At 50.9% G+C, this 71618-nt stretch overlaps 1 protein-coding gene across 2 annotated transcripts; it reads right to left on the bottom strand.

Moving 5' to 3' along the window:
- Nucleotides 1-34481: 34481 nt before the first annotated feature.
- LOC147102012 (myosin regulatory light chain 2B, cardiac muscle isoform-like) lies at nucleotides 34482-62113 on the bottom strand. Of its 2 annotated transcripts, none has more exons than XM_085964145.1 (7): nucleotides 62007-62113; nucleotides 61684-61773; nucleotides 61308-61383; nucleotides 61060-61164; nucleotides 48592-48670; nucleotides 46048-46096; nucleotides 34482-34858 (listed from the first exon to the last, which is right to left on the bottom strand). In XM_085964145.1, exons 1-7 carry the CDS (start codon nucleotides 62007-62009, stop codon nucleotides 34754-34756), a joined length of 507 nt encoding a protein of 168 aa, XP_085820271.1. In that variant the 5' UTR covers nucleotides 62010-62113; the 3' UTR covers nucleotides 34482-34753. The 2 variants fall into 2 exon arrangements, with proteins under 2 accessions (XP_085820271.1, XP_085820272.1); XM_085964146.1 differs by lacking the exon at nucleotides 62007-62113 and adding an exon at nucleotides 61943-61967.
- Nucleotides 62114-71618: the final 9505 nt, after the last annotated feature.

The raw sequence follows: 71618 nt of genomic DNA, 5'->3' as shown, positions 1-71618 counted from the left end.
CTGGTATTCGGAGTAGCATCAGCTCCGGCGATATGGCAAAGAGTGATGGAACAAGTCCTGCAAGGGATTCCGGGGACTCAGTGTTACTTAGACGACATCCTAGTGACAGGTGAAGGTGACAGTGAACACCTTGCCAACCCAGAGCAGGTGCTCACTAGACTACGTGAACATGGGCTACGAGCCAATCGCCCCAATTGCGAGTTTTTTAAGAAACAGATATCGTATTGTGGCCACGTGATTGATGAAGAGGGGTTGCATAAGTCCCCTGACAAAATTGAAGCGGTAGTTAAGGCTCCAGCGCCTGAAAATGTGTCGCAACTGAGGTCATTCCTCGGATTGGTGAATTACTACCATATGTGTTTGCCGAATTTGTCCACAATTCTGCATCCACTGAACGCTCTACTACGAACGGGAGTAGCATGCAAATGGAGCGATGAATGTAAGCGGGCCTTTCAGAAGAGTAAGGACCTAATCACTTCAAGAGAAGTATTGGCTCACTACAACCCATCACTACCGATAAGACTGGCATGTGATGCGTCTCCCTACGGCATTGGGGCGGTACTGTCACATAAATTCCTTGATGGTTCAGAGAGGCTGATAGCTTTTGCGTCACGCTCGTTAACTTCAGCCGAGCGTAACTACGCCCAGATTGACAGAGAAGCCCTCAGCCTGGTGTGGGGGGTGAAGAAGTTCAATCACTACCTGCACGGTCAGAAATTTACTCTACTAACTGATCATCAACCTCTCGTCTCCATTTTCAACCCTCAGAAGGGCGTACCGATAATGACGGCACAACGGCTACAGAGGTGGTCCCTTTTCCTAGGGGCACACCAATATGACATCGAGTGCAAAGGAACTAAACAGCATGGGAATGCTGATGGATTGTCGCGCCTACCATTGCCGACGGTGGAAGAAGAACTGGCAGTGGATCCAGTGGAGTTATTCCACTCGACTATAGTCGAATGTCTCCCTGTGATGAATGCAAACATAGAAAAGGAAACACGAAATGACCCGACACTCTCCTGGGTCTATGATTTAACGGTGACGGGATGGCCAGCACATGGCGAACCACTGCTGCCAGCATTCTCGCCGAGAAGAGAACAGCTGTCAGTGTGCAGAGGAACCTTGATGTGTGGATCCAGAGTAGTAATTCCACCCAAATTGAAGGATAGAGTGCTCAATGAGCTTCATGAGGGTCATCTGGGAGGGGTAAAAATGAAGAACTTAGCCAGAGCGTTTGTGTGGTGGCCGGGAATCGATAGAGAAATCGAAGAGATGACCAAGAGCTGTACAGGATGCCAGAAGGTCCAAAACGCCCCACCACAAGCCCCTCTACATCCATGGGAGTGGCCCTCATCTCCATGGCAAAGGGTGCACATTGATTTTGCTGGTCCCTTTATGGACTTGATGTTTTTAATTGCGGTGGATGTACATTCAAAGTGGCCAGAGGTAATAAAACTGTCCTCAACCACCACAAAAAAAACTATCACAGTCTTACGAATCATATTCGCCAGGAATGGGCTGCCTGAACAGATTTGCTCTGACAATGGACCACAGTTTGTGTCTGAAGAGTTCCGGAGGTTCTTAAAGAACAATGGTGTTAAGCATTACACATCTGCCCCATATCATCCAGCCACTAATGGATTGGCCGAGAGGTTTGTTCAAATATTCAAGACGGCTATCAAGGCAATGTGTAATGAAGACATACCCCTACAACACAAGGTGGATAACTTCTTGTTTGCCTACCGGAATGCGACACATGCGGTTACCAACCAAACTCCAGCCATGATGTTCTTCAATCGAAGACTACGATGCCGCTTGGATTTGGTTAAGCCAAACGTCAGAAGAGATGAGGAGAACAGGCAGTTTCAGAATATGAATGAAAGGCCGACCAGAGTTTTAAGATAGGTCAACCAGTTTTGGCCCGGGACTACCGCACAGAGAAATGGCAGCCAGGAACGATCTGTACACGGCAAGGACCTCTCATGTATACCGTGGACGTTGGAGAGAGCATTGTAAGACGCCATGCTGACCAGATTCTAGAGTCACTGGAAAACGTCAACTCCACACCACGATCTGATACACCTGGCGATGAAACCGAAGTACCAATTGCATCTACCGCAGAATCGGTGATATTGGAAGCAGACGAACCAAACAACGACATTGATCCCGACGCAACCTTGCCAGAAGAACCTGATATCCCAAAGAGGCGTTATCCAAACAGAATCAGGAAGCCTCCTCAAAGACTGAACTTATAATTGCTTAACTTCAACCAATGTATCTAGCAACCGTAATTGTAATTGTAATTAGTTATTATTTAGTTGTTAAATGAATGTTATGTACTGTTTATCTAAAAGGGGAGGAATTGTTGTGTATGTACCTTTAAGGGAATAACTGGTCTCAGACTGCAGTACCGGCAGTGACCACCCCTGTATAAAAGGCCCTAGCAGGCTTCTGTAGTTTCAGTTTCCAGGTTGTCTCCATTCAGTAAAGACTTGTTATAATCAACTCCTGCAGTCCGTGTCTCAATTATACACGGACATAATAGAAGGAAACAGCTGAAAAAGGTGAGAGCCTTACCCTCGCTGTTGAGAATGGGGTCGGCAGCTGCAGTGGTAACAGGACCACTCAGACATCCTCCAAGAATCTGGTGCACTCTCTCCTCGAGATCCGTGAGAGTGACGACTTGTGGAGGCCCGCCACCGGTTCGAAGCTGGTCCTTTCGCATCGCCGCCAGCTTGGACTGCAGGGGAAAGAAGGGGAAGTTCTGTAACATGAGGCCTTGAGAGATCATCTCATGCCACCCATGGTGCAAGAGCCCTTACATGAGGCATGAGGCCTTGAGAGATCATCTCATGCCCCCCATGGTGCAAGAGCCCTTACATGAGGCCTTGAGAGATCATCTCATGCCCCCCATGGTGCAAGAGCCCTTACATGTGGCCTTGAGTCAAATGTCCATGTGTGTGCCCAGAAAGGGCCATGGGTGCTTGCTGACAGATGGCCATTGGGGCATCATGGCAACAGGGTGCTCGAAGTCAGGTGCAGATGGAGGGAATCAGAAGTTTGCATAAACAACACTCACCCTAACGACCCGAGTGAGGTCGTTGAATTTCTTCCTGCACTGAACAGGGGTCCTGGTCGCCATGCTGCTGGAGTTGACCCTCAGAGAAACCTCCCTCCAAGATCGCCGGTAATCCTTTTGATTCGGCCTCCTGCCATTGTCAGGATACAGAACATCTCGACGGCGCTCCACTGCAGACACTAACTGGTCCAGAGCCTCAGTGCTGAAGCGCTCTGCTCTCTGTCTCACCTTCTCCATCCTCACCAAGTTTTTTGCGCCAGAGAAGGGCGAGCGCCGATTCTGAGGCCTACAGGGCGTTGAGTGTGGCAGCTCAGGCTGACTGACCCACCCCTTTAAGAGCCAGCTGGCACCTGGAAGTCTCGTGGTTTTCGGTAATTGAGATCACCTGTGCTGCGCCCGTCCGCGCCGATATTGGGTAGCGCCTGAAATTTTGCACCTTAGGAGCCCCATGCAACGTCTGAATTCGCGCCTCAATCCCCTTTGGGGGCGATGCAACCCAATATCGCGCCAGGCAGCGATAAGTTTCGTCTGGCTATAAACTTAGCGCAGCGCCAGTTCTAACGCCTCAAGCGGGGCTATACCCAATTTCTAGGCCATAGAGTCATAGATTCATAGGCCTAGAATTTCAGTATAGCCAGTTTTGGGGCGCTAACCTTAGCACCCGCCCGAAGTTAGCGCCTGCCCGTAAGTTGCGCCCCGTTGCCGGAAATTCAGTGGCTTCGCCCTAAGAGGTTGTTGGAGCGCTAAAAGAGGCGTTCCACTACTATCTTTAGGAGCTAAGCCGGCGGTCCAGAGGGATAGCGCCCAGGCGGGGCGCAGCGCGGGTGCGGTCATTTTTTGATTGACAGCAGACCCTGTGGCGCTGACCAGCTCTTAAAGGGGGAAGGGACGAATTGGTCTGCTGCCACGCCCTGCACACTGCAGCTTTGCAAAGAGGCCTCAACACTGCTGCTCAGCCCCAGGGAGTCATGGCAACGCCAGAGAAGGCCCGTGAGCGTGCCCTGCGCTTCTCAGAGGGTGATCTGGAAATAATGGTCACAGCTCTGGAGCAGAGGTGCAGGATCTTGTTCCCAGAGAGTGGGAGGAATCCGAACCACCACGATTACACCAGAGCCTGGAAGCAGATCGCCCACAGGGTGACGTTCACCGGCGAGGCCCCCAGGACCCACAAACAATGTCGTAAAAAATACAACGACCTGACCAGGATTGTCAGGGTGAGTACCCTTTCCAGTCTCCTCCTCATTCTTGCATGTACACCTGACATGATGGGCAAAGGGAGCTCAAAGTCCTAATGGCCAGCCCTCAGCCAGCAGCATTGGGACAGGCATGAGCATCAATTGGCCATTCTGCACTCTACACTCTGGCCAAGCTATTCCACCATGGGAGGCAGTGCACAGGACATCAGGGCTACACTCTGGCCAAGCTATTCCACCATGGGAGGCAGTGCACACTACATCAGGGCTACACTCTGGCCAAGCTATTCCACCATGGGAGGCAGTGCACACTACATCAGGGCTACACTCTGGCCAAGCTATTCCCCCATGGGAGGCAGTGCACACTACATCAGGGCTACACTCTGGCCAAGCTATTCCATCACGGGAGGCAGTGCACACTACATCAGGGCTACACTGCGCACTTACAGCCCGTCCTTTCTCTTGCAGGCTAAAGTTGCCTATAATCGCCAGGCCCGTGCCAGGGCCAGGGGAGGATGCGCCAAGCTGCAGAAGCTCACTCGGCTGGAGGAGCGCGTGTGTGTGCTCATGGGGGCCCGGCTGATTGTCCCCACAGCGTGCGGAGTAGCCGAGCCTCCACTGCCCGGCAATGGTAAGGACCTCGCCTTTTGGCCCTCTCGCGTCGCACTTGCGCATCCGAGCTACCTCCTTTGCCACTGTCCCACCAATGCGCTGAATGCCACCAGTCCTAACTCCCTCGCTGACGCCGTCTCCTCACTCTGAAGCTACTCTTGTGCATTCCTGCTTTCAGCTGGTGATAACCAGGACCCTGAAGCTGCCAGTGACAGCCCCTCCGAGCAGGAGGAGGAGGAGGAGGAGGAGGAGCAACAGCAAGCTGGACCATCGGGGGAACACTCAGGTCCCGCAGGAGAGGGCGAAATGCTTGACACGTCCTCACTGGACGAGTGCCTGGACGAGCTGTCGCAGGGGAATGCAGCTTCTGGGACCAGTGGCGTCCAGCCACCCAGGAGCCGTGCGCGTGGCCCGCGGCCTTCCCCCCAAAGGGGGGAAGGATCAGAGGGGAGTGCTGTTGATCGGCACACTCGCCGCCACCAACGTGGCAAGGTTCCCCTACTTCGGTCCCCTCCTCCCCAGCGGGAGAGTCGCAAATCCAGTCCGGACACCTTCATCTCGGAGGAGGCGCGGAAGCTGGATAAGATGGCCGAGGATTCGGACCGGCGCCACACGGAGCTCATGAGCGTGGTGGGGTGCATGCCTGAGGCCATCGAGTCGCTGGCGACCAGTGTGCGCGAGTTCGGGGCATCAACTTCCGCGAGTGGCCGCATGCTGGCTGATGCCGTCAAGACCCTGGCAGGTGTGATGCGGGCGCACACCAGGACAACAGGGGCACTCACTGCTGCCACACGCGCTGTCTCAGGCAGGCATCGCCAGGGCAGCCGCCGCGCTGGAGCATCCCAGCGAGCCGCCCCTCGGCTGATTGTTGCGGATCCTGCAGTGCGGGCCCGGCCGAGTGCCAGCGCACCACAGCACCAGCCAGCGCATCCCAGACGCCAGCTGGCCCACATTGTGCCATCCATCGCCGCCATTCCCCCACTGGGGCATCAAGGGCAAGCGGCTGGAGCTGATGTTGGCCAGGCTCAGGTGCGCCACTCAGCAGACGGACCCTCGAGGCCCAAAGGCTGTGTAGGCCGCCCCCCAGCGGCATGTGGCGGAAGGACATCTGAGCCTCAGGCGCCTTCCCCCAGCCTCGCAGCAGCCACTGGGCAGAGCTTGCGAAGGAGCAGCAGGCCGGGCAGGGGAGGCAAAAGGCTGGGCAAGGTCTCGCCCTCACGGGCCACTCAGTAGAGGGTGTGGCCAGCTTTCATTTTATATGGCGGTGGCCATCTTTCTTTTGCCCATGGTTGTTTGGTTCGTGGGCTTATTTTTTGCGTTAGGCCGAGGTTGAGGCCCGGGTTGTTCAAATGTGGAGTGACTCCTCCCCAGTTTGTGGGAGTGAGTCGTTTGTTGGGCTTTTTGTGGGGCCCGATGATTGTTTTTGGGGATTCATGTGGGAAGGGGTTTTCATTTTTGTGTAATAAATAGTTATCTTTATTCATGCAGTCTCCATGGTTGTTCTTCTTAGTGTTTGTTGGCTTCGCCGGCTGAGGGCTTGCGGAGCGGCTGCATTCATCTTCCTTCATGGCCCCAAGGCATTCCCTGACAGGGGGCTTAGAAGTACCGTGTAATAAGGTGGCGTCGCGCGGCCCTTGGCCCTGGTCGCTCCCTCCTGGGAACGTACTCCTGCTCCTCCTCCTCCTCCTCATGCTCCTCCTGCTCCTCCTCCTGAGGTGCTGGTCCAACGTCAGGTGGCAGTGCCTGAGTCCTGCGGATAGCCAGGTTGTGTAGCATGCAGCAAACTACCACAAATTGGGAGACCCGGTCCGGCGAATACTGGAGAGCTCCTCCGGAGCGATCAAGGCAGCGGAACCGCTGCTTGAGGACCCCAATAGTTTGCTCGATGATGTTGCGGGTGGTTTGATGGCTCTCGTTGTAAGCCTCTTCAGCAGCGGTCCTGGGCGCGCGGAGCGGGGTCATGAGCCAGGTACACAAAGGATAGCCTTTGTCCCCGAGTAGCCATCCCCTTGGGGGAGGCTGTGCCTCGAACATGTCATGCACAGTACTCTGCCACAGGATAAAGGCATCGTGGCTGCTGCCTGGGAAGCTGGCATTGACAGCCATGATGCGCTGCTTGTGGTCACAGACCAGCTGCACATTCAGAGAATGGTAGCCCTTCCTGTTGCGATACTGCTCGCCATGCTCCAGAGGGGCCCGCAAAGCCACATGCGTACAGTCAATGGCGCCCTGCACCAAGGGGAAGTCCCCGAGTCTGGCAAATCCCAATGCGCGCTGATGCTGGCTCTCCAGGGCCATGGGGAAGGAGATGAATTGGCTTCTCCTTCTGAACAGTGCTTCGGTCACCTGGCGGATGCAGCGATGCGCGCCGTACTGGAAGATGTTTGCTATGTCCCCAGCAGCGGATTGGAAGGAGCCGGTGGCATAGAAGTTCAATGCCACCGTCACCTTCACTTCCACTGACAGAGACGTCCTGCACCTGAGCTTTGGCCGCAGATCTCTGCGAAGCAGGTGGCAGATGTCTGCAATCACCTCCTTTCGGAATCGGAGCCTTCTAACACATCGCAAGGCACTCATGTTTAGGTAGGAGCGCTGCTGGCGGTATAGCCTGACTGGGCAAGGCCTACGTGGCCGACGCCTGTAGCCCCCTCTGCCTCTAGCCAGGGCTGCCCCTCTCACAATGCGTCTGCAAGCCCTACGGACATGGCGCTGCAGCTCCGCGTTGGCACCCCATGCAACCCCCATCAAATCCTGGCAAACACTCAAATTTCCAAAAGGCCACTTGCAGCGCTCTGGCCTGAGTCCAAAAATACCTGAGCTGTTGCTGCTTGAAACCAGTTAGCTATCCTCCTTGTTGTGTGTCCAGAAATGCGTTGCATAAGAGTGTTTGCTGAAAAATGGCTGGCCTTTATACTGGAGGGCACGTCCCCTTTAATTTGCGCCCCCCAGGGCCCGCGCTGGTTGTGTTGCGTTCCTTTTTTCAAACGCTCCGGCCGCCAGCCGCACAATGGGGCGGTCCGACTGAAGTTTGGAATCGGGGCGGCCAAAGGGCGTTGCACGAGGATGTGACGTCATTTTCTGCGCGCGCATCCGGGCGGGCGCTAAACTTTGCGCCGGCGCTAACAGCCAACTTAATTTGGGGCGAGGCGCAAACTGCGCTGCGCCCGGGCGCTACACGCATAGCGCCCGGAATTCACTTCTCTTAAGGCGCTAACTGCTGGCGCAAGCAACTGAAAATCTAGCCCATAGAGTTATGCAGCACAGAAAGAGGCCCTTCGGTCCATCGTGTCCACACCGGCCATCAAGCCCTGACTATTCTAATCCCATTTTCCAGCACTTGGTCCGTAGCCTTGTAAGCTATGACATTTCAACTGCTCGTCTAAATACTTCTAGAATGTTGTGAGGGTTCCTGCCTCTACCACCCTTTCAGGCAGTGAGTTCCAGATTCCAACCACCTTCTGGGTGAAAAAGGTTTTCCTCAAATCCCCTCTAAACCTCCTGCCCCTTACCTTGAAACTATGCCCCCTGGTTATTGACCCCTCTACTAAGGGGAAAAGTTCCTTTCTATCTACCCTATCTATGCCCCTCATAATTTTGTACACCTCAATCAGGTCCCCCCTCAGCCTTCTCTGCTCTAAGGAAAACAACCCCAGCCTGTCCAGTCTCTCTTCATAGCTGAAGCACTCCAGCCCAGGTAACATCCTGGTGAAGCTCCTCTGCACCCTCTCCAATGCAATCACATCCCTCCTATAGTGTGGCAACCAGAACTGCACACAATATTCCAGCTGTGGCCTAACTAGCATTTTGTACAGCTCCATCATAACCTCCCTGCTCTTATATTCTATGCCTCGGCCAATGAAGGCAAGTATCCCATATGCTTTTTTAACCACCTTATCTGCCTGTCCTGCTGCCTTCAGGGATCTATGTACATGCACACCAAGGTCCCTCTGATCCTGTCCTTCCTAGGGTCCTACCATTCATTGTGTATTCCCTTGCCTTGTTAGTCCTCCCAAAATGCATCACCTCACACTTTTCAGGGTTAAATTCCATTTGCCACTGTTCTGCCCGTCTAACCAACCCGTCTATATCGTCCTGTAGCCTGAGGCTTCCCTCCTCGCTATTTACCACTCCACCAATTTTCGTGTCATCTGCGAACTTACTGATCACACCTCCTACATTCATATCTAAATCATTAATGTACACTACAAACAGCAAAGGACCCAGCATCGATCCCTGCGGTACACCACTGGACACAGGCTTCCAGTCACAAAAACAACCTTTGACCATCACCCTCTGCCTCCTGCCACTAAGCCAATTTTGGATCTAATGTGCCAAATTGCCCTGGATCCCATGGGCTCTTATCTTCTTGACCAGTCTCCCATGCGGGACTTTGTCAAATGCCTTACTGAAGTCCATGTAGACTACATCAACTGCACTACCCTCATCCATGCACCTAGTCACCCCCTCGAAAAATTCAATCAAATTGGTTAGACATGATCTCCCCCTGACAAAGCCATGCTGACTATCCTTGATTAATCCTTGCCTCTCCAAGTGGAGACTAATTCTGTCCCTCAGAATTTTTTCCAATAATTTCCCTACCACTGATGTTAGGCTCACTGGCCTGTAATTCCCTGGTTTATCCCTACTACCCTTCTTGAATAATGGTACTACGTTAGCTGTTCTCCAGTCCTCTGGCATCCCCCCTGTGGCCAGAGAGATTCTGAAAATTTGTGTCAGAGCCCCTGCAATCTCCTCCCTTGCCTCACACAGCAGCCTGGGATACATCTCGTCAGGGCCTGGGGATTTATCCACTTTTAAGCCCACTAAAACCGCTAGTGCCTCCTCCCTCTCAATACTAATTTGTTTAAGTATATCACAATTCCCCTGCCTGATTTCTATGCCTACATCGTCCTTCTCCATAGTGAACACAGATGCAAAATATTCATTTAAAACCTCACCTACATCTTCCGGCTCTACACACAGATTGCCACTTTGGTCCCTAATAGGCCCTACTCTTTCCCTGGTTATCCTCTTGCCCTTAATATACTTATAAAGCACCTTGGGATTTTCCTTTATTTTGCCCGCCAGTGCTTTTTCATGCCCCCTCTTCGCTCTCCTAATTTCTTTTTTAAGTGCCCCCCCTGCACATTCTATACTCCTCTAGGGCTTCCACTGTTTTTAGTCCTTTGTATCTGCCAAAAGCCTCCCTTTTTTTTCTAATCCATTCTTGTATATCCCTTGACATCCAGAGTTCCCTGGGCTTGTTGGTTCCACCCTTGACCTTTACGGGAACATGTTGTCATTGTACTCTCTCAATTTCCTTTCTGAAAGACTCCCATTGCTCTAATGTGGATTTTCCTACAAATAGCTGGTCCCAGTCCACTTTGGCCAGATCCTGCCTTATCATATTAAAATCGGCCTTCCCCCAATTTAGAACCCTTATTTCCGGTCCATCTTTGTCCTTTTCCATGACTACCTTAAATCTCACCAAATTATGCTCAGTCACCAAAATGCTCTCAAACTGACACTTCTACCACTTGCCCAGCTACATTTCCTAGAATTAGGTCCAGTACCGCCCCCTCTCTTGTAGGACTTTCTACATGCTGGCTCAAAAAGCTCTCCTGGATGCACTTTAAGAATTCCGCACCCTCTAAGCCTTTCACATTCTGACTATCCCAGTTAATATTGGGGAAGTTGAAATCCCCTACTATTATTACCCTATTATTCTACACTTTTCTGAGATTTGCCTACATGCAAGGGGGAGGGATTCAAATTTCTGGGACATTGGAACCGGTTCTGGGGGAGGTGCGACCAGTACAAAACGGACGGTTTGCACCTGGGCAGGGCCGGGACCGATGTCCTAGGGGGAGTGTTTGCTAATGCTCTGGAGGAGGGTTTAAACTAAAATGGCAGGGGGTTGGGAACCTGAGCGGAGAGACAGGGGAAAGGGAAACAAGGGTAAAAGCTAAAGACAAGAAGGAGAAAAACAAAAGTGGCAGGCAGAGAAATCAAGGGTTTAAATCAAACATGGCCACAGTAAATAATAATTCTAAAAGATCTAAGAGCATTAAAAAAACAAGCCTGAAGGCTTTGGCCTAGAAATTCAGTTGCTTGCGGCAGCCGTTAGCGCCTTAAGAGAAGTGAATTTCGGGCGCTATGCGTGTAGCGTCCGGGCGCAGCGCGATCTGCGCCTCGCCCCAAATTAAGTAGACATTTAGCGCCGGCGCAAAGTCTTAGCGCGCGCTCACCTGCGTGCGCAGAAAATGACGTCATATCCTCGTGCAACGCCCTTTGCGCGCCCCGATCCAGAACTTCAGTGGGACCGCCCCATTGTGCGGCCGGCGGCCCGAACGCTTGTTTAGTGGAACGCAACAGAGCTGACGCGGGCCCCGGGGAGCGTAAATTAAAGGGCACTTACCCTGCACTATAAAGGGCAGCCATTTTGCTGCAAACACTCTTGTGCAACGGATTTCTGGAGAGAGACCAAGGAAGACAGCTTTCTGGTTTGGGCCCACACTAGCTCAGGTATTTTTGGCTTCAGGCCAGAGTGTTGCAAGTGGCCTCTTGGATATTTGACTGTTTGGCAGCATATTATGGGGGCTGCATGGGGTGCCAACGCTGAGTTTCAGCGTCATGTCCTTAGGGCTCGCAGACGCGGTGTGAGAGGGGCAGCCCTGGCTAGACGCAGAGGGGGCAACAGGCGTCGGCAACATAGGCCTTACCCAGTCAGGGCATACCGCCAGCAGCGCTCCTACCTCAACATGAGTGGCGCGCGATGTGTAAAAAGGCTGAGATTCCGAAAGGAGGTGGTTGGAGAGATCTGCCATCTGCTTCGCAGAGATCTGCGTCCAAAGCTCAGGAGCAGGACGTCTCTGTCGGTGGAGGCAAAGGTGACGGTGGCCTTGAACTTCTATGCCACCGGCTCCTTCCAATCCGCTGCTGGGGACATTGCTAACATATCCCAGTTCGCCATGCATTGCTGCATCCGCCAGGTGACCGATGCCCTTTTCAGAAGGAGACGCCAATTCATCTCCTTCCCCATGGCCCTGGAGAGGCAGCATCAGCGTGCACTGGGATTTGCAAGATTTGCGGCCTTCCTCTTGGTGCAGGGCGCCATTGACTGTACGCATGTGGCTTTGCGGGCACCTGTGGAGCATGCCGAGGATTACCGCAACCGTAAGGGCTACCATTCCCTCAATGTGCAGCTGGTGTGTGACCACAAGCAGCGCATCCTAGCTGTCAATGCCCGCTTTCCAGGCAGCAGCCACGATGCCTTTATCCTGCGGCAGACAACTGTGCGTGACATGTTCGAGGCACAGCCTCCCCCAAGAGGATGGCTTCTCGGGGACAAAGGCTATCCTTTGTGTACCTGGCTCATGACCCCGCTCCACGCGCCCAGGACCCCTGCTGAAGAGGCATACAACGAGAGTCATCAAGCGAGCAGGAACATAATCGAGCAAACAATTGGCGTCCTCAAGCAGCGGTTCCGCTGCCTGGATCGTTCCGGCGGATCTCTGCAGTATTCCCCGGACCGAGTGTCCCAATTCGTCGTTGTTTGCTGCATGCTGCACAACCTGGCTCTCCGCAGGACTCAGGCACTGCCACCTCACGTTGGACCACCACCTCAGGAGAAGGAGCAGGAGGAGCATGAGGAGGAGGAGCAGGAGGAGGAGGAGTACCATCCCAGGAGGGAGCGAAAAGGTCCAAGGGACGTCCGTCGGCGGCTTATTGAACGTCACTTCTAAGCCCCCTGTCAGGGAATGCCTTGTGGCCATGAAGGAACATGAACGCAGCCGCTCCGCAAGCCCTCAGCCGGCGAAGGCAACAAACACTTACAGCAACAAACATGGACACTCTCTGAATAAAGATAAATCTTTATTTTAGACCAATGAAACCCCTTCCCACATGAAACCCAGAAACATTCTGCCCGGCCTGCGGCTCCTCCGCAAGCTCTGCCCAGTGGCTGCTGCGAGGCTGGGGGAAGGCATCTGAGGGTCAGATGTCCTTCCGGCAGATGCCCTTGGGGGGCGGCCTAGACGGGGTTTGGCCCTCGAGGGGCCGGCTGGTGATTGGCGCAGCTGTGCCTGGCCAACATCATTCGCAGCCGCTTGCCGTTGAGGCGCCACTGGGGGAGTGGCGGTGACGGCTGGAGGAATGTGTGCAATCTGGCGGATGGTCGGCCCTGGCTGGTGATGTGGCACTCTGGCACTCGCCCGGGCCCGCACTGCAGCATGCGCACCAATCTGCCGAAGGGCAGCCCGCTGTGCTGCTGTAGCGCGGCGGGTGTCCAGGCGATGCCTGGCTGACGCAGCGCGTGTGGCAGCAGTCAGTGCCCCTGTTGCCCTGGTCTGCGACCGCAACAGAGCAGCCACTGTCTGGACGGCATTACTGATCAGCCGGCGACTCGCGGCATGTGAGGCCCCGAACTCGCGCACACTACTAGCCAGGGACTCGATCGCCTCAGGCATCCGTGCCACTACCCCCATCAGCTCGGTGTGCCGGCGATCCGAATCCTGGGCCATTTGATCGAGGTGGCGCGCCTCCTCTGAGTTGAACGTGGCCGGACTGGAGTCCGGACTCGCCCGCTGGGGAGCAGGGGGCAGAGCTGCCCGACCCTTGCCACGTTGCCGGCGGCGACTGGGCCCAGCAACTGCACTCCCCTCCGATCCTTCCCCCCTCTGGGGGGAAGGCCGTGGACCAACCGCAGCCCTCCTGGGTTGCTGGACGCCACTGGTCCCAGCAGCTCCACTCCCCTCCGACACTTCCTCCAGGCTCTCCTCCAGGGAAGACGTGTCCACTACTTCGGCATCTGCAGCCGGACCTGAGTGCTGCCCTGATGGTCCGCCTTCCTGTTCCTCCTCCTCCTCCTCCTCCTCCTCCTCGGAGGGGCTGTCACTGGCAGCTTCAGGGAGCTCCTCGTCACCAGCTGAAAGCAGGAAGGCACAAGAGTAGCTTTAGAGTGAGGAGAGGGCGTCAGCGAGGGAGGCATGACTGGTGGCATTCAGCGCATTGGTCGGACAATGGCAAAGGAGGTAGATCGGATGCGCAAGTGCGACAAGAGAGGTCCAAAAGGTGATGTCCATACCACTGCGGCCCAGAAGAGGGTTGGCATCTCCACAGGCGACGGGCCCAATCACCCGGGCTCCCATGAGGCGACTCACGTGCTCCTCCAGGGGAGTGAGCTCCTGGATCTGGGGGCGGCCTCCCCCGGTCTCCTCCTGGTGCCTTCGGTTGTTGGCAAGTTTTGCCTGCAAGAGAAAGGACGGCCTGTAAGTACGGTGTGTAGCCCTGATGTGGTGTGCACTGCCTCCCATGGTGGAATAGCTTGGCCAGTGTGTAGCCCTGATGTGGTGTGCGCTGCCTCCCATGGTGGAATAGCTTGGCCAGTGTGTAGCCCTGATGTGGTGTGCGCTGCCTCCCATGGTGGAATAGCTTGGCCAGTGTGTAGCCCTGATGTGGTGTGCGCTGCCTCCCATGGTGGAATAGCTTGGCCAGTGTGTAGCCCTGATGTGGTGTGCGCTGCCTCCCATGGTGGAATAGCTTGGCCAGTGTGTAGTCCTGATGTGGTGTGCGCTGCCTCCCATGGTGGAATAGCTTGGCCAGTGTGTAGCCCTGATGTGGTGTGCACTGCCTCCCATGGTGTAAAGTGCAGAATGTGCAATTGATGTTCATGACTGTCCCATAGCTGCTGGCTGAGGGCTGGCCATTAGGGCTTTCAGGTCCCTTTGCCCATCATGTCAGGTGTACATGCAAGGATGAGGAGGAGACTGGAGAGGGTACTCACCCTGACAATCCTGGTCAGGTCATTAAACTTCTTCCGGCATTGGACGTTGTCCCTGGGGGCATCGTCGGTGGCCGACACCCAGCGGGCGACCTCCCTCCAGGCTTTCCTATAGACGCTGGTGGGAGGCTTCCTGCCAGTGTCCGGGAACAAGATGTGCTGTCTCTTCTCCAAGGCCCTCACCATCACCTTCAAGTCATGGGCTGAGAAGTGCAGGGCACGCTCACGGGCCTTCTGTACCGTTGCCATGGCTCCTTCTGATCACCAGCAGTGTTCAGGCCTAGCTGGAAGGCTGCAGTGTGCAGGCCGTTGCAGCAGACCAAGTCGACCCTTCCCCCTTTAAGAGCTGGCCGGCGCCACGGTGTCTGCTGTCAATCAAGAAATGACCGCACCTGCGCTGTGCCCGGCCTCGGCGCTATCCCTCAGCACCGCCGGCTTAGCGCCTAAAGATAGGCGTGCATCGCCAGTTTTAGCGCTCAAGCAACCTCTTAGGGCGAAGCTACTGAATATCGGCGAAGTGCCCTCGACTTTGCGCCGGGCGCAAACTTTAGCGCCCGCCCGACTTTACCGCCCCAAAACTGGCTATACTGAATTTCTAGGCCTTTGTGTCTTAATACAAGGAGCATTCATAATAAGGTGGATGAATTAGCTGTGCAAATAGAGGTAAACGAATATGATATGATTGGGATTACGGAAACATGGCCCCAGGGTGGCCAAGGCTGGGAACTCAATATCCCGGGATATTCAATATTCAGGAAAGATAGGCAAAAAGGAAAAGGAGGTGGGGTAGCATTGCTGGTTAAAGAGGGGATTAACACAATTGAAAGGAAGGATATTAGCTCTGATGATGTGGAATCTGTATGGGTAGAACTGAAAAATACCAAGGGGCAGAAAACATTAGTGGGAGTGGTATATAGACCTCCAAACAGTAATGCGGAGGTCGGGGATGGCATCAAACGGGAAATTAGAGAAGTGTGCAATAAGGGCACAGCAGTTGTCATGGGTGACTTTAATCTACATATAGATTGGGCTAACCAAATTAGTCATAATACTGTGGAGGAGGAACTTCTGGAGTGTATACGGGATGGTTTCCTGGACCAATATGTCGAGGAACCAACTAGAGATCAGGCCATCTTAGACTGGGTATTATGTAATGAGAAAGGATTAATTAGCAATCTTGTGCGAGGCCTCTTGGGTCAGAGCGATCATAATATGATAGAATTCTTCATTAAGATGGAGTGTGAAATAGTTGACTCGGAGACTAGGGTCCTGAAATTAAATAAAGGAGACTACGATGGTGTGAGGCGCGAGTTGGGTAGGATTGATTGGGGAATGACACTCAAAGGGTTGACGGTGGATGGGCAATGGCAAACATTCAAAGATCGCATGGATGAACTACAAAATTTGTTCATCCCAATTTGGCATAAAAATAAAACAAAAAAGGTGACTCAACCGTGGCTAACAAGGGAAATTAGGGATAGCATAAGATCCAAGGAGTGGACATATAAATTGGCCAGAAAAAGCAGTAAACCTGAGGATTGGGAGCAGTTTAGGATTCAACAAAGGAGGACAAAGGGATTAATTAAAAGGGGGAAAATAGAGTATGAGAGTAAGCTTTCAGGGAACATAAAAACTGACTGTAAAAGCTTTTATAGATATGTGAAGAGAAAAAGATTGGTGAAGTCAAGCGTAGGTCCCTTGCAGTCAGAATCAGGGGAATTTATAATGGGGAACAAAGAAATGGCAGGCCAATTAAATACATACTTTGGTTCTGCCTTCACAAAGGAGGACACAAATAACCTCCCAAAGATGTCGGGGAACCTAGGGTCTAATGACAGGGAGGAACTGATAGAAATCAGTATCTGTAGGGAAATGGTGTTAGGGAAATTGATGGGATTGAGGGCTGATAAATCCCCAGGGCCTGATAATCTACATCCTAGGGTACTTAAGGAAGTGGCCCTAGAAATAGTAGATGCATTGCGGGTCATCTTCCAAAATTCGATAGACTCTGGAACAGTACCCATGGATTGGCAGGTAGCTAACGTTACCCCACTGTTCAAAAAGGGTGGTAGAGAGAAAACGGGGAATTACAGACCGGTAAGCCTGACATCGGTAGTGGGGAAAATGCTAGAGTCCATTATAAAGGATGTAATAGCAGAACACTTGGAAAAAAGTGACCGGATCAGACAAAGTCAACATGGATTTACAAAAGGTAAATCATGCTTGACTAATCTACTGGAATTTTTTGAGGATGTAACTGGTAAAATAGATAAGGGAGAACCAGTGGATGTGGTGTATTTGGATTTTCAAAAGGCTTTCGATAAGGTCCCGCATAAGAGATTAGCGTGTAAAATTAAGGCACATGGGATTGGGGGCAAGGTATTGACTTGGATAGAGAACTGGTTGGCAGACAGAAAGCAAAGAGTTGGAATAAATGGCTCTTTTTCCGAGTGGCAGGCAGTGACTAGTGGGGTACCGCAGGGATCGGTCCTTGGACCCCAGCTATTCACAATATATATTAATGATCTGGATGAGGGAACTAGATGTAATATCTCCAAGTTTGCAGATGACACAAAGCTGGGTGAGCGTGTGTGCTGTGAGGAGGATACCGAGAAACTCCAGTATGATTTGGACAGGTTGGGTGATTGGGCAGAAGCATGGCAGATGCAATATAACGTGGATAAATGCAACGTTATCCACTTTGGTGTCAAAAACAGGAAGGCAGATTATTATCTGAATGGCAATAGATTGGGAGAAGGGGAAGTGCAACGAGACCCGGGCGTCCTTGTGCACCAATCGCTGAAAGTAAGCATGCAGGTGCAGCAGGCGGTTAAGAAGGCAAATGGTATGTTGGCCTTCGTAGCGAGAGGGTTTGAGTGCAGGAACAAGGATGTCTTGCTGCAGTTGTACAGGGCCTTGGTGAGACCACATCTGGAGTATTGTGTGCAGTTTTGGTCGCCTTATCTGAGGAAGGATGTACTTGCCATGGAAGGAGTGCAGCGAAGATTCACCAGGCTGATACCTGGAAGGAATGACGTATGAGGAGAGATTGGGTCGATTGGGCTTGTACTCGCTGGAGTTTAGAAGAATGAGAGTGGATCTCATCGAAACTTATAAAATTCTAACAGGACTAGACAGACTACATGCTGGAAGGATGTTCCCGATGGTCGGGGAGTCCAGAACCAGGGGTCACAGTCCAAGGGTAAGTGGTAAGCCATTTAGGACAGAGATGAGGAGGAATTTCTTCACCCAGAGAGTGGTGAACCTGTGGAATTCTCTGCCAAAGAAGGCAGTAGAGGCCAATTCATTAAATATATTCAAGAAGGAGTTAGATATATTTCTTAAGGCTAAAGGGATCCAGGGATATGGAGAGAAAGCAGGGACCGGGTACTGAATTTGGATGATCAGCCATGATCTCATTGAATGGCGGAGCAGGCTCGAGGGGCCGAATGGCCTACTCCTGCTCCTATCTCTATGTTTCTATGTTTCTATGTATATCTGATCCTCTATCTCCCCCTGACTGTTTGGGGGCCTATAGTACACTGCCAGCAAAGTGCTTGCCCCGTTTTTGTTTTTAAGTTCTACCCATAAGGCCTCATTAGAGGAACATGCCAAGATATCATCCCTCCTTACAGCAGTAATTGACTCATTGATTAATTGTGACACCCCCTCCTCTTTTACGCCCCCCTCTGTCTCGCCTGAAAATTCTATACCCCGGAATATTGAGCTGCCAGTCCTGCCCCTCTCTCAACCATGTCTCTGTGATGGCAACAATATCGTACTCCTGTGGCGACACGCCACCACTGGACATAATCCGCTCACGGCGGCACGCACAGTTTAAGCAGACGCCCCCAGCCGGGGGCCCTTTCCTCCAGCAACTTGTTTCCCGCAGGGACAGGCTGCCGGGAGCACTTCCTGTCTGGGGAGTATTTAAGTGGATGCGCGGGCTTTTCCAGTCCCTCTTTGCCATGAGGTTGATTAAAGCAGCTGTGTTTTACTAACTCTGGTCTCGACTCCCACGTTTGCTGCGGTATCTCAACACTGGTGACCCCGACGCTCAGGACGAATCCTAAGCTAGCATGGCGGATACAAACACAGTCACGGTTAAACTACCGGACTTTTGGGAGAACCTGGCCGAAGCCTGGTTTGTTCAAGCTGAGTCCAGATTCCGGCTGAAACACATTACAGTCGACGCCACAAAGTACGACCACCTTGTCTCCTCTCTCAGCTACGCCACAGTCCCCAAGGTTTGGGCAGCACTGCAGGATCCACCAGTGGAAGGCAAGTACAAGCATCTGAAGGCTGCGCTCCTTAAAAAATTTCAAACGTCCTCTTACCAGCGCAACGGCCAACTCCTTGACCTCCCCGGCCTTGGTGACGCTTCACCATCAGATCTGCTTTCCCACATGCTGTCCCTCTCGGACGACAAAAACACCGGCGCCCTCTTTCGCACGCTTTTCATTCGGCAGCTCCCCGCCAGCATCCGCCCGCTCATTGTGGAGTCTGGCTCCACGGACCTGAATGAGGTAGCTGAAAAGGCCGACCGGCTGCTCTCTGTGCAGTCCGCTCGCGACGTTGCGCCCGACCTCACGGCAACGACCACGCGGTCTTCCCGGCCCATTAGGCCCGACCGCCCTACCACTCCGGGTCACTGTTACTACCACACCCGGTTTGGCACTAGGGCCCAACGCTGCACGCCGCCGTGCACTTTCAAACCCCCCCCCGCACCGGCCCCCGCGATGGCCGCGGGGCAAAAGGGGCCTCTACTGTACGTCACCGACGACAGAACCAACCGCCGATTTCTGTGCGACACAGGGGCCCAGCACAGCATCACCCCCGCCTCCGCCCTCGAAATCCAACGCGGCGCACGGGGTATCATGCTGGCCGCAGCCAATGGCTCTGACATCCGCACATATGGCACCCGCATGGTCACGTTCGACCTCGCAGGCCGCCGCTACCGCTGGGAGTTCCTCACAGCCAGGGTCCTCTGCCCACTCATCGGCGCCGACTTCCTACGCGCCCACGGCCTCCTTGTCGACATTCCGAGGCACCGCCTCGTCGACATCAACACTATGGCCCCCATCCCCGGCGCATTCACCCCGGACCGTTCGGATGGCCTGACGACCTACTGCCTCGCCAAAGCCACGGACGACTACTCGGCATTTCTAGCCGAGTTTCCCGCCCTCACTAACCCGACCTTTTCGGCCAAAGCCGCCAAACACGGTGTGGAGCATTATATCCCCACCACCGGCCCCCCGGTTTCTGCCCACGCCCGCAGACTCAACCCGGCCAAGCTGGAAATCGCGCGGGCCGAGTTCACCACCATGGAACAACTCGGCATCATCCGCCGCTCCAGCAGCCCTTGGGCCTCGCCCCTCCACATCGCCCCCAAGCCCGGCGGAGGCTGGCACCCTTGCGGGGACTACCGCTGCCTCAACGACGCCACCACCCCCGACCGATACCCGGTGCCACACATCCAGGATTTCTCGGCCCGACTGGCCGGACGAACCGTCTTTTCCAAGGTCGACCTGGTGCGCGGTTACCACCAAGTCCCCGTACACCCCGCGGACATCCCCAAAACGGCTGTCATCACCCCATTCGGCCTGTTCGAGTTCCTGAGGATGCCCTTCGGCCTCAAGAATGCAGCCCAGGCCTTATGGACTCAGTCCTCCGGGACCTGAACTTCCTATTCGTCTATCTAGACGACATTCTCGTGGCCAACTCCTCTAAACAGGAACACCTCGAACACCTTCGCATCCTTTTCGGGCGCCTAGCCCAACACGGGCTCATCCTCAGCCCGGCGAAGTGCCAATTCGGCCTAACCGAGATCGATTTTCTCGGTCACCACATCACCCCTGCTGGGGCTGTCCCCCTGCCCAACAAGGTGCAGGCCGTCCAGCAATTCCCCCGCCCCAAAACCATCAAGGGCCTCCAGGAGTTCCTCGGGACGGTGAACTTCTACAACAGGTTCATCCCCAGAGCTGCAGCCCTCATGAAGCCCCTATACGACTCCCTCCGAGGTAAATCCGGCAAGATGGATGTAGCCTGGACCACTGACACGGCAGCCGCCTTCGACGCCACCAAAAACGCGCTCACCGACGCCACCCTGCTCGCGCACCCGAGGGCCGATGCCCGGGTCGTGCTCACTACCGACGTCTCCGACCACGTGGTCGGAGCCGTGTTCGAGCAGTGGGTCAATGGCGCGTGGCAGCCACTTGCCTTCTACAGCCGCCAACTGCGCCCCCCGGAGGTCAAATACTCTACTTTCGACCGCGAGCTTCTCGCACTCCACCTGTCAGTCCGCCATTTCAGGTTCCTCCTGGAAGGCCGCCCCTTCACCGCGTACGTGGACCACAAGCCGCTCACATACGCGATGGCCAAGCACACCGAACCCTGGTCCGCTAGGCAGCAACGCCAGCTCGCGGCCGTGTCCGAGTTTACTATGGACATCCAGCACGTCTCCGGTAGAGACAACATTGTCGCCGACTGCCTTTCCCGTCCCACCATCTGCGCGAATCACCTCGCGGTCGACTACGCGCAACTAGCAGCGGCCCAGCTCACGGACCCAGACCTCCTCTCGGCGGCTACCAGCATGCCAGGGCTACGCCTAGCCAAGGTCGCGCACGGGCCCGAAGCCACGGCAGTCACTTGCGACGTCTCACTCGGCCAACCCAGGCCGGTCGTCCCTGCAACCTGGCGCCGCCGCATCTTCGACGCGCTACACGCGCTCTCCCATCCGGGTGCCCGCGCATCCGTCAAACTCCTCTCCCAGCGTTTCGTCTGGCGCGGCCTCAGCAAAGATGTTCAGGCTTGGGTCACCTCCTGCCTCGCCTGCCAACGGGCTAAGGTACAGCTACACACAAAAGCACCCCTGGGAGACTTCGAGGTACCCAGCCGCCGCTTCGACCACATACACATCGACATCGTCGGTCCTCTGCCGCCATCGCAAGGCCAAACTTATCTCCTCACGATGGTCGACCGCTACACACGCTGGCCTGAGGCAGTGCCGCTGCCCTCCACCACTACAGCCGACATCGCCAGGGCGTTCGTTAACACCTGGGTCGCAAGGTTCGGCGTACCAGCCGACATAACCACTGACAGAGGCGCCCAGTTCACCTCCGAACTCTGGACGGCCACAGCACGCAACCTCGGGGTGACGCTCCACCGAACCACGGCGTACCACCCGCAGGCCAATGGGCTGTGTGAACGCTTCCACAGGTCACTCAAGGCCTCACTCCGCGCCGGCCTGCAGGACAGTACCTGGACTGACCGCCTACCGTGGGTGCTACTAGGCCTACGCACCGCGGTCAAGGAAGACCTCCAGTCCTCGGCAGTGGAGTTAGTCTACGGACAACCGCTGCGCGTCCCAGGCGAATTCCTTCCGGAGGCTACCACGTCTTGGTCAGCCGAACAGCTGCGGCTCAACTCTTTCTCTTCCACTCAGCAGTTCGCCCCACTTCCAGTCAACCGACACGGCGAACTCGCGCCTCACGTCCTGCCAAACTTACAGCAGGCGCGCTTCGTCTTCGTGCGACACGAAGCGCACCGCGGGCCCCTGCGACCCCCGTACGACGGACCGTATGAGGCACTACAAACCGGGGACAAGGTCTTCAAGCTGCGACTCGGCGACAGGGTCGACACAGTCTCCATCGACCAGCTCAAACCAGCACACACAGAACCAGGGGAACAGGTCCCCGTAGCCCGGCCTCCAACTAGAGGCCGTCCCGCCAGCAAGCCAGCACAGCCGGCGGCGAACCGCCCGGCCCCACCAACTAGACCAGCGACCACTCAGAGCCGCTCCGGCAGAACCATCAGACCACCGTCACGACTCGTCCACTCCTCCTAAGCGGATTCTGGGGGGAGCTCTGTGGCGACACGCCACCACTGGACATAATCCGCTCACGGCGGCACGGACAGTTTAAGCAGACGCCCCCAGCCGGGGGCCCTTTCCTCCAGCAACTTGTTTCCCGCAGGGACAGGCTGCCAGGAGCACTTCCTGTCTGGGGAGTATTTAAGTGGATGCACGGGCTTTTCCAGTTCCTCTTTGCCATGAGGTTGATTAAAGCAGCTGTGTTTTACTAACTCTGGTCTCGACTCCCACGTTTGCCGCGGTACCTCAACACTCCCATCTGTTCATCAACACCTTCAATTCATCTGCCTTACTCGCAAGTGTAGTCACTCACAAGTGCGGTCACTGTTGTAATGTAGGAAACGTGGCAGTCAATTTGTGCACAGCAAGATTCCACAAACAACGATGAGATAAATGACCAAATAATCTGTTTTTATTATGTTGATTGAGGGATAAATATTGGCCAGGACACCGGGGATAACTCCCCTGCTCTTCTTCAAAATAATGCCTTAGGATCTTTTAAGTCCACCTGAGAGGGCAGATGGGGCTTCGGTTTAACGTCTCATCCGAAAGACGGCACCTCCGACAGTGCAGCACTCACTCAGTACTGCAGGGACGAGTCAGCCTAGGTTATGGACTCAAGTGGAGCTGGAACCCTTGACCTTCTTGTAGTGTATGTACTTTGCAGAAGGAATTATATTCTGCAGCCCCTGTATACTGCAGTACCAGTAGTGACCACCCCTGTATATAAGCCTGTGTAGTAACTTTTGCATAGTAGTTCCAGGTTGTCTCCACTCAGTAAAGACCTGTTATAACCAACTCCTGCAGTCCGTGTCTCAATTACACACGGACATAATACTGGCGACGAGCAGATACGAACTTACCTACAGTCTGCACCACCTCATGGGGATCCATCCCTGAAGTGAAGTTATCAGAGGTCGAGGCCAGAAGAAAGAAAATAAAAGGAAAAAAAATCAAATGAACAGAAGAAACGGGCGTCGACCGTGGGCATCCGCCTCTGATTCATCGGAGTTGAAGATTTGCAGGAGAGGCTGTCGAGAGCGGGGCTTGGTTATCCTGTCGATGGTGTTTCAGCTAATCGGGCTGGTGGCAGGTAGTACACTGATCCTTCCTGGGCTGCGGCGGTCTAGAGCTCGATCGGGTGGCTTTTCAACGGGGCCGAGCAGCGTTGTCGGGAAGAGGAGAGAGAGAGAGGGTGGAGCACACAGGGCGTGGCCGGTGCTACGAAGCCAGGCAGCATACAGACCCGAGAAGAGGGAGGCAAGTGTTCCACAGGGTTGCTCCAAAGACGGGGAAATAATAAAAAAATTAGAAGCGCAGAAAGCCGCGAGGAGCTGCAGTTTGCTACGGGAACCGCAGAGAGCGGCGTTAGCAGCAGCGCGGGGGGAAGTGCGCGAAGACCATAGGGCGTCGCCATCAAGGCATAAAATGCCAGCAACAGCGATAGCAGCAGCGGAGAAGGCAGAAAGTGTGGGAGGCGCCATCTTAATCCAGCGGGGAAGAAGGCAAAGCGCGGGAGGCGCCATCTTAGATTTCCAAGATGCCGAAGACTGGCAATATCACTGCCTTCGATAATGCAATAGAAGACTGGACCACGTATGTGGAAAGAGTCGAGGTATATTGCGAGGCAAACGAAGTAGCCGATGAGAAAAAGGCATCGGTACTACTAAACTTAATGGGCGCAAGAACGTACAGCCTATTGCGGAACCTGATTACTCCAGCCAAACCGAAGGCGAAGAGTTTTAACAAAATTGTTGATATCCTACAGGAACACCTAAATCCTACACCGCTGCTGATAGCAGAAAGATTTAAATTCCACAGGAGAATTCAGCATAAAGATGAGAGCAATGCTGATTACCTTACGGAACTACGCAAGCTATCAAAGCACTGCCAGTTCGGAGCAGGTCTGGCAGATACCCTACGGGACAAATTTGTCTGTGGACTCCTGAGTGAAGGAACCCAGAAGAGGTTACTCTCAGAGAAAGAGCTGACGCTAGGTAAGGCTTTCAGCGTGGCAGTATCGTGCGAAGCAGCAGCAAGGGGAGCTGTGGAAATACAGCAAAAGCCACAGGAATACGGCACCCACGAAATGACACGGGGATTTGAAAAATGTTATCGCTGTGGCAGAACAACCCATGACCAGAAGGACTGCTGGTCCAAGGACAAAATATGCAGGCAATGCGGAAAGATGGGACACATTGCACGAGTTTGCAGGTCTGGGAAGAAGACTAACGACAGCAAAAAGGCTACTAAGGAACAGTACAGGAAAGTACAAAAGATGACGGACAGTAGTTCCGAAGACCAGATGAGCGATAGTGAATCCGGGAACAAGAGAATAAGCTGTCTCAAACTTCACAACGTAATCGCAAAAAAGGATCACCGAACCATTTGGGTCACCCTCACGATAGCAGGGTCCCAAGTCAAAATGGAATTGGATACAGGATCAGCTCTGACCATCATGAATCGACGAGACTACGAGCGGCTATTCTCACACATACCCTTGAAAGAGACATCCATTGTCTTGAAGACTTATATGGGGCAAAAAGTATACCCCAGAGGAAAAATAAGGGTGCCTGTCGAATACAACGGCAAGGAAATTCAGAAATTGTATCTGTACATACTGCAAGATGGTGGATCACTGTTATTGGGACGTGAATGGATCAGAAAGATAAGTTTAGACTGGCACTCCATTCAGGCACTGACGGTGGCTGGTAAAAAGGACAACGACGTCACTCCTGGACGATTGTCAACAATCTTAGATAACGCCAAAGAGGTATTTCAACAAGAACTGGGAACTCTTAAAGGCATAACCGCCTCGATAAAAATAGAAGAGAATGCAATTCCCGAGTTTTTCAAAGCAAGACCGGTACCATATGCAATTCGCCCAGCCGTCGAGGCAGAGCTGGAGAATCTGAAGAATGCAGGCGTGTTATCTAAGGTAGACTGGAGTGAGTGGGCGACACCCGTCGTTCCTGTCATGAAGAAAACGTTGAACAATAAGTCTGAGGAGCCAAGGAAGGTTCACATCTGTGGGGACTTCAAGGTGACGGTGAACCCAATCCTTCACACACTACAATATCCTCTTCCGAGGATAGAAGATATTTTCGCCTCACTATCTGGAGGGACGCGTTTTACAAAAATTGACCTAGCACAAGCATATTTGCAGATGGAGGTTGAAGAATCCTCTAGGAAGTATCTCACGATAAACACTCACAAAGGTCTTTACCAGTATAATCGACTGGTATTCGGAGCAGCATCAGCTCTGGCGATATGGCAAAGAGCGATGGAACAAGTCCTGCAAGGGATTCCGGGGACTCAGTGTTACTTGGACAACATCCTAGTGACAGGTGAAAATAACAGTGAACGCCTTGCCAACCTAGAGCAGGTGCTCACTAGACTAAGAGAACATGGACTACGAGCCAATCGCCCCAAGTGCGAGTTTTTTAAGAAACAGATATCGTATTGTGGCCACGTGATTGATGAAGAGGGGTTGCATAAGTCCCCTGACAAAATTGAAGCGGTAGTTAAGGCTCCAGCGCCTGAAAATGTGTCGCAACTGAGGTCATTCCTCGGATTGGTGAATTACTACCATAAGTTTTTGCTGAATTTGTCCACAATTCTGCACCCACTGAACGCCCTACTACAAACTGGAGTAGCATGGAAATGCAGCGATGAATGTAAGCGGGCCTTTCAGAAGAGTAAGGACCTCATCACTTCAAGGAAGTATTGGCTCACTACAACCCATCACTACCGATAAGGCTGGCGTGTGATGCGTCTCCCTACGGCATTGGAGCGGTACTGTCACATAAATTCCTTGATGCTTCAGAGATGCCGATAGCTTTTGCGTCACGCTCGTTAACTTCAGCCGAGTGTAACTACGCCCAGATTGACAGAGAGGCCCTCAGCCTGGTGTGGGGGGTGAAGAAGTTCAGTCACTACCTGCACGGTCAGAAATTTACTCTACTAACTGATCATCAACCTCTTGTCTCCATTTTCAACCCTCAGAAGGGCGTACCGATAATGACAGCACAGCGGCTACAGAGGTGGTCCCTTTTCCTAGGGGCACACCAATATGACATCGAGTACAAAGGAACTAAACAGCATGGGAATGCTGATGGATTGTCGCGCCTACCGTTGCCGACAGTGGAAGAAGCACCTGCAGTGGATCCAGTGGCGATATTCCACTCGACCATAGTCGAATGTCTCCCTGTGACGAATGCAAACATAGAAAAGGAAACACGAAATGACCCGACACTCTCCTGGGTCTATGATTTAATGGTGAAGGGATGGCCAGCACATGGCGAACCACTGCTGCTAGCATTCTCGCCGAGAAGAGAACAGCTGTCAGTGTGCAGAGGAACCTTGATGTGTGGATCCAGAGTAGTAATTCCACCCAAATTGAAGGATAGAGTGCTCAATGAGCTTCATGAGTGTCATCTGGGAGGGGTAAAGGTGAAGAACTTAGCCAGAGCGTTTGTGTGGTGGCCGGGAATCGATAGAGAAATCGAAGAGATGACCAAGAGCTGTACAGGATGCCAGAAGGTCCAAAACGCCCCACCACAAGCCCCTCTACATCCTTGGAAGTGGCCCTCATCTCCATGGCAGAGGGTGCACATTGATTTTGCTGGTCCATTTATGGACTCGATGTTTTTAATTGCGGTGGATGCACATTCAAAGTGGCCAGAGGTAATAAAAATGTCCTCAACCACCACAGAAAAAACTATCACAGTCTTACGAACCATATTCGCCAGAAATGGGCTGCCTGAACAGATTTGCTCCGACAATGGACCACAGTTTGTGTCTGAAGAGTTCCGGAGGTTCTTAAAGAACAATGGTGTTAAGCATTACACATCCACCCCATATCATCCAGCCACCAATGGATTGGCTGAGAGGTTCGTTCAAACATTCAAGAAGGCTATCAAGGCAATGTGTAATGAAGACATACCCCTACAACACAAGGTGGACAACTACTTGTTTGCCTACCGGAATGCGACACATGCGGTTACCAACCAAAGTCCAGCCATGATGTTCTTCAATCGAAGACTACGATGCCGCCTGGATTTGGTTAAGCCAAACATCAGAAGAGATGTGGTGAACAGGCAGTTTCAGAATATGAATGAAAGGCCGACCAGGAGTTTTAAGATAGGTCAACCAGTTTTGGCCCGGGACTACCACACAGAGAAATGGCAGCCAGGAACGATCTGTACATGGCAAGGACCTCTGATGTATACCGTGGACGTTGGAGAGAGCATTGTAAGACGCCATGCTGACCAGATTCTAGAGTCACTGGAAAACGTCAATTCCACACCACGATCCGATACACCTGGTGATGAAACCGAAGTACCAATTGCATCTACCTCAGAATCAGTGACATTGGAAGCAGACGAACCAAACAACGACGTTGATCCCGAATCAACTTTGCCAGAAGGACCTGATACCCTAAAGAGGCGTTATCCAGACAGAATCAGGAAGCCTCCTCAAAGACTGAACTTATAATTGCTTAACTTCAACTAATGTATCTAGCAACTGTAATTGTAAATATGTTATTTAATTTTTAATCGAATGTTATGTACTGTTTAGCTAAAAGGGGAGGAATTGTAGTGTATGTACTTTGCAGAAGGAACTATATTCTGCAGCCCCTGTATACTGCAGTACCAGTAGTGACCACCCCTGTATATAAGCCTGTGTAGTAACTTTTGCATAGTAGCTCCAGGTTGTCTCCACTCAGTAAAGACCTGTTATAACCAATTCCTGCAGTCCGTGTCTCAATTACACATGGACATAATACTTCTGACTCTACTGACAGCTACTGACACCCACCTCACTTCACCCTCCCCCTGGGGAATCACTTCGAAGGAGCTCACAGTTGGGAAACATACACTGTACTGCTTCACCAGGACCAACACATATCTGAAGCCAAGGTGAAAGTTAATAAGAGCTGTGACATCTGTTACTGGAATACGTTCTGATAGCTCTTTGGGTGTGAAACACTTACAGTTGTTGAGGAGAAATGATGTGTGTTCATGGCTGGTGCTCATAGGGGCAAGGCTGAATGTGGCAGGGGGTACTGGGCACATGTGGAGATTACAGTACATGGGACTTTCAGTCTTTTCATTAAATGTTGGCTGTATTAGAGCCTGTGTGGTGACTTTCAGTGAGTGAGCTCTCGATAATACAGACAAGGCCTTCGATCTCAGGTCTGGACCAACTTCTCCCTCTTGCAGATACCTTTCTTCTCCTGCCTGCCCATTATTGGGCCGCTTTAAAGGGCAAAGTCGCACAGGACACAGGAGGCTGCAAGAATCTCCCACACATTGGCTGCACTGTACTTAACACTCTCTCCGATCTGTTTAGGGTTTTTCCTTCAGGGCAGTGTGACTATGGCAAGGTGGCATTTCTTGCTAACCCCTAGTTTCCATGGGAAGGTGATAGTGGCCCTTTCTTTCAATATCATAATCATTTTTACAACAGAATGGAATTACTAGCCAGCCATGTGGAACTGGAGGCTAGGCTGTGTGAGGGTGGCAAGTTCCATCTGCTGAGCACATTAGTGAACCAGTTGGGTTTTTATGACAATCTGGCAGCTTTCACGGTTATATATTTTCCAGGTGCCAGCCCACAAATTAACAAATTTATCGACCTCAATTTCACAATTGACGGCATCTGGGTTTCATGCCCAGTGCTAGGAGTAGCACACTCCCACACCCAATTTGGAATGTATGCAAGATAGTTTTCTAGATCAGTATGTTGAGGAACCAACTAGGGAACAGGCTATTTTAGATCTAGTATTGTGCAACAAGAAAGGGTTAATTAATAACCCTTAACCCCTGCTTAAAAATCTCTCTTCTCGAACCTTTTCCAGTTCTGACAAAGGGTCCTCGACCTGAAACGTTAACTCTGTTTCTCTCTGCTCGATGCTGCCTGACCTGCTGAGTATTTCCAGCATTTTCTGTTATTTTTAATTACAGGTAGATTATCCTTTATCCGAAAACCTCGGGACCAGCCGAGTTTCGGATAAAGGAGAATTTCGGATTTCGGAAGGTGGGTCGGCGGGGGTCAGCGGGGGGGTCGGCGGGGGGTCGTGCGCACGACTTACGCTGACGCTCAGCGTAAGTCAGTCGGGGTCGGCGGGGGTCGGGGCCGGCGGGGTACGCGGGGGGGGTCGGCGGTTGTCGGGGCTGGCGGGGTCGGCGGTTGTCGGGGCTGGCGGGGTCGGCGGGGGGGTCGGCGGGGGGTCGTGCGCACGACTTACCCTTTATCCGAACTTCCGCAACCGGAACCCTCTAAAAACCTTCGGTTTTTTCGTTCAGCGTAAGTCGTACGCACGACTTACGCTGAACGAAAAAACCTTCGGTTTTTAGAGGGTTTCGGTTTTCGGAAGTCCGGATAAAGGGTAGTCTACCTGTAATAACCTTGTAGTAAAGGGGCCTTTAGGGAAGAGTGACCATAATGTGATAGAATTTTATAATGAGTTTGAAAGTGATTTAGTTAAATCCAAAACTAGGGTCTTAAATCTAAACAAAGCAAACTACGTAGGTATGAGGAGTGACTTGGCTAAGGTAGATGGGGAAACTACATTAAAAGGTAGGATGGTAGACAAGCAATGGCTAGCATTTAAAGAATTAATACATAATTTACAACAAATATACATTCCTTTCAGGCACAAAAACCCCATAGGAAAAGTGGTCCAACCGTAGCTAACAAGAGAAGTTAAAGATAGTATTAGATCAAAGGAAGAGGCTTATAATGTTGCCAAAAAGAGTAGTAAGCCTGAGGATTGGGAGGATTTTAGAATTCAACAAAGGAGGACCAAGAAATTGATGAAGAAAGGGAAAATAGATTGCAAGTAAACTAGTGAGAGACATAAAAACAGACTGTAAAAGCTTCTATAGGTATGTAAAAAGGAAAAGATTAGTGAAAGTAAATGTGGGTCCCTTACAGGCTGAGACAGGAGAAATTATAATGGGGAATAAGGAAAGGGCAGAGAAATTAAACAAATACTTTGGGTTTCTCTTCATGGGAGACGACGCAAAAAACTTCCCGGAAATAGTGGAGAATCAAGGGTCAAGCGAGAATGAGGAACTGAAAGAAATTAATATTAGTAAAAAAATTACTGAAGAAATTAATGGACTGAAAGCCGCTAAATCCCCTGGACCTGATGGCCTACATCCTAAAGCTTTGAAAGAGGTGGCGAAAGAGATAGTGGAAGCGTTGGTTGTCATCTTCCAAAATTTCATAGATTCTAGAACAGTTCCCGCGGATTGGAAGGCAGCAAATGCAACCCCACTATTTAAGAAAGGAGGGAGAGAGAAAACGGGGAACTACAGACTAGTTAGCCTGACATCAGTAGTAGGGAAAATGCTAAATCTATTAATAAGGATGTGGTATGTAAGATTTACAAAATTTCTACATTTCCCCAAAGGTTATTATTAATAAAAGGGACCCTGCATGGACATTTTAAATCAAAAGGGGTACCAAGATGGCGTCCGCGCCTCGTGGTATTTTAAAACTTGGACTCTGCGGCACAGGCAGCTCATGGAAAAATCGAAACCAAAGCTGCAGTTTCTGTGAAGAGAGACTTTGCATTTTGAAAACCAGACAGGACTTTGAATTATGTATTAGATCAAATCGGAGACAAATCAAAACCCAGTTAGGCCTATAGTTAAGGCCATCAAGCAGTTTGCATAAATAATCGGGAACAGATTAAGGAAGCCATCGAGGCTGGACAGGCCCATCAAGGTGTATTAATAACAAAACAAGTCAATTATCGGGCCAGTAGATGCGATTACCGGCCATCTAAAAACAGTTAGTATGGATTGCTACCATTATTTAAAATAGCCCGCCAAGATTAAGACAAAGAACTAACCTGATTTGGCGTGCAGATAAGGGCCATCCGTAGGAGTATAATTGAAGGCCCCGGGTAGCAATCTCTCTCTCTGGCCTCTTCTTGCTCCTCGCCCTCGTGGCTGCTGCTCTTCCCCCGTCCTGCGCTTACCCCCTGGCCACCGCCCGTGCCTTTCCCCACTCCATCAGGAAATGCCCGGCATTGCATCAGGCGGACACGGACAATCCAGGCCAGGCCAGGCGGGACGCGACGAGGCGAGGAGGCAAGACGAATTGAGGAGACGAATTGAGAAGACGAATTGGGAAGACGATTGAAGACAAGTTTCGAATGATTGGGCCTTCAGTCTCAGCTAACCTGCGACTATCTTCATGCAAACTTCAACTACCGACCGAGGAAGAGGAACCATCGTCCCAGCAAGGCAAAGTACCCAAGCAGAGACTTTAACTTTGGGGTACTCATGCCTGGACAACGCCCTTGCAGCACCCGGAGACCACGTGACGACGGCAGGCTCCAGAGAGCACAAAGAGCGAACCCCAAACCCCACCGCTGTTTTGAGTTCAGCAGATCTTTGATTGGTGAGCATAAATTCTGGCCCCTCATAGCTTAATCTAGTTAGGTGTAGGGAGTGGGATAAGGAAAAGGTGATTGTTAAGATAGTTGTTTTCCCTCGATGTGCCTTGTGTTCCCCATTCCCTGTATAAGTATAGTTATTTGTATTCACCTGTAATTTTACACTAGTAACTTCTCATAAGACTGTGTTATTTTTCTGTTTAATAAAATCTTGAGTTTTGCTTACATCCAAACCACCAGTCTACTCAAGTCTTTTCTGTATTGCCGCCGGTGTCTAGAACCCAGAGGTGTGGGAGCGATTCGAACCGCTCACAGCCAGAGGCATAACTGACTGGGCGTACGCGCCAAACACCACCACACACCACCCCCTACAGGTAACAGGGCACTTAGAAAATAATAATAGGATTGGGCAGAATCAACACGGATTTATGAAAGGGAAATCATATTTGACAAACCTGTTAGAGTTTTTTGAGGTTGTAACTAGCAGAATTGATAAGGGGGAACCAGTGGATGTGGTATATTTGGATTTTTAGAAGGCATTCGATAAGGTGCCACACAAGGGGTTATTAAACAAAATTAGGGCTCATGGGATTGGGGGTAATACACTAGCACGGATTGAGGATTGGTTAACGGGCAGAAAACAGAGAGTAGGAATTAACGGGTCATTTTCTGGTTGGCAGGCTGTAACTAGTGGGGTACCGCAAGGATCAGTGCTTGGGCCTCGGCTATTCACAATCTACCTCAATGATTTGGATGAGGGGACCAAATGTAATATATCCAAGTTTGCTGATGATACAAAGCTGGGTGGGAATGTAAGTTGTGAAGAGGATGCAAGGAGGCTTCAACAGGATATTGGTGAAACCACACCTGGAGTAGTGTGTGCAGTTTTGGTCTCCTTACCTAAGGCAGGATATACTTGCCATAGAGGGAGTGCAGCGAAGGTTCACCAGACTGATTCCTGGGATGGCAGGACTGTCGTATGAGGAGAGATTGGGTCGACTAGGCCTGTATTCACTAGAGTTTAGAAGAATGAGAGGGGATCTCATTGAAACGTTTAAAATTCTGACAGGGCTAGACAGATTGGATGCAGGGAGGATGTTCCCCCTGGCTGGGGGGTCTAGAACGAGGGGTTAGTCTCAGGATACGGGGTAGGACATTTAGGACTGAGATGAGGAGAAATTTCTTCACTTAGAGGGTGGTGAACCTGTGGAATTCTCTATCACAGAAGGCTGTGGAGGCCAAGTCACTGATTATATTTAAGAAGGAGATAGATAGATTTCTATATACAAAAGGCATCAAGGGGTATGGGGAGAGAGCAGGAACATGGTATTGAGATAGAGGATCAGCCATGATCATATTGAATGGCGGAGCAGGAACTACTCCTGCTCCTATGTTTCTATGTTTCAATGTTTCTGTTTCTATATAGGCAGGCTAAGTGAGTGGGCAAGAACATGGCAAATGGAATATAATGTGGAGAAATGTGAAGTTATCCACTTTGGTAGCAAAAATAGAAAAGCAGAGTATTTTTTTAAATGGTGAGAAATTGGGAAATGTTGGTGTTCAGAGGGACCTGGGTGTCCTTGTACACGAATCACAGAAAGTTAACGTGCAGGTACAGCAAGCAATTAGGAAAGCAAATGGTATGTTGGCCTTTATTACAAGAGGATTTGAGTACAAGAGTAAAGACATCTTACTGCAATTATATAGGGCCCTGGTGAGACCACACCTGGAGTATTGTGTACAGTTTTGGTCTCCTTACCTAAGGAAGGATATACTTGCCATAGAGGGAGTGCAACGAAGGTTCACCAGACTGGTTCCTGGGATGGGGGGATTGTCCTATGAGGAGAGATTGAGTAGACTAGGCCTATATTCCCTAGAGTTTAGAAGAATGAGAGGTGATCTCATTGAAATATGTAACATTCTTACAGGGCTTGACAGCGTAGATGCAGGGAGGATGTTTCCCCTGACTGGGGAGTCTAGAACCAGGGGTCACTGTCTTAGAATAAGGGGTCAGCCATTTAGGACTGAGATGAGGAGAAATCTCTTCACTCAGAGGGTGGTGAACCTTTGGAATTCTCTACCCCAGAGGGCTGTTGAGCTTCAGTCGTTGAGTATATTCAAGACAGAGATCGATAGATTTTTGAATATTAAGGGAATCAAGGGATACGGGGATAGTGCAGGAAAGTGGAGATGAAGTAAAAGATCAGCCATGATCTTATTGAATGGTGGAGCAGGCTCGAGGGGCCAAATGGCCTACTCGTGTTCCTATTTCTTATGTTCTTATGAATCACTGCTTTAGGATGACGATGGTGCGCTCAACTAAGACCCTGGCTCTACATTGTACCTCTCCTCAGGTCCTGTCATCGGGTATTATTATGTTATATATTCAGATTGCATCTCTTGACATACAAAACATAAACCTGCATCAGTCAACTTAACTAGATTGAAATAAAATATGTTGCAGCAACCTCCAGATATTGTAATGTAGCTGGACACAACACCCAGGAATAAGTTAATGAGCACAGTGATGCTAGTGGAAGATATTTATTTACAGTTGAGTTGGAGTCATGATCAGGGTGGAATTCTCTTCACAACAAGCATGTTGCATAATCAGAACTGTGAGTCAACACCAGGATATTGGAAGTTAACATTCCATGGTGTGTGAAGTTATAGGCAGTGGGTCCACTAGTTAATTGAGAACTCCTAAGTTGAATTACATCACTCCGGATCATTTCCATCACCAGGCAGGAAGAACTGCCGAGCTCCCAATCCCAATCTTCATCCTGCACGGTGAGGTCCATCACTCCTGGTCCTTCTCTTCACCGTGTGTGATGATGTAGCACAGATTTTTATAGTCGAGATTGCCCGCAACATCAGGAGGGAAGGCAGTAAACATCTGCTCACACTAGAGGGTGAAAAAGACAGGATGACATTCACATTAATCACAGACTCAGCAACCAGAACTTCAGTTGAGTGACAGAACTTTAAATCTTTTAAGCCCGGTGTGGAGTGTAGTTGATTTAACCATGTGGAAATTCTCACTCAGACCTTCTGCCCTGCACTCACCACATCAGAACCCAGTCTGCTAGGATAATTACCCCATTGTCCAAAATAAAAAGAAGGACTTGCATTTATATAGCACCTTTCACATCCCAAAGCGCTTTACTGCCAATGAAGTACGTTTGAAGTGGAGTCACTGTTGTTTTGTGGGAAATGCGGCAGCCAATTTGCGCACAGCAAGCTCCCAAAAGCAGCAATATAATGACCAGATAATCTGCTTTAGTGATGTTGATTAGAAACATAGAAACATAGAAGATAGGAGCAGGATTAGGCCATTCGGCCCCTCAAGACTGCTCCACCATTCAATGAGATCATGGCTGATCATCCAAACTCAGTACCCTGTCCCTGCCTTCTCCCAATATCCCTTGATCCCTTTAGCCTTAAGAAATATATCTAACTCCTTCTTGAATATATTTAATGAATTGGCCTCAACTGCCTTCTGTGGTAGAGAATTCCATAGGTTCACCACTCCCTGGGTGAAGAAATTCCTCCTCATCTCTGTGCTAAATGACTTACCCCTTATCTTTAGACTGTGACCCCTGGTTCTGGACTCCCCCGCCATCAGGAACATCCTTCCTGCATCTAGTCTGTCTAGTCCTGTTAGAATTTTATAGGTTTCAATGAGATCCCCTCTCATTCTTCTAAACTCCAGCGAGTATAAGCCCAATCGACCTAATCTCTCCTCATACGTCATTCCTCCCATCCCAGGTATCAGTCTGGTGAATCTTCGCTGCACTCCCTCCATGGCAAGAACATCCTTCCTCAGATAAGGCGACCAAAACTGCACACAATACTCAAGGTGTGGTCTCACCAAGGCCCTGTACAACTGCAGCAAGACATCCTTGTTCCTGTACTCGAATCCTCTCGCTACGAAGGCCAACATACCATTTGCCTTCTTAACCGCCTGCTGCACCTGCATGCTTACCTTCAGCGACTGGTGCACAAGGGCACCCAGGTCTCGTTGCACTTCCCCTTCTCCCAATCTATTGCCGTTCAGATAATAATCTGCCTTCCTGTTTTTGCCACCAAAGTGGATAACCTCGCATTTATCCACATTATACTGCATCTGCCCAATCACCCAACCTGTCCAAATCATACTGGAGTTTCTCAGTATCCTCCTCACAGCACACACGCCCACCCAGCTTTGTGTCGCCTGCAAACTTGGAGATGTTACATCTAGTTCCCTCGTCTAGATCATTCATGTATATATTGTGAATAGCTGGGGTCCTAGCACCGATCACTGCGGTACCCCACTAGTCACTGCCTGCCACTCAGAAAAAGAGCCGTTTATTCCAACTCTTTGCTTCCTGTCTGCCAACCAGTTCTCTGTCCAAGTCAGTACCTTGCCCCCAATCCCTTGTGCTTTAACTTTACACGCTAATCTCTTATGCGGGACCTTATCGAAAGCCTTCTGAAAGTCCAAATACACCACATCCACTGGTTCTCCCTTATCTATTCTACCAGTTACATCCTCAAAAAATTCCAGATTAGTCAAGCACAATTTACCTTTTGTAAATCCATGTTGACTTTGTCCGATCCTGTCACTGTTTTCCAAATGCTCTGCTCTAGCATTTTCCCCACTACCGATGTCAGGCTTACCGGTCTATAATTCCCCGTTTTCTCTCTACCACCTTTTTTGAATAGTGGGGTAACATTAGCTACCCTCCAATCCATGGGAACTGTTCCAGAGTCTATAGAATTTTGGAAGATGACCAGCAATGCATCTACTATTTCTAGGGCCACTTCCTTAAGTACCCTAGAATGTAGATATCACACCCTCGGGATTTATCGGCCTTCAATCCCGTCAATTTCCCCAACACCATTTCCCTACAAATACTGATTTCATTCAGTTCCTCCCTCTCATTAGACCCTATGTTCCCTGACATCTCTGGGAGGTTATTTGTGTCCTCCTTTGTGAAGACAGAACCAAAGTATGTATTTAATTGGTCAGCCATTTCTTTGTTCCCCGTTATAAATTCCCCTGATTCTGACTGCAAGGGACCTACGCTTGACTTCACCAATCTTTTTCTCTTCACATATCTATAGAAGTTTTTACAGTCAGTTTTTATGTTCCCTGCAAACTTACTCTCATACTCTATTTTCCCCCTCTTAATTAATCCCTTTGTCCCTCTTTGCTGAATCCTAAACTGCTCTCAGTTGAGAGCTGCTCTTTCTGGTCAATTTATATGTCCTCTCCTTGGATCTTATGCTACCCCTAATTTCCCTTGTTAGCCACGGTTGAGTCACCTTTTAATTTTTATTTTTATGCCAAGCAGGGATCTTTAAATGTTTGCCATTGCCTATCCACTGTCAACCCTTTAAGTAACGTTCCCCAATCCATCCTACTCAACTCGCGCCTCATACCATCGTAGTTTCCTTTATTTAAATTCAGGACCCTAGTCTCTGAGTCAAATACTTCACTCTCCATCTTAATGAAGAATTCTATCATATTATGATCGCTCCGCCCCAAGGGGCCTCGCACAAGATTGCTAATTAATCCTTTCTCATTACATAATACCCAGTCTAAGATGGCCTGATCTCTAGTTGGTTCCTCAACATATTGGTCCAGGAAACCATCCCGCATACACTCCAAGAATTCACCCTCCACAGTATTGTTACTAATTTGGTTAGCCCAATTTATATGTAGAATAAAGTCACCCATGATAACTGCTGTGCCCTTATTGCACGCATCTCTAATTTCCCATTTAATGCAATCCCCGACCTTAGCATTACTGTTTGGGGGTCTGTATACAACTCCCACTAACATTTTCTGCCCCTTGGTATTTCTCAGCTCTACCCATACAGATTCCACATCATCAGAGCTAATATCCTTCCTTACTATTGTGTTAATCTCCTCTTTAACCAGCAATGCTACCCCACCTCCTTTTCCTTTTTGCCTGTCTTTCCTGAATATTGAATACCCCTGGATGTTGAGTTCCCAGCCTTGGCCACCCTGGAGCCATGTTTGCATAATCCCAATCATATCATATCCGTTTACATCTATTTGCGCAGCTAATTCATCCATCTTATTATGAATGCTCCTTGCATTGAGACACAAAGCATTCAGGCTTGGTTTTTTAACACTCTTAGACCTTTTAGAATTATTATTTACTGTGGCCATGTTTGATTTAAACCCTTGATTTCTCTGAATGCCACTTTTGCTTTTCTCCTTCCTGTCTTTTGCTTCTATCTTTGCTTCCCTTTCCTCTGTCTCCCTGCACAGGTTCCCAACCCCCTGCCATTTTAGTTTAAACCCTCCCCAACAGCACCAGCAAACACTCCCCCAAGGACATCGGTCCCGGTCCTGCCCAGGTGCAAACCGTTCAGTTTGTACTGGTCCCACCTCCCCCAGAACCTGTCCCAGGAATTTGAATCCCTCCCCCTTGCACCATTCCTCTAGCCATGTATTCATCTGAAGTATCCTTCTATTTCTACACTGACTAGCACATGGCACTGGTCGCAATCCTGAGATTACTACCTTTGAGGTCCTATTTTTTAATTTACCTCCCTATATTCAGCTTTTAGGACCTCATCCCAGTTTTTACCTGTATCGTTGGTACCTATATGCACCACGACAACTGGCTGTTCACCCTCCCCTCCCCCCCAGACTGCCCTGCAGCCGCTCCGAGACATCCTTGACCCTTGCACCAGGGAGGCAACATAATATCCTGGAGTCTCGTTTGCGGCCGCAGAAATGCCTATCTTTTCCCCTTACAATAGAATCCCCTATTACTATAGCTCTCCCACTCTTTTACCTCCCGTCCTGTGCAGCAGAACCACCCATGGTGCCAGGAAGTTGGCTGCTGCTGCCTTCCCCCGATAAGCCATCTCCCTCAACAATATCCAAAGCGGTATATCTGTTTGAGAGGGGGATGGCCACAGGGGACCCCTGCACTACCTGCCTGCACCTACTACTCTGCCTCGCGGTCACCCATTCCCTTCCTGCCTGTGCAGCCTTTACCTGCCATGTGACCAACTGATTAAACGTGATATCCACAACGTCCTCAGCATCACGAATGCTCCAGTATGTATCCATTCACAGCTCCTGCGCCGCAATGCTTGGGGGAGGGGTGATCGGGGAAGGGATGGTCGGGGGAGGATTGGTCGGGGGAGGGATGATGGGGAGGGGGTGATCAGGGGAGGGGTGATCGGGGATGATCGAGGGAGGGGGTGATCGGGAGAGGGGGTGATCGGGAGAGGGGTGATCGGGGGAGGGGTGGTCGGGGGAGGGGGTGATCGCAGGAGGGGTGATCGGGGAGGGGTGATCGGGGGAGGGGTGATCGGGGAGGGGGTGATCAGGGAGGGGTGATCGGGGGAGGGGTGATCGGGGGAGGGGTGATCGGGGAGGGGGTGATTGGGGAGGGGTGATCGGGAGAGGGGTGAACGGGAGAGGGGTGATCGGGGGAGGGGTGATCGGGGAGGGGGTGATCGCAGGAGGGGTGATCGGGGAGGGGGTGATCGCAGGAGGGGTGATCCGGGGAGGGGTGATCGGGGAGGGGTGATCAGGGAGGGGTGATCGGGGGAGGGGTGATTGGGGGAGGGGTGATCGGGAGAGGGGTGCACGGGGGAGGGGTGATTGAGGGAGGGGTGATCGGGGGAGTGGTGATCGGGAGAGGGGTGATCGTGGGAGGGGTGATCGGGGGAGGGGTGATCGGGGAGGGGTGATCGGGGGAGGGCGAAGTCGGGGAGGGGTGATCGGGAGAGGGGTGATCGGGGAGGGGTGATCGGGAGAGGGGCGATTGGGGAGGGGTGTTCGGGAGAGGGGTGATCGGGGAGGGGTGATCGGGAGAGGGGTGATTGGGGGAGGGGTGTTCGGGAGAGGGGTGATCGGGGGAGGGGTGATTGAGGGAGGGGTGATCGGGGGAGTGGTGATTAGGAGAGGGGTGATCGGGGGAGGGGTGATTGAGGGAGGGGTGATCGGGGAGGGGGGATCGGGGAGGGGTGATCGGGGAGGGGGTGATCGGGGAGGGGTGATCGGGAGAGGGGTGATCGGGGAGGGGGTGATCGGGAGAGGGGTGATCGGGAGAGGGGGTGATCGGGAGAGGGGTGATCGGGGGAGGGGTGATCGGGGAGGGGTGATCGGGAGAGGGGTGATCGGGGAGGGGTGATCGGGGGAGGGGGTGATCGGGAGAGGGGTGATCGGGGAGGGGGTGATCGGGGGAGGGGTGATCGGGGGAGGGGGTGATCGGGGGAGGGGTGATCGGGGTGGGGTGATCGGGAGAGGGGTGATCGGGAGAGGGGTGATCGGGGGAGGGGTGATCGGGGGAGGGGGTGATCGCAGGAGGGGTGATCCGGGGAGGGGTGATCGGGGAGTGGTGATCGGGGAGGGGTGATCGGGAGAGGGGTGATTGGGGGAGGGGTGATCGGGAGAGGGGTGATCGGGGGAGGGGTGATTGAGGGAGGGGTGATCGGGGGAGTGGTGATCGGGAGAGGGGTGATCGCGGGAGGGGTGATCGGGGGAGGGGTGATCGGGGAGGGGTGATCGGGGGAGGGCGAAGTCGGGGGAGGGGTGATTGGGAGAGGGGTGATCGGGGAGGGGTGACCGGGAGAGGGGCGATTGGGGGAGGGGTGTTCGGGAGAGGGGTGATCGGGAGAGGGGTGATCGGGAGAGGGGTGATCGGGAGAGGGGTGATCGGGGAGGGGTGTTCGGGAGAGGGGTGATCAGGGGAGGGGTGATTGAGGGAGGGGTGATCGGGGGAGTGGTGATTAGGAGCGGGGTGATCGGGGGAGGGGTGATTGAGGGAGGGGTGATCGGGAGAGGGGTGATCGGGGAGGGGTGATCGGGAGAGGGGTGATCGGGGGAGGGGTGTTCGGGAGAGGGGTGATCGGGAGAGGGGTGATCGGGAGAGGGGTGATCGGGGAGGGGTGATCGGGAGAGGGGTGATTGGGGGAGGGGTGATCGGGAGAGGGGTGATCGGGGGAGGGGTGATGAGGGAGGGGTGATCGGGGGAGTGGTGATCGGGGGAGGGGTGATTGAGGGAGGGGTGATCGGGGGAGTGGTGATTAGGAGAGGGGTGATCGGGAGAGGGGTGATCGGGAGAGGGGTGATCGGGGAGGGGTGTTCGGGAGAGGGGTGATCGGGGGAGGGGTGATTGAGGGAGGGGTGATCGGGGGAGTGGTGATTCGGAGAGGGGTGATCGGGGAGGGGTGATTGAGGGAGGGGTGATCGTGAGAGGGGTGATCGGGGAGGGGGTGATCGGGAGAGAGGTGATCGGGAGAGGGGTGATCGGGGGAGGGGTGTTCGGGAGAGGGGTGATCGGGAGAGGGGTGATCGGGGGAGGGGGTGATCGGGAAGGGGGTGATCGGGAGAGGGGTGATCGGGAGAGGGGTGATCGGGGGAGGGGTGTTCGGGAGAGGGGTGATCGGGAGAGGGGCGATTGGGGGAGGGGTGATCGGGGAGGGGTGATCGGGAGAGGGGTGATTGGGGGAGGGGTGTTCGGGAGAGGGGTGATCGGGGGAGGGGTGATCGGGGGAGGGGTGATTGAGGGAGGGGTGATCGGGGGAGTGGTGATTAGGAGAGGGGTGATCGGGAGAGGGGTGATTGAGGGAGGGGTGATCGGGAGAGGGGTGATCGGGGAGGGGTGATCGGGGGAGGGGTGATCGGGGGAGGAGGTGATCGGGGGAGGGGTGATCGGGGAGGGGGTGATCGGGGAGGGGTGATCGGGAGAGGGGTGATCGGGAGAGGGGTGATCGGGGAGGGGTGATCGGGGAGGGGTGATCGGGGGAGTGGTGATTAGGAGAGGGGTGATCGGGAGAGGGGTGATCGGGGAGTGGGTGATCGGGGGAGGGGTGATCGGGGGAGGGGTGATCGGGGGAGGGGTGATCGGGGGAGGGGGTGATCGGGGGAGGGGTGATCGGGGAGGGGGTGATCGGGGAGGGGTGATCGGGAGAGGGGTGATCGGGAGAGGGGTGATCGGGGAGGGGTGATCGGGGAGGGGTGATCGGGGAGGAGTGATTGGGAGAGGGGGTGATCGGGAAGGGGTGATCGGGGAGGGGGTGATCGGGAGAGGGGTGATCGGGGAGGGGGTGATCGGGAGAGGGGTGATCGGGAGAGGGGTGATCGGGAGAGGGGTGATCGGGAGAGGGGTGATCGGGGAGGGGGTGATCGGGAGAGGGGTGATCGGGAGAGGGGTGATCGGGGAGGGGGTGATCGGGGGAGGGGTGATCGGGGGAGGGGTGATCGGGAGAGGGGTGATCGGGGAGGGGGTGATCGGGAGAGGGGTGATCGGGAGAGGGGTGATCGGGGAGTGGTGATCGGGGAGGGGTGATCGGGGGAGGGGGTGATCGGGGGAGGGGGTGATCGGGGAGGGGGTGATCGGGAGAGGGGTGATCGGGGAGGGGGTGATCGGGGGAGGGGTGATCGGGGAGGGGGTGATCTGGAGAGGGGTGATCGGGGAGGGGTTTGATCGGGGAGTTGTGATCGGGAGAGGGGTGATCGGGAGAGGGGTGATCGGGGAGGGGGTGATCGGGAGAGGGGGTGTTCGGGAGAGGGGGTGATCGGGAGAGGGGGTGTTCGGGAGAGGGGTGATCGGGAGAGGGGGTGTTCGGGAGAGGGGTGATCGGGAGAGGGGTGATCGGGGAGAGGGTGATTGGGAGAGGGGGTGATCGGGAAGGGGTGATCGGGGAGGGGGTGATCGGGAGAGGGGTGATCGGGGAGGGGGTGATCGGGAGAGGGGTGATCGGGAGAGGGGTGATCGGGGAGGTGGTGATCGGGAGAGGGGTGATCGGGGAGAGGGGTGATCGGGAGAGGGGTGATCGGGAGAGGGGTGATCGGGAGAGGGGTGATCGGGAGAGGGGTGATCGGGGAGGGGTGATCGGGGAGGGGTGATCTGTAGAGGGGTGATCGGGGAGGGGGTGATCGGAGAGTTGTGATCGGGAGAGGGGTGATCGGGAGAGGGGTGATCGGGGAGGGGGTGATCGGGAGAGGGGGTGTTCGGGAGGGGGTGATCGGGAGAGGGGTGATCGGGAGAGGGGTGATCGGGAGAGGGGTGATCGGTGAGGGGGTGATCGGGAGAGGGGTGATCGGGAGAGGGGTGATCGGGGAGGTGGTGATCGGGAGAGGGGTGATCGGGGAGAGGGGTGATCGGGGAGGGGGTGATCGGAGAGGGGTGATCGGGAGAGGGGTGATCGGGGAGAGGGGTGATCGGGGAGGGGGTGATCGGGAGAGGGGGTGTTCGGGAGGGGGTGATCGGGGAGGGGGTGATCGGGAGAGGGGTGATCGGGAGAGGGGTGATCGGGAGAGGGGTGATCGGGGAGGGGGTGATCGGGAGAGGGGTGATCGGGAGAGGGGTGATCGGGAGAGGGGTGATCGGGGGAGGGGTGATCGGGGGAGGGGTGATTGGGAGAGGGGTGATCGGGGAGGGGGTGATCGGGAGAGGGGTGATCGGGAGAGGGGTGATCGGGAGAGGGGTGATCAGGAGAGGGGTGATCGGGGAGGGGGTGATCGGGGAGGGGGTGATCGGGGAGGGGGTGATTGGGAGAGGGGTGATCGGGAGAGGGGTGATCGGGGAGGGGGTGATCGGGGAGTGGGTGATCGGGGAGGGGGTGATCGGGAGAGGGGTGATCGGGGGAGGGGTGATCGGGGAGGGGGTGATTGGGAGAGGGGTGATCGGGAGAGGGGTGATCGGGGAGGGGGTGATCGGGGAGTGGGTGATCGGGGAGGGGGTGATTGGGGAGGGGTGATCGGGGGAGGGGTGATCGGGGAGTGGGTGATCGGGGAGGGGGTGATCGGGGAGTGGGTGATCGGGGAGTGGGTGATCGGGGAGGGGGTGATCGGGAGAGGGGTGATCGGGAGAGGGGTGATCGGGGAGGGGGTGATCGGGAGAGGGGTGATCGGGAGAGGGGTGATCGGGGAGTGGTGATCGGGAGAGGGGTGATCGGGAGAGGGGTGATCGGGGAGGGGGTGATCGGGGGAGAGGGGTGATCGGGAGAGGGGTGATCGGGGAGGGGGTGATCGGGGGAGGGGTGATCGGGAGAGGGGTGATCGGGAGAGGGGGTGATCGGGGAGGGGGTGATCGGGAGAGGGGTGATCAGGAGAGGGGTGATCGGGAGAGGGGTGATCGGGAGAGCGGTGATCGGGGAGGGGGTGATCGGGAGAGGGGTGATCGGGAGGGGGTGATCGGGGAGGGGGTGATCGGGAGAGGGGTGATTGGGAGAGGGGTGATCGGGAGAGGGGTGATCGGGAGAGGGGTGATCGGGGGAGGGGTGATCGGGGGAGGGGTGATTGGGAGAGGGGTGATCGGGGAGGGGGTGATCGGGAGAGGGGTGATCGGGAGAGGGGTGATCGGGGAGTGGTGATCGGGAGAGGGGTGATCGGGAGAGGGGTGATCGGGGAGGGGGTGATCGGGGGAGGGGTGATCGGGAGAGGGGTGATTGGGAGAGGGGTGATCGGGAGAGGGGTGATCGGGGAGGGGGTGATCGGGGGAGGGGTGATCGGGAGAGGGGTGATCGGGGGAGGGGTGATCGGGGAGGGGGTGATCGGGGAGGGGGTGATCGGGGAGAGGGGTGATCGGGGAGTGGGTGATCGGGGAGGGGGTGATCGGGAGAGGGGTGATCGGGGAGGGGGTGATTGGGAGAGGGGTGATCGGGGAGGGGGTGATCGGGGAGGGGGTGATCGGGAGAGGGGTGATCGGGGAGGGGGTGATCGGGGGAGGGGTGATCGGGAGAGGGGTGATTGGGAGAGGGGTGATTGGGAGAGGGGTGATCGGGGGAGGGGTGATCGGGGAGGTGGTGATTTCGAGGACAGCGATTGGGAGGGGTGGTTGTGCGCCGGTCACACGGCCTGTGGGTTTAATGTTTGGTCCGGCGGAGCCCTCCTCCTCCTTCCAGCTCCACATTCAGGTAAGTATTTTTTATAAACTTACCTTTTTGGTGCGGCCTGGTCTGCCCACCATTGAGTAGCCCAATCTTACAAAGGGGGCATCAAAAAGGCATTCTGCCCCTTATTTCCACATGTGAAGGGTATAAAATAACAACAGCAAATGCTGGAAATACTCAGCAGGCCAGGCAGCATCCGTGGAGAGAGAAACAGAGTTTACGTTTCAGGTCTGGGACCCTTCATCAGATTTCCAGCATCCGCAGTATTTTGCTATTATATTAGTGTGAAGGGTGTAACCTTGCATTAGGCCCCGCCCCTGGGTACCTATATTTTGTTGCCTTCGAGCTCGAAAGGAGCGCGCGGTTCCTGCCCGCCATAGTGGAGGCCTCGGCACCCATTTACTGCCTGAAACATGAGTGGGGAGCCATCACATTTCTAGGTCATTAACTTTAATCACCAGTAAATGAGGAGTACCATGAATTGGGTGTGTCAGCCTCTGCCCCCGACTCTCCAATCTGACTCCCTGTCTGCACCAGGAGCAGAGTCTCGGATGTAGAAGCAGTTGAGTTTTTTGAACTATATAAGTTCGTGGTTGGTTGTCAGATTTTAGTAACCACTCAAAGAGAATTGATTTCTGCCGGTCCAGGGCCATTTAATATTGTACTGTCAGTGGTCCTGATCAGGAATGGGATTGTGACAGGACAATCTCATTTCATATAAAACCCTTACAGCCATCATCATGGACTCAGGTCACAAGGGGTGAAAGGGCAATGTTTGAACTGGGCTCGGATTGACTAAAATTCCGATGTAATTAATGCCCAGTGATCCTCTGAGAGGGCGTTCTTCGGTCAGTGACAACAGAAGACAATAACATTGCTTGATTACTTCTGACATCTGCCTTTCCAATGACACTAATGTCTGCTGCACCACTCACTCAGCTGGCTTAGCATGAGTCAGGTAACTGGAAGTTCACATCCTTCAGGCCTGCTGCAGAATGGAGGCATGGAAAGTGGTCACAGAGTTTGAAACAAAAAGGATGCTGTCGCAGTTAAGAACTGTTGGGGTCAACAGGTGACAATCGGAGAAGTAGCACCTCATTGTACCTCTAGCCATACATTGCCTGTAAGTTTAGGCAATGTTACTGATAATGTATAATGACCAGTGCTATGGTCCAAGGGAAACCTCAGCAAGAACTTCAGACAACATTAAATCATTACCTCTTCTTCATTAAATCGGTCAGCTTGGGTCATCAGCATAGTTTTGATGCTGCAACAGAAAAGAGAGAGATAGATAGATAGATAGATAGATAGTTTAGAATAGATAGATAGTTTAGAATAGATAGATAGTTTAGAATAGATTGATAGATAGATAGATAGTTTAGGATAGATAGATAGTTTAGGATAGATAGATAGATAGATAGTTTAGAATAGATAGATAGAGAAAGAGAGATAGATAGAGATAGAGAGATAGATAGATAGAGAGCTAGAGAGATAGAGATAGATAGAGAGATAGATAGATAGAGAGCTAGATAGATAGAGAGAGAGGTAGGTAGATAGAGAGATAGATAGAGAGATAGATAGAGAGATAGATAGATAGAGAGAGAGGTAGGTAGATAGAGAGATAGCTAGATAGAGAGAGAGAGAGGTAGGTAGGAAGGTAGAACAAACAGTTTATGACAGCATTGACAGCCCTCCAGTGTGTAACAACCGTCGAGTACACTTTTGAGTGTTCCTAGCTGGTTATACGACAGAGATTCCTGAAAGTGGTTTTACAACGTCCTCTTTTCCATGTTTTCCATATGACTTTTCCCATTAGCGATCAGAACAAGTCTTCTGTAGCATGCTCGGTGGCAGTCACAGTGACCACTGAGCCGGTTTCTCCCAGATGTAACCACTGATAGCAGCAAAAGTGAGTAATGGGAGACAAACTTGTAAAGACAGCAAACAAGGTGAGGTGAGAAAACATGTTTGATTTTTTTCATTCCCCTGTACGTTCCAACCCGTCCAGATCCCTCCCACTCCTCTTGGCCAGATCCCTCCCACTCCTCTTGGCCAGATCCCTCCCACTCCTCTTGGCCAGATCCCTCCCACTCCTCTTGGCCAGATCCCTCCCACTCCTCTTGGCCAGATCCCTCCCACTCCTCTTGGCCAGATCCCTCCCACTCCTCTTGGCCAGGTCCCTCTCACTCCTCTTGGCCAGATCCCTCCACTCCTCTTGGCCAGATCCCTCTCACTCCTCTTGGCCAGATCCCTCTCACTCCTCTTGGCCAGGTCCTTCTCACTCCTCTTGGCCAGATCCCTCCACTCCTCTTGGCCAGATCGCTCCCACTCCTCTTGGCCAGATCCCTCCACTCCTCTTGGCCAGATCGCTCCCACTCCTCTTGGCCAGATCCCTCCCAGTCCTCTTGGCCAGATCCCTCTCCCTCCTCTTGGCCAGATCCCTCTCACTCCTCTTGGCCAGGTCCTTCTCACTCCTCTTGGCCAGATCCCTCCACTCCTCTTGGCCAGATCGCTCCCACTCCTCTTGGCCAGATCCCTCCACTCCTCTTGGCCAGATCCCTCCACTCCTCTTGGCCAGATCCCTCCCAGTCCTCTTGGCCAGATCCCTCCCACTCCTCTTGGCCAGATCCCTCCACTCCTCTTGGCCAGATCCCTCCACTCCTCTTGGCCAGATCCCTCCCACTCCTCTTGGCCAGATCCCTCCCACTCCTCTTGGCCAGATCCCAGTGGGTGGGGTGTAGTGGATTTACCAATGTGACAGTAACAATTCCCTACATTTGGGGATGATGAGCTGGCAGAAGGACAGGTGGACGTACCAGGGAACAGGATAATGTGTGAGGGGCCTGGTGAGCAAGCAGGCGAAGCGAGCAGATGGTTTATCGTGTGAAATCTATAAGGGGAACGACCTGGGGCAGGTAGATGGGCTGATAATAAATTAAATAGGCCTGTGGCATCAATGACTAATTGGGGGGGGGGAACTGGAGGTGGGAAATCTCTCGGAAAATGCACACAATGGGGTAAGGTCGGGGGGAGTCTAGGAGAGATGTAAGGGGTCAATAAAATTACTGACATGTTTAAATTTAACATCAATACTTGCCTTCTTTACTTACCTATACCGAAATGAGACAACAAAGGCTCAAAAATTTAGGTCGCTCTGCAGTGAGTCTCAAAGGCCAAAGCTTACAACTTCATGTAGACTCCATCAGTTTATTTGGTATTTACTCTCAATATGCTATGTAGGAGTGTTAGCAGCTAACGTTATGTGATGTTTAACATTGAAAACCTCAATCACTTACCCTACAGGTAAACGTCGACAATCCATTGACACAGGACTTCAATGCATGAAATGTTGTGACCCACTCCTTTTAATATATAAATAGTTGGCATAAATCTTCACACGGATGAGCTCTGGTGTAACGCTTTATACCTCTACATTTCAGTGGGTCACTTCAGGGAAAGAAAGTTCCATTTCTGAGCAGTCCTATCAGTCTGTTTTCAGGTTGATCCTGAGTCGGTTGGTCTGTCCGTGGTCCTTAATGAGTTTTTAATGTGTTCATGAGAGTAAGATCAAACACATGGGCACCTTCTCCATGGACATAGAGGAATACAGGACCTCATAGAGGAGTGCTCTAAAGGTGAATGTTTACAGCCAAAGAGAATGTTAAAAATATTAATACTTTGGACACATTGATTATGTGCCCTGGGTGATACCTCTGTTTCAATCTACAAGAGGAAGGAAGAGAATATTTGTTTTACACTTACTAGTCTGCTTTGATATGTCCCTTGGCGTCTTGGTCAAAAATCTTAAAAGCATTTAAAATTGTTTCTTCTGGGTCAGTACCTGGAGAAAACCACAGGAAGAAGTAGATCATTAACAGTCACATTTGGGATTCAGAACACTAAATGTAATGCTGTGGGCCCCATTTATTTTTGGCTCCAATTTTAATATTATTTTCAGATCATTTGCCTACCAAATATGGTTGTTCACGGAGGGGGGCACAGATACTGAACAGGAGTTGGGAGAATTAGGTGAGGTAGCCAAAGGTATGGATGAATTGCCCATTTTGGAGATGCATTTGAAAGTGAAGAGAAATGTTGCAAAGGGCAGGATCTTCTCTTGGACAACGTGGGGAACTACACTTGGAGCAAAAGAGCAGCCTGGGTAAAGCTGTCCCTGTTTCCCACTCTATCTCAGTGAGAAAGTGTCACACCTCTGCTCTGTGCTAACAAACTTGATGGCACCAAGTGAGATCAGGAATTCTGTATGGGAGCAATCATGGACACCTGTTATTTTATGCCAGAGTTTATCTGTAGATGGTTTTATTTTTATCTCTACTTTTAAGGTTTTTCTTACTCTCCCACATCATGCACTATTCCCCAGTTGAGGTGGTATCCAGGTGAATTCCTCTCATGCTTTTAATGAGTTTGTTATTGATCCAGTGACGAGGATCTGCATTAGGGTACACTGGATGGCTTGCTTGGTCATGTTTCTTTCTTGTCTGTCAGGACATACCTGGCCAATGCTCACTTGCTCTATTCATGGCAAGTACCAATGTGCCACCAGACTTCATCCTTTTTCAGCCTTTTAACTAATAGAATATTTCATAAAATACTCATCACTCATCTGGATAGGTGCAGCCACAACAAGCAACTCGACACTATCCAGGACAAAGAAGTCCACTTGATTGGCGCCCCTGTCATCACTGGCGCACTGTGCCAATATGCACTATCTACAAGATGCACTGCAGCAACTCACCAAGGTTACTTCAAGAGCACCTCCCTCCCCTACAACCTCTAACGCCAAGAAGGACAAGAGCAGCAGCATCCTGAGAACACCATCACATCCAGGTTCCATCCATCCCGGCTTGGACACATATTGCCATTCCTTCATCATTGCTGAGGCAAAGTCCTTGAATTCTCTGCTTAACAGCATTGTGGGAGTCCCATCACCTCACGGACTGCAGTGATTCAAGGAGAATTCCCATCACCACCTTCTCAAGGCAATTAGGGATGGGCAATAAATGCGGCCTTGCCAACATGACCCACATCCAGAAAACAAATAAATAAACTCAATGGCCAGAGTATAAGGGTAGGTTGAATTCATGTCACAAACGTGCAATTGGCTTGTTAACTAATGTTTACTACTCAAGATATCGAGGTATTGCTGTGGCTCTGATGTAGCAATACACAGGTTCCATGGTGGGATAAGGAGAAGGAGCTGATCAAAATATAAGCCATTCTGATGCTTCAGATAAAACTGCTACTCTAGAATAAAATCCGTGTTCAGACACTCAGTAGATAGTTTGGATTTCCACAGCATCTCGGGGGGAAAATTGGCCCGCACCCACCTTGGGGTGCTAACTTCGCCGGTAGCGCCCCGATAAAGTTAGCGGCCCCGCGCCCGAAATTGAATGGTAGCACCCCAAGCAGGAGGCGGGGCACTACTGGAAGCACTCCCGCTCCCTCTTGGGATGCTCCCATGGAATATCGTGGCGCTATGTGCAGCAGGGCCATGCACGTCGGCACGTCGGCCGCAGTACTGCAGGCCTCCCTCCCCTGATTAAAGGGCAGGGGCCCAGCGCAGCGCGCACCGGAACCCTGCTGGACCTGACGGATCGCGGCCGGCGCCCGCAGCAGGCGGCAAGAGGGGGCAGATGTTGGCAGGCCAAAAAAAAAGGCCACCCAGCACCTGCCCTTTAATTGTCTCCGCCCCGGCCGCACATACGCCCCCCACTAACCCTGTCAGACATGGCGTCCGGCGGTCGGTCAGGGGGCGCGAGCCAAGTTTGCAACCGGAGCGCGAGCGGGGTGCTGTGCATGGCGATGACGTCATCGCAGGAGGCGCAGCGCCATGGGGCACTACCGGCTACTGCCACCACTAACCTCCCGCTGAATTTCACGGGAGGCGTTAGCGGCACCACACCCGGGCGCTAGGGGGTTTGCGGGAGGCGCATAGCAACCGAATTTTTCCCCCATGGTCTTTTCAAAGAATTCACCCTGAAAACACTTTGATATATAAATTAGGTTCTGAGTAAACAGGACTGCTAGACAGGCATTACCAGACAGATTGTTCATTTTAGTCCCTTGATCAACTTACCCAGAGATATTGATCCTAAAAGCCACACACATTCTAAGACTGCTATTGGAACATATAAGAGTTGCTAAGAGGCATCTATCTACTAAAGATATTATTGTGGTCTGCAGTAAGTTTCATTGAAGAATCGGGGCCCTCTTGCTACTTAAAGTATTTTACTCTCTGTTAAGGGAGATTTCTATATTTTATTTTTTCATATAATTTTGAAGTAGCTACAGAGAGAGAACTTACATTTCTGTGACACTTTATCACATCCACAGCAAGTCTCAAGATCTTCGCAGCCAATAAGTTCGTTTTGAAACACAGTCACTGTTGTTGTACAGGCAAAACGGCAGCCAATCTGTACACAGCAAGGCCCCACAAAGAGCGAATGAGAGAAATGGCCAGTTAACCTCGTTTTTTTGGTGGTGTTGGTCGATGTTGGCCAGAACACCAAGAGCACCCTTTGCTCTTCTTCCAATCGGGTTAAAATGGAAGCTGTCATACCTCATGCAAATGCAAAACGAAAGCCTGGAGACAAGCTGTCTGTGAGACCAGGCCGAGCTGGTTGATCTGGAAATTAATCAGGATACCATGGTTTTGTTTTAGGAGCTGTGGTGTATGTAACCTGTACCACCTTAAGAGAACTACCTTAAGAAGATGGACTACTTTCTCTTGCTACTGTATATTGTAGTACCGGTGGTGACCACACCGGTATATAAGCTCTGTGTAGTAATTTGTAAAGCAGTTCAGCCCTGACCTTCAAGTAGTAAAGACCTGTTTAAGTTTTTCCTGTTGTCTGTGTCCAGTTATTTAAAATAAGTATATCTGGAACACACAGACTCAACAGGAGCTAATTGAATTGTAAATGGTAAAGGCATTAACAGCTGCTTGTAAACCAGACAGATAAACTGTGAAGTAGCTGGAGAGATGGTGTAGGAGGGAGGGCTTTAGATTCCTGAGGAATTGGAACCGTTTCTGGGGGAGGTGGGACCTCTACAAGCCAGACGGGCTGCTCCTCAACGGGAACAGGGCCAATATCCTCACGGGAGGGCTTGCTAGTGCTGTTGGGGAGGGTTTAAACTAGCTTGGCAGGAGGATGGGAACCTCAGTATAGAGTCAATAGGGAGGGAAGAAAAACTGGAATTGGAAAACAAAAACATAGAAAGTAAATTGGAAGGGCAGAGGAATCAAGGGCTAGATAGTAGTCAACAAGGAGGTTTGCCTGTACTAAATGGTATATACTTCAATGCAAGGAGTATAGCGAACAAGGCAGATGAGCTGAGGGCACGGGTAGATACTTGGGACTATGATATTATAGCTGTTACACAGACGTGGCTGAAAGAGGGGCAGGTATGGCAGCTCAACATTCCTGGTTACAGGATTTTCAGACGGGATAGAGAGGGAGGTAAAAAGGGAAGGGGGGGTCACGGTATTGATTAAAGAAACTATTACAGCTGTGAGGAGGGATGATATGTTGGAGGGATCATCAAACGAGGCCATATGGGTCGAATTGAAAAACAAAAATGGGCGATCACACTGCTGGGAGTGTACTACAGACCCCCAAACAGTGAGAGGGAGATAGAAGAACAAATATGTGGACACATTTCTGAGAAGTGCAAAAACTATAGGGCAGTAATAGTAGGGGATTTCAACTACCCCAATATTAACTGGGACAAAATGAGTGTGAAGGGTATAAAAGGTGCAGAATTCCTAAAATGCATCCAGGAGAACTTTTTTAGCCAGTATGTAGCAAGCCCAACAAGGGAGGGGGCGGTTCTGGACTTAGTTTTAGGGAATGAAGCTGGGCAGGTGGAAGGTGTGTCAGTGGGGGAGCATTTTGGTGCTAGTGACCATAATTCTGTTAGATTTAAGGTAGTTATGGAAAAGGACAAGGACAGAGCAGGAATAAAAATTCTAAATTGGGGAAAAGCAAATTTTGCTAAGCTCAGAGGGGATTTAGCCATAGTGGACTGGAAACAGCTACTTGAAGGTAAATCAGTGTCAGAGCAGTGGGAGGCATTCAAGGAGGAGATCTGGAGGGCTCAGACCAATATGTGCCCTTAAATAAAAAAGGTGGGACTAACAAATCTAGAGCCCCTTGGATGTCTAGAGACATACAGGGTAGGATAAGGAAAAAAAGGGAGGCATATGACAGATACCGAGGGCTAAATACTCCAGAATCTTTAGAGGAGTACAGAAAGTGCAGGGGTGCAATTAAAAAGGATATTAGGAAAGCAAAGAGAGAGCATGAAAAATTCTTGGCAAGTAAAATCAAGGAAAACCCAAAGATGTTTTATAATTGTATTAAGAGTAAGAGGATAACTAAAGAAAGGGTAGGGCCTATTAGAGATCATGAGGGTAATCTGTGTGTGGAGGCGGGAGACGTCAGTAGGGTTCTTAATGAATACTTTGCGTCTGTTTTCACAAAGGAGAGGGGCGAAGCAGACATTGTTATCAGGGGGGAGGAGTGTGAAATATTAGATGAAATAAACATAGTGAGAGAGGAAGTATTAAGAGGTTCAGCAGCTTTAAAAGTGGATAAATCCCCAGGCCCGGATGAAATGTATCCCAGGCTGTTAAGTGAAGCAAAAGAGGAAATAGCAGAGGCCCTGACCATCATTTTTCAATCCTCTCTACCTTCAGGTGTGGTGCCGGAGGACTGGAGGACTGCTAATGTGGTACCCTTGTTTAAAAAGGGAGAAAAGGATAGACTGAGTAATTACAAGCCAGTCAGCCTAACCTCGGTGGTGGGAAAATTATTGGAAAGAATTCTGAAGGACAGGATAAATCTTCATTTAGAAAGACACAGATTAATCAAGGGTAGTCAGCACGGATTTGTTAAGGGAGGTCATGTCTGACAAACTTGATTGAATTTTTTGAGGAGGTAACAAGGAGGGTAGATGAGGGTAGTGCAATTGACGTAGTGTATATGGACTTTACCAAGGCTTTTGATAAGGTTCCACATGGCAGACTGGTCACGAAGTTAAAAGCCCATGGGATCCAGGGCAAAGTGTCAAGTTGGATTCAAAGCTGGCTCAGAGACAGGAAGCAGAGGGTAATGGTTGATGGTGTTTTTGTGACTGGAAGGCTGTTTCCAGTGGGGTCCCGCAGGGCTCAGTACTAGGCCCTTGCTTTTTGTGGTATATATCAACGATCTTGACTTGAATATAGGGGGTATGATTAAGAAGTTTGCAGATGATACTAAAATCGGCTGTGTGGTTGATACTGAAGAAGGAAGCTGTAGACTGCAGGAAGATATCAATAAATTGGTCAGGTGGGCAGAACAGTGGCAAATGGAATTCAATCTGGAGAAGTGCGAGGTAATGCATTTGGGGAGAGCTAACAAGGAAAGGGAATACACAATAAATGATAGGACACTGAGTAGTGTAGAGGAACAAAGGGACCTTGGAGTGCATGTCCACAGATCCCCGAAGGTAGCAGGCCAAGTAGATAAGATGGTTAAGAAGGCATACGGAATGCTTGCCTTTATTAGCCGTGGCATAGAATACAAGAGCAGGGGGGTTATGCTTCAACTGTATAAAACACTAGTTAGGCCTCAGCTAGAGTACTGCGTGCAGTTCTGGTCACCACATTACAGGAAAGATGTGATTGCACTAGAGAGGGTACAGAGGAGATTTACAAGGATGTTTTAGGGATTGGAGAATCTTAGCTATGAGGAAAGACTGGATAGGCTGGGTCTGTTTTCCTTGGAACAGAGGAGGCTGAGGGGAGATGTTATTGAGGTGTATAAAATTATGAGGGGCATAGATAAAATGGATAGAAAGGACCTATTTCCCTTAGCAGAGGGGTCAAAAACCAGGGGCACAGATTTAAAGTAATTGGGGGAAGGTTTAGAGGGGATTTGAGGGGAAATGTCTTCACCCGGATGGTTGTGGGGGTCTGGAACTCACTGCCTGAAAGGGTGGTAGAGGCAGGAACACTAACCACATTTAAAAAGTACTTGGATGTGCACTTGGGATGCTGTAACCTGCAGGGCTACGGACCAAGAGCTGGGAAGTGGGATTAGGCTGGATAGCTCTTTGTTGGCCGGCGCGGACATGATGGGCTGAAACGGCCTCCTTCCGTGCTGTAACTTTCTATGATTCATAAATGAGCGACAGCTTTGATTTCAGAGGCCTTATGGCTGGACAAGTATAAGGAAATTCTCTGATCAATTTTTGTTCCCATATGAAATCTGAACTCCATGAATGAACTGAGATTTGCAGCATCTACATACAATATGGTATCTGAAAGGCCCAGCAAGAGACTAATCTGCTACATCCCAAAGCCTTGTCGCTTATTCCAAAAACAATATCTTAATCCCTTATGGACGGATTCCAATATATTTTTTTAGATAGTCATTGGGAATTTCCTCGGCCGTGTCTCCCGATTGGCTGCCATAAGTTTGGCGGAAGAGCAAGGTAACCTGGATACATCGACGATAAACAGAGTTTCCGCCAATCTTGCACCAAAGTTCCAGCAGTCAATCAAGATAAACCCCAAGGGAATTCCTGCCGATTGTGTTGATTAAGTATCATTTGGACTGTAAATCTGACCATGTCATTTTAGTCTATATGCATCAGTCTGTTGGTGTGGAAACTTTCCAACTTTTGGGAGGGATGGGGAGCACGGTGGTCTTCCATGTTATACCACAATTAGAGAGTAATTATTATTCTCGGGCACCTGATCCACTTCACAGCACATACAAGGCATGCAGGTTTTGTACCATAAGGGGCTCAATCTGCTTATGCTATGACACAAAAACAAAGTTTTGGGGGAAAGTGCAGCCTATAGAAACATAGAAACATAGAAGATAGGAGCAGGAGTCGGCCATTCGGCCCCTCGAGCCTGCTCCGCCATTCAATGAGATCATGGCTGATCATCCAAACTCAGTACCCTATCCCTGCCTTCTCCCCATATCCCTTGATCCCTTTAGCCTTAAGAAATATATCTAACTCCTTCTTGAATATATTTAATGAATTGGCCTCAACTGCCTTCTGTGATAGAGAATTCCACAGGTTCACCACTCTCTGGGTGAAGAAATTCCTCCTCATCTCAGTTCTAAATGGCTTATCCCTTATCTTTAAACTGTGACCCCTGGTTCTGGACTCCCCCGCCATCGGGAACATCCTTCCTGCATCTAGTCTGTCTAGTCCTGTTAGAATTTTATAAGTTTCAATGAGATCCCCTCTCATTCTTCTAAACTCCAGCGAGTATAAGCCTAATTGACCCAATCTCTCCTCATACGTCATTCCTGCCATCCCAGGTATCAGTCTATAACACCAGCATTCCCACACAGTTAGTTTCCGATCTCAGTTAGATCATGAGAAGGAAGCCAATTCCCCACAGTGAAGGGGAAAGGATTGGTGGGGGTAGCCGATTATAAGCCATTTACAGATCAGTATAGGGAGCTCTGTGGAGACAGATCAGCTGCCTGCCCTGGCACTTCACCAAAAGAGGCTTCCTACCACTCACAGAGACAAATCGAGATAAGGGAGGCCATTCAACCCATCGAGTTGAACCTTCTGTAGAAACCTGCGATTTTCCCACCACAGCCTCTAACCACCTCTAGAAATACTCCAGCTGGGAAGAGTTGTGTGGGATAAACTGGAAAGAGGGGAAAACAAACAAAACCTGATAATAGGAGCGAATAATAAAGAGAACCTCTTATTATTTTATGGTTTGGTCATTGCTCTGCACCCTGCACCTTGCACCAGCACAGACCCTTAGTGCCTGATACCCAGCCAATAGGATTACTCCACTTTAATGACCTGTCTGCAGACACTCTCGTTCTGCCTCAGGCACAAGCTATGGTTGTAAGATCTATTCCATTTTTAAGGCTGATTTAAAGATGCCACCTTTAGCTCTGCCTTCTTTCAGCACTAGTAACAACGGTTAAACCACTTTACCCTTCAGCAATGGCTTCACCTCCAGTCCAGTACTGGTCTCCAGTACTGGTCTTTTTATAGTAGCATTTACTGATGAGCCCACTTCTAAATTGGGAGGAATGCAGAGGCAATATTATATTTCTAATTGATTGAATTGACCTGAAATTGACATTAACGCGTCAAGTGACGAGGAGCTCAACTTCGAAAGAACAGGATGAGTATTGTCTTCAGATGATTCCTGATTCATTATACTGTGTAATACAATCATTCTGGAAGGAAGTCGGTCACTATGGGCAAATGATGGCCTTTTCCCCACCACTCAACATTGATGGGCTCTGCTAAATAAATATACCATGGCTTCGCCTCTGGGACCTAAGTTTTGAGCCAGTTCTGAAAGATGGGATGAAAAGTTTCATCTCTCCCTGCCAGCTGTATATAATGATAAATTTGTACAAAACATTGGGTAGGCCACAGTTAGAGCACTCGGTACAGTTTTGTGCCCCATTAAAGCCACAAAGAGTGTACACCATCAATTTACCGGGATGATGTTGTCGATGGGAAACTATTGTTATAAGGAGAGACTTGAGATACTGGGACTATTTCCACTGTACTAGAGAAAGCTAAGAATCATAGAATGAGACAGCACAGAAGGAGGCTCTTTGGCCCATCATGTCTGTGCCGGCTCTTTGAAAGAACTCTCCAATTAGTCGCACTCCCCGCTCTTTCCCCGTAGTCCTGCAAATTTCTCATTTTCAAGTATTTATATCCAATTCCCTTTTGAAAATTCTTTTTGAATCTGCTTCCACCGCCCTTTCAGGCAATGCATTGCAGGTGGTAACGACTCACTGCATAAAAAGATTTCTCCCATTTCCCCCTGGACTTTTTACCAATTATTTTAAATCTGTGCCCTCTGGTTACTGACCCTCCTGCCAGTGGAAACAGTATCTCCCTCTCTACTCTATCAAACCCTTCATGATTTTGAACACCTCTATTAAATCTCCCCTTAACCTTCTCTGCTCTAAGGAGAACAACCCCAGCTTCTCCAGTCGCTCCACATCACTGAAGTCTGATACTAAATTTGGTAAATCTCCTCTGCACCCTCTCCAAGGCATTGACATCCTTCCTGAAGTCTGGTGCCCAGAATTGGACACAATATTCCAGTTCAAGCCTAACCAGTGATTTATAAAGGTTTACCATAACTTCCTTGCTTTTATTCTCTATTCCTCTATTCCTAAAGCCAAGGAAGAGATTAAATAGAGGTTTTTTAAAATTATTATGGGCTTTAATGGAGTAAATAGAGAAAGACTACTTCGTCTGGTTACAAAAATAACAACAACAACAACAATGTGCTTCACAGGAGCGTTATAAAACAAAATTTGACATCGAGCCACATAAGGAGAAATTAGGGCAGGTGACCAAAAGCTTGATCAAAGAGGTAGGTTTTAAGGAGCGCCTTAAAGGAGGAAAGAGAGGTAGCGAGGCGGAGAGGTTTCGGGAGGGAATTCCAGAGCTTAGGGCTGAGGCAACAGAAGGCACGGCCGCCAATGGTTGAGCAATTAAAACCAGAGATGCTCAAGAGGCCAGAATTAGAGGAGCGCAGATAGCTCGGGGGGTTGTGGGGCTGAAGGAGGTTACAGAGATAGGGAGGGGCGAGGCCATGGAGGGATTTTAAAACAAGCATGAGAATTTTAAAATTGAGGCTTTGCTTAACTGGGAGCCAATGTAGATCAGCGAGCACAGGGGTGTTGGGTGAACGGGACATGGTGCGAGTTAGGACACGGGCAGAAGAGTTTTGGATGAGCTCAAGTTTACGTAGGGTAGAACGTGGGAGGCTGGCCAGGAGTGCGTTGGAATAGTCAAGTCTAGAGGTAACAAAGGCATGGATGAGGGTTTCAGCAGCAGATGAGCTGACTTGGGCCGGAGACGGGCGATGTTACGGAGGTGGAAATAGGTGGTCTTAGTTATGCCACGGATATGTGGTTGGAAGCTCATTTCAGGGTCAACTATGACACCAAGGTTGTGAACAGTCGGGTTCAGCCTCAGACAGATTATGCCAGGGAGAGGGATGGAGTCGGTGGCTAGGGAACGGAGTTTGTGGAACTTGAAGAAAATGGAGGAAATTTCTACTCATCCAGTACTGGATGTCGGACAAGCAGTCTGACAATTTAGAGACAGTGGAGGGGTCAAGAGAAGTGGTTGTGAGGTAGAGCTGGGTATCATCAGCGTACATGTGGAAACTGACACTGTGTTTTCCAATGATGTCGCGAGGGGCAGCATGTAGATGAGAAATAGGAGGAGGCCAAGGATAGATCCTTGGGGGACCCCAGAGGTAACGATGCGGGAGCGGGAAGAGAAGCCGTTGCAGGTGATTCTCTGGCTGTGATTAGATAGATAAGAATGGAACCAGGCGAGTGCAGTCGCACCCAGCTGGACAACAGTGGAGAGGTGTTGGAGGAGGATGGAGTGGTCAACCGTGTCAAAGGCTGCGGACAAGTCACAAAGGATGTCATTTGTGATCTTGGTAAGAGCCATTTTGGTCCTGTGGCAGAGGCAGAAACCTGATTGGACAGATTCAAACATGGAGTTCTGGGAAAGATGTGCACGGATTTGGGAGGCAACAACACATTCAAGGACTTTGGAGAGGAAGGGGAGGTTGGAGATGGGGTGGTTTGCAAGGATGGAGTGATCAAGGGTTGTTTATTTTGAGGAGGGGATGATGACAGCAGATTTGAAGGCGAGGGGGACAGTGCCTGAGGAATACAGTAGCATAGTGGTTATGTTCCTGGACTAATGATCATAGAGTCATAGAGTCATAGAGTAATGATGTGAGTTCATAATCACACCACAGCAGCTGTGGAATTTAAATTCAGTTAATTAAATAAATCTGGAATGAAAAGCTAGTATCAGTAATGGTGACCATGAAACTATCGGTGACATGAATCAACTGAGCGGCCTGCGGGTGGCGCTGTCCAGGGAGAGTATAAATACTCGGGCATGGGCCCAGCTTGCGCAGGACATTCTTAACAGGAACTAGTGAAGGACACAACTAGACCGCCGTGTTGCAAAACAGTTGATTAAAGCTTTGTTTAATGCTTAGACCAAGTGCCTAGTAGTTTTCTTACGTCAATCGGATTGTTGTAAAAACCCATCTGGTTCACTAATGTCCTTTAGGGAAGGAAATCTGCCATCCTTACCTGGTCTGGCCGATATGTGACTCCAGTCCCACAGCAATGTGGTTGACTCTTAACTGCCCTCTGAAATGGCCTAGCAAGTCACTCAGTTGTACAAGAAGGCTCACCACCACCTTCTCAAGGGCAACTAGGGATGGGCAATAAATGCTGGCCTTGCCAGTGACGCCCACATCCCAGGGACAATTTTTTTTTAAATGGAGAGAGAACCTCAGGGGGTCATCAATAAGGAATAGTAACTAAGAAAGTGAGGAGATGGGTTAGGAGAAATTTTACACAGAGGGTTGTTGGAGCATGGAATGTTTTGCCACAGGAGGTGGTTGAGGCAAATCCATTGCATCTTTTAAGGGAAAATGGGATAAATATTTGAAGCACAGAGTGGGCAGTGAGACAGGCCCATTGGCTTCCTTCTGTGCTGTAAACTTCAATGGTTCTATATAAGTTTGTACAGTCTAAGCTCGCCTTATACTAAACACAAGAGGACCAACAATTCACAGCAATTTAAGACTGTAGCCTAGAAGTTACTTGTGGCAATATTAACGGCTCCTGTTTAACAGGTCTGTAATAACATTGCACTGTCGACTATTTTAACAGAGGCATTCTCCCTGTTTAAAATAAACAGGTTAGCACCGCCTTTAGAGGAATAGACAAAGGAGGATAATATAAACCAATTGCTAATGTGGCCAACAGTTGTTTTACGGATATTATCAGTCGGTGAGGACGCCAGGTGTGTGCAGTTCTGCAGTCGGGGTGCTCCATCTGACAAGAGGACTAAGGCACATTGACCAGAAACAGGAAGCTTTACTCTACATGAAATCAAACTGGACAGTGGGAGGCAAAACTTGAAAAATGCCGCACTTCCAGCACTTTGAGCAAAAAATAATCAAAGAACTACTGAAATGGAGAGTTTGTATTGGTCCGGTGACGAGTATAGACACAGTCACACTGAACCTACTATGATAGGGTTAGCATTGCGATAAATACGCTTAACGCCAGCACTTTAATAAACCTTCATGCGGTTCCTTGTCACATCCTGTCATTTATCTCGACATCTCCAATCAGTGCTCGCTGTTCTTACCTTTCAGTTTCTCGCCGAACATAGTGAGGAAGACAGTGAAGTTGATGGCTCCCGGTGCCTCACTCACCATCGCATCCAACTCCTCGCTTTTCACATTCACGCGGCCTGGTGGGGAACCAGTTGTAACGCACGAGTTATTATAAACTTCAAAGCAGGAATTCACTTCATTGCATATATAAAATCCTCTGTGAAATGCTTCAAGCTCCGTGAAGGATTTCTGAAGTGTAAATGACTAAATGTTTCCCTACCCAGAGCAGCGAAGGTGCCTCTCAGATCATCCTTGCCGATGAAGCCATCTCTGTCCTGGTCCATGATAGTGAAAGCCTGGAGGAGAGAGGATTAGATTGGAGGTTGAGCTTTGGATTTTGTGCGACCAGATAGCTCCTTCAGCTAACTGATAGATACATGTTACAGGTATATTGCCTGTTAAAACATATCCCAGCTCACAGCTTTAATCTGGGTTGTATTACAAAGTTGCATTTAGTACGCTTCGTTTCATGGTAGATGTCTAAGATAAGCACACTTTCGGGCATTGGGTGGACACAGTTTGATGTTGGAGGATGAACTGACTGAGGAATATGGTTTCTAGATTCGGGTTCTGGTCCGGGACAATCTAACGCTCACCTCTTTGAACTCTTGGATCTGAGCTTGGTCAAACATTGAGAAGACATTGGAACTTCCTCCCTCTGCCTTCTTCTTCGCCTTCTTTGGGGACTAAAACAGAACACAACACGGACAACTTCAAACTCAGATAAAAGGAAGCGGAGCAAAGTACAGGTTATGGAGAATAGAGAAAAGGCGAGGAGCGAGAAACCAAGGAAAGATAGAAAACAGAGTTCATGTGATCCACCAGAAAACAGCAGTGATTTCCAACAATTGTCACCTTTACTCTATAATTGAAATGAATCAGAGCAATGCTGCAGGACTTCAAGGTCCTGGCTTCCTACCATCTCGATGCTGATCCCTGTATCCCTTCAACAGACAGACAATCCAGACAAAGGAAGGTGTGACCATTCTCTTATATAGAGATGCTGCGGGGAGTAAAAATATACAGGCTCCAAGTTTAGATACTGGAGTTAACCAGGTCGGTAATCTGATAGGCTCACTATCTGAAACACGCCTGACCTTCAGGCCACAGAGGGAGAAGGTTAGAGTCTTTCAGAGAATCCGGGAGATGGGCTGGTCCAGGGACACCGGCCCGGTATGTGCCTCCAACAGCTTGTGTCACCCACCCAACCTTTGGAGTGAGCAGTGAAAGCCCCACAACCCGGATCATTGGCTTTGATTCATGGGGGGCTGGACTGCAAGCTTCCCCCAGAGGGGCCACTGGCTTATGGAGAACGCCATTCCTTTATTCTTTGGGCATTTCCTCTCCGTCTCTTCAGTTCCTCTCTCAGATCTCAGGTTGAGACTCTGTAAATGTCGTGACATTCAGTGTGTGTTAGCTGAGGTATTATAATTAATCTGCGACCCCCCCCCCCCACCCAAGCTATTTCCAATATAATTGTACAACCATAACATTTCAACTAGCCAAAGGAGAATGACTGTTCGCATTTCCTACTGAACTGGAAAGAACAGCAATTTGAAGCTTAAAATAGTACAACAGGAATGAGCCATGCGCCGAGCCTGTAATGTAATATCTGGTAGAGATTCCATTCTATTGTTACCGAAAAGGCCTTACTGTTAGTGAGTCCTTGACCTGATCCCCAGGGGAACGGCGCCACGGGCCCAATATCCAGCGCCTAATATAGTCAGAATAGGGATGGCCACTGTGTTTGTAAACCATCTGTGTCTAGATGATGTAGACAGACTGGTAAAAGCAGCTTCTAAATGGGAACAGACATCAAAGCCACCAATTGCCTATGCAGTGCCATGTGTCTAATTGTATAGCATTTACCAGGCTTTTACATCTCTTATAATTGGGCTTGAGATTTCCTTAATAATTCGCCGACTATCCCCTCCCATAAACACAGCTCATGGTTCAATTCTGCGATGCAGACATCCCATAGCTTCAATCATCTACCCAAGGTTGCTATTAACTGACGTTGAGCGGGCGTTTCATGTTATTGAGAGCTTATTGAGATCCAGTAAAAATGTTATTTTTCTTCAGCATTCAGTTGCGATCCCATAAACTTACTGGATGTTTGATTTTTTAATTTATAATGTCACCTGACCCTTCAATTCGATTAAAGCTCCATTCGTCTTTGTGGACCGCTCACAGCTCAGTGTACTGTTTAATGTGAAGCACCGAGTGCTTCGATGGGTTTGGAATTTAGAATCACAAACCATTTAGCAAGAACTGAAACTTTCCTTCTCCCCCCCCCCCCCGCCCCTTCCTCATTCTCTCCTCTCTCCAAAAGGGGAGACTTGGGGCTAGAAATTGTATCAGGCCCAAAAACAGGCACGGGTATCGCGATACGCGATTAGCCAGCGCCTGCTGATCCGCAAACATCGTGCTGCCTGTTAATTAAAATGATCGCAGCGGCAAGGAGGCGCTAAACACACTGTTCATGGATTAGTTCCTCAGCAGGGGACCCAAGTTCCTGCAAGGCGTGCACCAGTTAAAGCTAGCCTGCACTTCTTAAAGGCAGCCTGCACCTCTTAAAGCTGGCTTCAGCAGGTGGTGGAAGTGGCTGGTGAAACAGACTGATGAGCAAGAAAACTGAGTGATGGCGCAACATGGCAGAGAGAGTGGCCTAGAAATTGGGTTTTGGTTTAGCCAGGGCTTTAGCGCCGGAAATTAGTGCCGGCACTAAGTCCCCTGCGCGCGCCAAAAATTCAGTGGCGCCGCGCCCAAATGGCTGCCGGCGCTACTGAAGGGTCTTAGCGCCTGGAAAAGGGCGCTAACTGCCGTTTCGCGCCGCAATTCCGGCGCTGCGGCACCCGATGCGGTGCGGCAGGCTGGGGAAGTGCAGGCCTCCTCCTTCTGTTAAGGAGGAGCTGCCTGCACCCGGCCGCGGCCCGCGCAAATCTGCTTAAAAATGAGCCCGGCACCTCGGACAAGTGCCGGGCTTGCATCTGTTCCGGGGGGGGGGGAGAGAAGTCCGGGGAGGGAGCTGCGGGCAGGCGGCCGGCGGGAAAGCGGCCGGCCGCCGCGGGGCCTTTAATGCGCCGGCGCTAACTGCAGTAAGGCACCTCTGACAAAACGCTGGTTGCGGCTGCCACGGGCGAGGCGGCCGCAACTCAATTTCGGAGTTCGGGCGGGTTACCACGGCAACCGGGACGCTGCGCACACCAATGACGTCATCGGTGCCGGCGCAGCGCTACCGGAGCAATGCCGATTTAGGGCCCCAGGGAATTTCACTACTGGCCATAACTCCGGCGCAAGGCCCTCTAGCGCCTCAAATGAGGCGCTAAGGCTACTGAATTTTCAGCCGAGAGAGCGCCCAGATTTTCAGACATAGCACTGGGGGCCTTAGTGCGAGAGGTGCAGAGAAGAGAAGTCCTCTATCCACAGGGGGGCAGGAGGCCCAGTAGACAAACTGTGAGAAGGCATTGGGACCAGATAGCCATCGCGGTCAATGCCAGTCGCATAGCCCCAAGGACCTGGATGCAATGCTGCAAGAAGTTTAATGACCTCACACAAGTGATCAAGATCAGTGAATTCATCTTCAAATGCCGTATCCTTACAACTGACCACAAGGCTCACACACTGCTCAATTCACCACACCCCCATCACTCACCTACAAACAATCTCTATCAATCACAACTCATACCTAACATAGCTTCACCTTACCCTCACATGCTCACACACTGACCATTGCTGCAAGCCTCACACCCACATCTCACACTTTGCACGGCCAGCTATTCAACCACGACAGGCACATCACCCAAATAGATTGCACCACACTCACTGACACACTTCTCTCCTTTTAGGAGAAAGTAATGCATAACAGGAGGCTGCAGGGGCTACCCGAAGGGGCACAGGCACACCTACATAACCTTACCCCCATGGAGGGACATTGCTGAACATGTGGCCAGTGGTGGGGCTGAATGAATTGAAGCTGATGATTTCCTCATAACTCATCCTCCTGCTCACATCCCACTCCCCCTCATCCCACAATCTCTACTGATTTACAAGCTGCAGATGGTGTAAGCATGCACCTCTTGCTTTCCCCCCTCTCCTCACCACAACTCTACACTTGTGCTTTTCTCCTTTCAGATAGCCAAGACCTGCAACCGGGCCAGGCACTGGTGGAGGAGCAGGAAATGCAAGAGGAAGAAGGCAGTGATGCAGAAGACACTGATTTCACACTCGCAGCCAACAGCTCTGATACTGACACTCCACGTACTTTAGAGGATATGTTAGACGCAGGATCTGCACATGGTGAGACACCGGGCATGAGTGACCTACAGCCAGGGTGGGGGAAAGAGTAGTGCAGGTACCAGCTCACCGGAGGGCGAAGTCACCCACAAGTTCTGCTGCACAGGACTCAGATGAAGACTTCGATGGGGCGGCCTAGAGAAGAAGGGTGATGGGTATGCACAATGAAATGCTTGGTGCATTGGCAGGCCTGCCAGAAAGCCTGAATGCAATGTCAAGGAGCATGGAGGAGTCCAGCACTAACCTTGCACAGGGCTTTGAGCAGAGCTCGGGGCCCATCCTTTCTATTAGTTCACTTGTGGACCCAACCATCATGCCGCATCTGCTAGCTGATATCTCAACTTCCATTGCAGCACAAACAGAAACTGCCCAGCATCAGAGTGCTGCAATGGAAGCTCAGACTGAAGTCATGCAAACTCAGCTTCATGCCACACAAGCACAGACTGATGCAATCATGGCTGGGTTTACCATGAAGGGATAATTACAGGTCCTAGCCCTTTTAGGCTACCCCAGATCAGGTGTATTCCCCAGATGTTCACCTTCAACTTAAATTAGAGATAGCCAAATTCCATAAGATGCTTAAATGGGTCTAAAGGTTCAGGCTATCTCTCCCTAAAGGAAAGGAATGACTGAAGATGTTACCGTCCTCCAGATAGTACTTTTAATAAGTTGAACTAGACTGTAACCTTCCGGATATTATAAGGGTCCGGAATACCCCCCAGATTTCTGCAACTCCTTACAAAAGAGTGTACAGAATTTGTGGGTTTGCGGGTCTATACAGATTCACTCTTTGAGACAATTCTAGAAATATATAGTTTTATTTAAGAGCTGGCATTCAGTTAACATCTGTTGAATCAGTCGCAACATTAACAATTCAAAGTACAATTAGCTTACATTTCTTATTTCTCAGAGATCCTTATTCTCAAATCTTTACTTCGGTATATTTCTTATTTCTAAATCCAGAATATCATTACATTTCTTATTTCTTATTTCTAAATCCAGAACATCCTTATTTCTTATTTCTAAATCCAGAACATCCACCAAAAATCAATACTTTAACTTCCCGAGACTCACAGTTAAAAACTTACAGAGATGCCTCTGGAAGGTTGAGAAACGCCGTGCCCGTTCAGCGTGTTCTGACGTTCTGTTGAAAAGGGTCTTATTTTTATACCCTTTTGGCTTTGGTTTCTTCTTTGATGTTCTCTGCTGATGTCAGTTAATTGTCTTTATTGATCCCTCTGTTTGAATGCTTTCTATGCGTTCTGTTACTATCAATTCAACTATTGCATGTATAATTATTTCTCTACTTTTAGGTGTTCCAAAAACCATCATAAAAACAATGACAGCTATGGTTTCTGTTTGATGCCATTCTTACCGAAGATTCTTCATTTAATTCTTAATTTTGGCTTAACTGCTTTTTTTTGCAGACATTGGGCCCGATTTTGTGGCTTGTGTGGGAAATGGTCGGATTCCCCCGAATGTGGGGTTCTGACACACAAAAAAAAGTGTCAGCCAGCTCCACGCAATTTTCCCTCAAGTGGCCAATTAATTCCCAGCATGTGGGCAGCCTTGCTAATTGTCCATTTCTAGTCAGAAAGCCCCACAGTATGATGTCATCATTCGTGGTGCTTTCAAGGTCCAGAGCAAGTACTGCATCCTCTGAAGGCTTCCAAACGAACCATACAGGATGGCAGAGGAGCCTGCAGCAGCTGTGGCCAGTGCCAGACCCTGAGCTGCCTCCAAATTCGACGAAGCTTCACTACAGGCATTATTGGATGGGGTTAGGGCCCACAGGGAGGTCCTCTTCCCTAGGTCAGACAGGAAGAGGCCTCCCACTGAGACCAAGGCTGCATGGATGCAGGTGTCAGCAGATGTCAACTCGAATGTGCATGTCACCTTGGCATCACATCTCTAACTCCTTCCTTTACTCCCCCACAGTACCATCCAGAGCCCCCGTCCTCACTGTGGAGGAGGAAGAGGCTGTGTGGCCAGACTCCTCAGAGGAAGCTCCAACCTCTGAGGGCGCAGCGTCAGCAGGAGTAAGCGCACCCAGCACCAGCGCAGATACTCACACCTCGGGGGGACCTTCGGGACATAGAGTAGTGTTGTCACCTGGTGTTTCACAGCTCACAAGTGAGCCTCAGCAGATTCTGGAGACAGGGACAGCAGTGGAGAGTCCTCGTCGGAGGGCGCAGGACTCTGCCAGCTCAGCTCAGCTGTGCTGCATGTCGACCCTCTGTCTCTGGGTCCATCCGTAAGATCAGAGGTGATGGAACTCCATGCACAGATGCAGGAGTCTCTGGCAAGTTTTGTCTCCAGGGTCGCTGCGAGTGTGGAGCGAATGGAGGAGTCCATAGCAACCATGAGCAGAGCCTTTGCGGAGTCATTGGCGCAGGAACGCATCACCATGGAAAGGTTGGCAGCCTCCATGGAGGAGATAACTCGCCAGGCTACGGAAAACATGGTGAGTTCTCGTAAGAGAATGACATCTCTTGAGGAGCATTGGCCATCTATTGAACAGAGAAACCAGATCTTCATGGAAGTCCTTCTGAGTAGGACTGCCAGTGCAGAAACAGGTCCCCATGGCCCCCTAAAGCGCAGCAAGGTGCTCTCAAGCCACTTCCAAGCGCTGGCCCCTTCTGGTCTGTGCAGCTTCAGGTGAGTGAGCAGCAGCCTGGTGCTCCTGGTGCTCATCCAGCTGTTCCTGGTTCTGCTGCTGCCGCCTCTGCTGCTGGAGATCCTCTAATGGCAAGAAGGGAAGGAAAAAAAGGCGTCCCATGCTTCTTGTAGATGCCTCCGCTGAGGAAGCGCTGAGTGAGGGTGGCGAGAGGGGCTTCCCAGGAGATCACATTGGAGAAGTTTGTAAGGCTCCAACCTTCCACAGATGTGCCTAAGCCTTGAAGAAGTAGCCCCAAGCCTTCAGCAACAAGGTCCTTCAACATACAAGTGCTGTCCCTTTAAATCGCAGCTTTTCCGAATGACCTGCAGCTGACAGCAAGCAAGCCGGCAAGCTTCACGCCAGGTTTCATCAGCGGGGTTCCCCGCAGGCGTGTTTGATGTGGGGAAAGCCCCAAAATCGCAACGGCCCCTGAAAATCGACTTAAACAAGGTAATAATTGCTTATTAGTGTTCCAACGGCCAGTCCCACCAGCGGCAGGCGGGACTGATGCGGGTCGCGGGGAAACGGTGGTCCGAAAGTCGGACGGGGCGGGGAATTAGGTGGGGGGGGGTCGCGACCCGCTTTTTCGGCGATTTTCGGCCCCCGGCCGCCTGGAAAGCCGCCCGCCGGCTGGCAGAAAATCGGGGCCATTGTGTCTTTCCTTATTCTCCATGTTCAATACAAACACAATGCAATTGCTTGATGTCTCTATTGAAGTTATATCTTCAAAGTCTTGTTGGTATGGCTTTTACTATATCTAAATTAAAGACACTTTGACCAGGGTGGTTCATGCATTTCTAGCTGTCTCATATTTAATCTCATGGTTCCTGTTTTCCAAGTTTAACATAAAACTATTTGACCAGCAGTTGTTTCTTTACTTGATGTCATGTTTTCAAAGGCACTTGCCTCTTTTAATGTTTGTATTTCTGTTTCAACGTGTTAGCTCTTCACACTTAAACTGGGCCTTCTCATTGTGTTCGTTGCAAACCACAGACCTTTCGGAAGCACCAATGGTTTGCTTCAATCTTTCATTGTTTTAGAATATTTAACTAATTCCCATTTCAAAGCTTGCTTACAGCTTTGTTAACAACTGATCTTTTCTCAGGAGCCTGTATTCTGTTCACAGCCTGTCTGCTGAGACTTGTGTCTTTTAAACACGGTATGTCTTTTATTAATAATATTAGATATCTGTTCATAGTATCGTGTATTTCTCTGAATCATGGCTATTCCTTCACAGCCAGTGTTGAAAGCGGCTTGCAGGGTGTCACAGCAGTCCAGCAATCTGTCCTCCAGCAGATTACTAGGAATGCTGAGGCGTCGCCCCGAGGAGTGGCAGTGGCTCTGTGGAGGGTGAACCTGCTGTCCTCTCTCAGGATTTATTTTTTTTGTTTGTTCATCTGGGATCTGGGCATAGCTGGCAAAGCCAGCATTTATTGCCCATCCCTAGTTGCCCTTGAGAAGGTGGTGGTGAGCCGCTTTCTTGAACCGCTGCAGTCCGTGTGGTGAAGGTGCTCCCACAGTGCTGTAGGGAGGGAGCTCCAGGATTTTGACCCAGCAACGATGAAGGATCGGCGATATACTTACAAGTCAGGATGGTGTGTGTGACTTGGAGGGGAACTTGGAGGTGGTGGTGTTCCCATGCGCCTGCTGCCCTTGTCCTTCTAGGTGGTAGAGGTCGTGGGTTTGGGAGGTTCTGTCGAAGAAGCCTTGGCGAGTTGCTGCAGTGCATCTTGTAGATGGTACACACTGCAGCCATGGTACGCCGGTGGTGGAGGGAGTGAATGTTTAAGGTGGTGGATGGGGTGCCAATCAAGCGGGCTGCTTTGTCTTGGATGGTGTTGAGCTTCTTGAGTGTTGTTGAAGCTGCACTTATCCAGGCAAGTGGAGAGTATTCCATCACACTCCTGACTTGTGCCTTGTAGATGGTGGAAAGGCTTTGGGGAGTCAGGAGGTGAGACACTCGCCGCAGAATACCCAGCCTCTGACCTGCTCTTGTTGCCACAGTATTTATGTGGCTGCTCCAGTTAAGTTTCTGGTCAATGGTGACCCCCAGGATGTTGATGGTGGGGGATTCGGTGATGATAATGCCGTTGATAATGATTATCTCCAACAAGCGAGAGTCTAACCACCTCCCCTTGACATTCAACGGCATTACCATCGCTAGTGTAGTGGTAATGTCACTGGGCTAGTAATCCAGGGAGCGGTAGTGTAGTGGTAATGTCACTGGGCTAGTAATCCAGGGAGCGGTAGTGTAGTGGTAATGTCACTGGGCTAGTAATCCAGAGAATGGTAGTGTAGTGTTAATGTCGCTTGGCTAGTAATCCAGGGAGCGGTAGTGTAGTGTTAATGTCACTGGGCTAGTAATCCAGGGAATGGTAGTGTAGTGTTAATGTCACTTGGCGAGTAATCCAGGGAGCGGTAGTGTAGTGGTAATGTCACTGGGCTAGTAATCCAGGGAGTGGGAGTGTAGTGTTAATGTCACTTGGCTAGTAATCCAGGGAGCGGTAGTGTAGTGGTAATGTCACTGGGCTAGTAATCCAGGGAATGGTAGTGTAGTGGTAATGTCACTGGGCTAGTAATCCAGGGAATGGTAGTGTAGTGGTAATGTCACTGGGCTAGTAATCCAGGGAGCGGTAGTGTAGTGGTAATGTCACTGGGCTAGTAACCCAGGGAATGGTAGTGCAGTGGTAATGTCACTGGGCTAGTAATCCAGGGAATGGTAGTGTAGTGGTAATGTCACTGGGCCAGTAATCCAGGGAATGGTAGTGTAGTGGTAATGTCACTGGGCTAGTAATCCAGGGAATGACAGTGTAGTGGTAATGTCACTGGGCTAGTAATCCAGGGAATGGTAGTGTAGTGGTAATGTCACTGCGCTAGTAATCCAGGGAGCGGTAGTGTAGTGGTAATGTCACTGGGCTAGTAATCCAGGGAGTGGCAGTGTAGTGGTAATGTCACTGGGCTAGTAATCCAGGGAGCGGTAGTGTAGTGGTAATGTCACTGGGCTAGTAATCCAGGGGGCGGTAGTGTAGTGGTAATGTCACTGGGCTAGTAATCCAGGGAGCGGTAGTGCAGTGGTAATGTCACTGGGCTAGTAATCCAGGGAGCAGTAGTGTAGTGGTAATGTCACTGGGCTAGTAATCCAGAGAATGGTAGTGTAGTGTTAATGTCGCTTGGCTAGTAATCCAGGTAGCGGTAGTGTAGTGTTAATGTCACTGGGCTAGTAATCCAGGGAGTGGGAGTGTAGTGGTAATGTCACTTGGCTAGTAATCCAGGGAGTGGTAGTGTAGTGTTAATGTCACTTGGCAAGTAATCCAGGGAGCGGTCGTGTAGTGGTAATGTCACTGGGCTAATAATCCAGGGAGTGGGAGTGTAGTGTTAATGTCACTGGGCTAGTAATCCAGGGAATGGTAGTGTAGTGGTAATGTCACTGGGCTAGTAATCCAGGTAGCGGTAGTGTAGTGGTAATGTCACTGGGCTAGTAATCCAGGGAGCGGTAGTGTAGTGGTAATGTCACTGGGCTAGTAATCCAGGGAGCAGTAGTGTAGTGGTAATGTCACTGGGCTAGTAATCCAGAGA

Source organism: Somniosus microcephalus, chromosome 22 (genome assembly GCF_052327205.1).
Source record: "Somniosus microcephalus isolate GS21.2 chromosome 22, FLI_Smic_1.0, whole genome shotgun sequence".
NCBI classification, from domain to species: Eukaryota; Metazoa; Chordata; class Chondrichthyes; order Squaliformes; family Somniosidae; genus Somniosus; species Somniosus microcephalus.
Note: the sequence above shows the minus strand (reverse complement) of the source record. Positions and strands in the feature narration are given on the sequence as shown.

Excerpts from the sequence above, each read along its gene's own strand:
- LOC147102012 (XM_085964145.1), bottom strand. Across the intron at positions 61,384-61,683 it reads AGATCCAAGAGTTCAAAGAG|GCTTTCACTATCATGGACCA; the intron begins GTGAGCGTTAGA and ends TCTCTCCTCCAG. Across the intron at positions 46,097-48,591 it reads GGACATATCAAAGCAGACTA|CATCAAAACTATGCTGATGA; the intron begins GTAAGTGTAAAA and ends TTTCTGTTGCAG.